Below are 71,648 nucleotides of genomic sequence, written 5' to 3' on the forward strand. Positions count from 1 at the left end.
TTTTAGTTTTTTTTCCTCGAAAACCGATCCGAATCCGACACTATCCGAACCGAACCCGATCCGAATAGTTATAAAATCTGAACGGATAATAAAATCTCCTACCCGAATTATCCGAATCCGAATAAATCCGAACCGAATCCGATCTGAAATCCGAATGCCCAAGCCTACTATATAGGAAGGCTACACCCAGAAAGAAGTGGACCAGGTCGAACAGGGGTCGGAAAGTGTTTGATTGCTTATACTGTGGAAAACAAGGTCATATCAGAAGGTCTTGTTATAAGTTTCAAGACAAGATCAAGCAATTGTGGCAAGCACGGAAATGCTTTATTGAACCGTCTAAGTTTGGTAAAGTCTGGGTTCGCAAGATAGACCTGTACAACAAAGATCCAGAGCATGATGAAGAACAGTACAACAAAGCAGTCACAAAATCTGAAGAAATCAGTCTGACCTGTAAGGTGACTATTGTACAATTGGATGAGTCTGATAAAAATGAGGATTTCACAGCAAAGGTAGCCTACACATCTACATATGGAACTGCAAGTAACCCTTGGTACTTTGACAATGGCTATTCAAGAAACATGACATCTGATCCGGGTGTTCTGTCAACCTTCACTGAAGAGGCCGGTGGAAAAGTTACATTTGGAGATGGTGGTAAAGGGCACATAGGTGATCAACCATCGCTAATAAATATGTACTATGTTGAAGGCTTGAAAGCAAATCTGATTAGTATAAGTCAGCTGCGATGATGGTCCGAAAGTGATCTTCACAAGGACTGACTGTCAGGCTGTTGATGAGAATGGAAACACTCTACTGTGTGGAGTTCGCTCAGGCAATAACCGCTACATGTGGAAGGCATCAGATGTCTGCTTGTTTGCGTCTGTAAATGATCTGGAGCTGTGGCACAAGAGACTTGGACACTTGAACGTCTAGACTTTGGTTAAGATCGTGAATGCTGGCATGGTCCGTGGTGTACCAAAGCTATCTAACAAGCTGAATGATGTATGCAGTGCATGCAACAAGCTAAAGCAGATTAAGATCAACCATAAGAAGATACCTGAAATTGGTTCTAAGAAGATACTTGAGCTGATTCATATGGATCTTATGGGTCATGTTCAAGTTGAGAGTATCAATGGTAAGAAGTACATCTTTGTGCTGGTTGATGACTGTTGATTCTGAAAATCACACAATGAATTTGTTTAAAGGGGGAAAACAAATTCAATTAACTCTCTTGCTATTTGTGATCAAAGACTCGAATATGGGATGAATTTTATTGCTTAGAGACAAAGTTAGGGTTTTTGCTCAAAAACAATCAAGAGTATTAGGTAATTTTTGTATAAAGTTGCGGATCCTTGAATAGGAGACAGACCCCCTTATTTATACAAATCTAGGGCGGTTTAAAGATAAGTTAAACTTCCTCCTTTTTAGGGCTTGAATCTTCGACTTTCTCTTTCTTCTCGCGATTCTCCTTTTCTCTTGAGGAAAATCTTCCTTTTTCTTGAACAAGAAGTCGGTTTAGACGATCTCCTGTCTTCGGACCGAGATCGCCAGGCGACCTCCTTTCTCTGGCCCATTATCAGGCCTAACTGGAATTCCCTGGTTTAACTGAATTCTCAGACTTATTCGCAATTCGTCTGGTTTAAGTCGGTATTGTCGGAGGTGCTAATTCCTGCACCAACAATTAGTCCCCCTAGTTCGGGAAATCCGAATACTTTAATTCGAATTTTCCGAATTCAGGAAGTGAATATTCGGCTTATACCTTAGGAAGCTGCAAATTAATTGCTAGATTTCGGCGTATCGTTTCGTATTATCGGTCGCATCGACTTTCTTAGACATGTGTCACCGCATGGCGTCTGAACGCGCGTGTAGAGTTCGGAAACCGAAGAGTTCAGTAGGCCTAATGATTACTTATATAGGTCGAGTCGGGATAATCAGATCAGAATTCCTGAACTGATCGATGTTGGGGTCGGATTTCATCCCATAGCACCGAGCCGAACTTCTAATGCCTCAGGGAACTTCTGAAGACACCTCGGTGCAAACTGCCATTCACCTCGGGTCAGACTGCCATTCACCTCGGGTCATTGCATTGGTTACCTCGGGGAACACCCGTAGTCTGCTCGGGGTCTGTCAGCAGACTTGTGAACCCGAGCTGGCTCCCTTCAAGTGCCCGAGCCGGTTCACTCCGGGAAACCGAGCCGGTTCGTGTCGAGACCCCCGAGCTGGCTCTTTCCGTGAACCCGAGCCGGTTTCCCTCGGGAACCTGGGCCGTGCCTCTCTTGTACCCGAGCCGGTTACACAAGTCCCCCGAGGCGAAGCCTTCATCATCGCCCGAAGCAAAGACTTAGTAAATATTCTTCTTTAAAGGTATCATTTCCAAGCAAGTTATCATTTCCGAAAAAGAAGGATCATTTTCGATAAACTCGGAAATGATAAGGAAGAATCGCGAAGGATCAACTCAAATCAGGAAATCTTCCGAAAACTCCGAAGAATAAGGAAATTGTCCTAATCCGCGATATTCTGGCCGACTTCAAGATAAATGGAAATCTTCCGAGAATATCGCTGGAGAGGCGGTTTATCATCCCTATATAAAGAGATTCAAGGCTCAAACGAAAGGGCAGGCAATATCGCTCTAGAATTTACACTACGCAAAGCTCTCACAGCACAAACATCTTTTTTCTTTTACGATCAAACTCTTGTACGATCAAAGTCATCTTTTTCTTAATAATATCAAGAACACCATCTTTGGTTACAATCGTTTATGTTCTTCTTTGAGAATTCACGATTATAGTATCCCTAAAATAAAACCCTAGACAAATCTTGATTGTGTTAGTTTCGACTTCCACAGTTTGGCGCCGCCTGTGGGGACTACTTTAGAATTCTCTTACCCTAAGAACGCAAGACTCGAATACCAGAGAGGATGGTGAACGAAGACGATCGTCAGACACCACCAGCCGGAGGAGGGAACCCTAACCCTCCGAACCCTCCTTCTAGCGTCACTCAAGCCGATCCGACGATCATAGCAACTCTCGCCGAACTAAAAGATCTAATGGTTAAATTCCAGAAGAAAGCTGACGACCAAGAGAAAGCTAACAAAACCTTGGCGCAGCGAGTCGACGAAATCGCAACACGCGGGCAACAAAAAACCACACGTTTCCAGACTCGGCCGCCACGAGCTCGGAGGGACTTGCCTGGCATCAACCCAACGAGACTCACGTTCACGACACCAACCGGCAACACCAGAGTCGCAACCCGAGCTGACCCTGCCAGACGCGAGAACCAAGATGACCCCACCGAGCCGGACGCAGTGGACTTGACGGACGAGCCAGACGATCTGCAAGATGAGCGTACCCGAGCCGGAGCTAACTCCGCCGAGCGAACCGATCTCACTGACGATGAAGAAACTGAGGAAAACATAAGGTGGGCCGAAGAATCCGAAAGAGAAGACGAGCTAAGCAAAATCCGAGCCTCCCTAGCCAAGGCGGAAGCTGATATGAAGCTCGTCAAAACCCAGATACATAGCGTTTCATCCTCCGCACCGAACATCGACCGAATTTTGGAAGAATCTCGGAATACGCCTTTCACCAAAAGAATTTCCGAAACGACGATGTCCAATCTGGGAAAGTTCAAAATCGACTCTTACAACGGATCAACCGATCCAAAGTGCCACATTAAATCGTTCGCGATATCTGTGGCCCAAGCCAGGTTCAAACCCGGGGAAAAGGATGCAGGTCTGTGCCTACTGTTCGTGGAACACCTCAAAGGACCCGCATTAGAGTGGTTTTCAAGATTGGAACGAAACTCGATTGATAGTTTCGACGAGCTGTCAACATTGTTCCTCAAACAATACTCCGTGCTCATCAACCCCGGAACTTCCGACGCGGATCTGTGGTCTTTGTCTCAACAGCCCACCGAGCCATTAAGGGATTTCCTCAAAACCTTCAAATCGACGCTAGCCAAGGTCGAAGGAATTACAGATGTAGCAGCTCTCTCGGCTTTGAAGAAAGCTCTCTGGTACAAGTCATAATTCAGGAAAGAGTTGAACCTGTCTAAACCAACAACAATTCGCGACGCGCTGCATCGAGCCTCGGATTTCGTCGCCCACGAAGAAGAAATGGCGCTACTAGCAAAGAGGCACGAGCCAACAAAACAGGCACCCCGAGCCGAGAAAACCGAGAAAGCCCAAGCGACGCCTCCGGTCCAGAAAAAGACACGTGAGAGCAGTACGTATACGCATCACGAAGGGCGTAATTTCTCAGGATACCATAGCTACCAGATCGACACGCCCCGAGGCCGTGGCCGCGGCAGAGGCCGAGGCCGTGGGCGAGGAAGAGAGTCCTTTACTTGGACAAGGGATCAGCCACCGAGCAATGATCAAGAATATTGCGAACACCACAAAATTTTCGGCCATCATACCTCGAGATGCCGAAGCCTCGGAGCCAAGTTAGCAACCAAATTCCTAGCTGGAGAGCTCGATACAAACGTTACTCTTAAGGACCTCGAGCCAGAACCGAAGCCCGAGCAGACCAACCCAGGAAGAGACCCCGAACCAAGGAACCAGGAGTCTCAGAAAAGAACTCGGGGGTTGGAAGACGAAGACCGAGATGGTACGCGGCAGAAGGTTCTTACCATAATGGGTGGATCGCCATACTGTCCTGACACCGTAGCGGCAATCAAAGCTTATCAACGCCGAGCCGAGACGCCTAGCAACTGGACAAGACGCTTCGATCGACCTAACGACGTGATCACATTCGAAGAAAGCGAGACAAACGGGCTCGACATGCCTCATAATGATCCAATCGTCGTCACATTAGCGATAGGAGACCATGATATTTACCGAGTATTAATTGACACCGGCAGCACCATTGACGTGATCTTTCGCGAAACGCTCCAACGAATGAACATCGACATGTCACAGGTGATTCCGACCCCGAGGCCTGTCCTCGGATTTTCAGGGGAAATTTTGATGACGCTTGGAACCATCCAACTACCAGTCCGAGCCGGCGGGGTAACAAAGATAGTCAACTTCTCAGTCACCGACCGACCTACCATCTACAACGTGATAATGGGAACCCCGTGGTTAAATCTAATGCGAGCTGTCGCATCAACATATCATCTGTGTGTCAAATTCCCGACCCCTAATGGCGTGAAAACGATATGGGGCAGTCAGAAAAATTCTCGGACGTGTTTCATGGCAGCACACAAACTCCGAAACCCTGTCACTGAAGCGAAGGCTGAAACCGATCACAAGAAATCAAAACTTGGCCGGAGTGAAGAGAAGGCTATATCTAAACAGTTATAGCAATTACAGATCGAGGAGGCGCGCGAGGAGAAGAAGCCTACCTCGGATCCTGTAATCTCCATTAGCCTCGACGACGAATGGCCTGAACGATGCGTGGAAATTGGCAGCGACTTAACCGAGGAAATCAAGACCGAGCTCATCTCATTCCTCAAAGAGAACATCAACACCTTCGCCTGGTCGGCTGAAGATCTACCTGGAGTAAGCATCGACGTAATCTGCCACGAGCTGAATGTTGATCCATCTTTCAAGCCCATCAAGCAGAAGCGAAGAAAATTGGGCCGGGATCGCGCAGATGCCGTGAACGCCGAAGTTGAAAAGCTCCTGAAGATCGGCTCGATCTCTGAAGCAAGGTATCCGGACTGGTTAGCAAATCCTGTCGTGGTTAAAAAGAAGAACGGCAAATGGAGAGTCTGCGTCGATTTCACCGATCTGAACAAAGCTTGCCCTAAAGACAGTTTTCCGCTCCCACATATCGATCGTTTAGTGGAAGCAACCGCGGGAAATAAGTTGCTATCATTCATGGACGCTTTCGCAGGATACAATCAGATTCTCATGCACCCCGACGATCGCGAGAAGACAGCGTTCATCACAGACCGAGGTATCTACTGTTACAAAGTCATGCCCTTCGGACTCAAGAATGCCGGCGCAACGTATCAACGGCTCGTCAACAGGATGTTCTCCGAGCAGCTCGGGAAGACGATGGAAGTTTATATCGATGACATGTTAGTCAAATAGCCCATCTACGCGACTGTTTTCGCCAGCTCAACAAGCACAACATGAAGCTCAATCCGGCAAAATGTCGTTTCGCGGTAAAGTCGGGAGAATTCTTGGGATATCTCGTAACTCACCGAGGCATCGAAGCAAACCCAAAGCAAATCGATGCTCTACTGAACATGCCCTCACCACAGAACAAGCGCGAAGTCCAACGTCTCACCGGGAGAGTCGCAGCCTTGAACCGATTTATCTCGCGGTCCACTGACAAATGCCTGGCTTTCTACGATACTCTGCGCGAGAACAAGAAATTCGAATGGACCGATCGCTGCGAAGAAGCTTTCCAGGAACTGAAGAAGTATTTGGCTAATCCACCGGTGTTAGCGAAACCAGTCCCGGGCGAGCCGTTATTCCTGTACATCGCAGTCTCTGATACGGCTATAAGTGGAGTCATAGTCAGGGAAGACAGAGGGGAGCAGAAGCCGATATTTTATGTCTCGCAAACTTTCACCGACGCGGAAAAACGCTACCCGCAAACTGAAAAGCTCGCCCTCGCCGTAGTAATGTCAGCTCGGAAGCTACGGCCATATCTCCAGTCTCACTCAATTGTCGTCATGGCGCCCGTATCACTCCGAACCATCTTGCACAGTCCGAGCCAATCAGGACGCCTAGCTAAGTGGGCAGTAGAACTCAGCGAGTATGACATCGAATACAGGAACAAAACATGCGCGAAATCTCAAGTCTTGGCCGATTTTATCATCGAGCTGCCGACGGAGAACGTCCGAGAAGAGTCACCCAACGCTGGCGTCGGAATCCGCCTCGCATCACCAGAGGGTGAAATCCTTGAACAATCCTTTCGGCTAAATTTCGACGCGACTAACAACGTGGCTGAGTACGAAGCGCTGATAGCAGGACTTAAGCTGGCTCGGGGACTTAAGGTCAACAAGCTGCGAGCCTTTTGCGACTCCCAGCTCGTGGTTAATCAATTCAATGGAGAATACGCGGCTCGCAACGAACGAATGTAAGCGTATCTTGCTCTCACGCAAGACTTGGCGAAACAGTTCGGAGAGTTTGAGTTGACCAGAATCCTACGAGGTGAGAACACATCGGCCGATGCCTTAGCGGCTCTGGCTTCAACCTCCGACCCAAATCTGAAGAGGATCATACCGGTTGAGTTCATCGAAAAGCCGAGCATTGAAGATAATAGAAAGGATCAAGTTCTAACAGCTCGGGAGACGGAAGAACCGAAAGAAATGGACATCGAACAGCTAGACCAGCAAACTACGGACGCAACCGATCCCGAATACGGAAGCGACGCTAAATGGATCGAAGCCATCCGAAGCTACATCGCCGATGGAGAAGTTCCTACTGAAAAGTGGGCAGCTCGGAAGCTTAAGGCCAAAGCGGCTCGGTATACTCTGATCGACGGAGAGCTCTTTAAATGGCGATTTTCTGGCCCCCTCCTTATCTGTGTCGAAGGAAATGAAGCTCGGAGAGTCATGGAAGAAGTACACGGCGGATCTTGTGGAAACCATTCTGGCGGAAGAGCCCTGGCTATAAAGATCAAACGCCACGAATATTTTTGGCCGACGATGGTCAAAGACTGCGAGAAATTTTCTCAACGATGTGATAAATGCCAGAGGCACGCACCAACCAATCATCAACCCGCCGAGCTCCTCTCTTCTATAACTTTGCCTTATCCATTCATGCGATGGTCCATGGACATCATCGGACCCCTACACAACTCCAAGCAGAAGAAACTCGTCCTCGTACTGACAGACTATTTCTCCAAATGGATCGAGGCGGACTCTTACGCCAGCATCAAAGATGCGCAGGTCGAGAACTTCGTCTGGAAGAACATCATATGCCGCCATGGGATACCTTACGAGATCGTTACAGACAACGGATCGCAGTTTATTTCGGCTCGGTTCGAAGGATTCTGCGAGAAATGGGGAATTCGCCTCAGCAAATCTACGCCTCGGTACCCTCAGGGAAACGGTCAAGCCGAAGCAGCCAACAAGACGATTCTCGACGGAATAAAAAAGCGCCTCGACGCGAAGAAAGGCTGCTGGGCCGACGAATTGGAAGGAGTATTATGGTCACACAGAACCACGCCGCGGCGGGCCACGGGAGAAACACCTTTCGCCCTTGTCTACGGCACGGAGTGTGTGATTCCCACCGAAGCCGAGATCCCGGGACTGAGAAGACGTTTTCTCCCCGAGCAGGAAAATTCCAACACTCAGATGATGCTGGACGAGCTGGACTTAATTGACGAGAGAAGAGATTCAGCTTTGATCCGTATGCAGAACTCTCAGAATGCAACGGCTCGGTACTACAATTCTCACGTGAAGCATCGCCGCTTCCACGAAGGAGAGCTCGTACTGCGCAAAGTTTTCCAGAATACCGCCGAGCAGAACGCAGGTAAGCTCGGTACGAATTGGGAGGGACCTTACACGATCGCAAAGGTAATCCGTCCCGGCGTCTACGAACTCATCAACATGAACGGCAAAGCGGTATCTAGATCCTGGAACGCAATGCATCTAAGGAAATATTACCGCTATAAACCTAAGGTACGCATGTACTTGAACTACGGGGTGGCTTGATCCCTGAAAAGGATACGTAGGCAGCTCGTCCTCGGACGAGTTCAGCTACCCCCCCTAATTAAAAAAGGGGGGAATGGGTCCGTATACATATATACTCCCACTAAATTTTTCAAATTCTCTTAAGTTTTTACCCTTCGGATTATCAATCTTATCCACCTCGGATATTTTAACGGTCATCTTATCGACCTATAAAGCTAAAAGTTCGTTCGGACGATGGCCATGTCCTCGGACAGAAAAAGCTCTTTTCACCTCCTCGGTTACAGCGCGCTATATAAACAGTCGAGACGATTCAATCGGAGATATCTTGCCATAAAGAAATTGTCTTCAGAAAACCCAGTTGACTTCGACACTGGTACCCCAGTACGCTTCTAAGCACTGGTATCGACTATATCAGCTCGGTCGCAACCGATAAAGATTAGTCCCATATGACCAAAACCCAGTTACCTTAACACTGGTAAACGATCTTTTTCACTTTCAGTTCGGAAGTTGAAACGGTTCGGGAGAAATTAACTTTTTGTGGTCACACTTACAAAAACCCAGTTATCTTAACACTGGTTCGCTATTCCGAAAGTTAGACTTCTACTGAACCAAAACTCATTCTTACCAAAACCCAATTACGTTGACATCGGTGTATAATTCAGTTCGGAGGTTAAAACTTTTGAATTGACACTGGCGCACGATTCTTTTCGTTTTCGGCTCGGAAGTTAATATTATTGGGAAGAAATAACTTCTCGACGGGCATGTCATAAACCCAGTTACTCAACACTGGTATCGGATTCAAGAAACATGCATGCAGATGGATAAAGCCGTCCAGGCATAAGTTTTACAAAAGATATAAAAAAAAAAGAAAACAAAAGAAAAAGGAGACAAGAGACGCCGCGGGCTTATTCGTCTCGCTCCTCGGCATGTGCTGCCGCAGGATCCAGAAACGTTCCTGCTTGATCGATAACTCCGATTTCGGTCGCGTCGCCTTCCACCGACCTATTCCCGAGGCTATCATGAGCGGAGTCGGGAGATACCGGAGGAACTTTCAAAGTTCCGAGCAGTTCAACCGCAAGCCGAGAATACTCCGCTTCAGCATCCCCGAACTCTTCTTTCCATGCCTCTACCTCTTTCTTCTCGTCCTCGATCGACTTGCCCCCTTCGAGCTCGGCAATCAGCTCGGCGTTCGCTTTGGCCTGGGAGAAGTACATGTAACGGTCGGCGACTTGGTCAAACTGTTCCAGTTTCGCCTCGATCGTCCCGATCTGTTTGGCGAACTCTTCAGTGACCGCCCTTTTCGCAGCTTTCCTGGCTCGGGCTACCTCGACCTCCCGAAGAGACTTCTCCTCGGCGAGCAGGCGTTTGAGGCGCTCAACCTCTGCTTCGGTTTTTTTGCCGAATTCGAGCATTCTCCTCGGCCTCTTTCCGCCTCGCCTCTTGCTCAGCTGCGACAAGGGCCTCTGCACTTTCTTTCGCTGTAGCCGCCTCGGCTATTCTCCTCTCCGATTCCGCACGAGCTATCTCAAACTGCTCGCTGGCAGCCATGCTGACGGTTCATAGATTCGTAAGAACGAACCAGCGTGTTCATTGAGGAGAAAGTCTGGGGATAAAACGACATGTTAGGAACGGAAAAGAACTTCGAAACAAGAGGTTCGACAAAAAAAATCATTACCTTCAGAAAGTTGGCCGAAGTCTCGGCGTATCTCTCCGTCTCGGCCAGATTCTCAGGGGCCGTCAACAACGGCCATGCACACGAAGCAACAAGGTTGGCCGAAGCCACCTTGTCCTTGTAAATCGGTCGAGAGCTGCCGTGATCGCTCTTCGACCTCTTCCTCCTATCGGTAGAGTGGTCGCCCCGAGGACGTTTTCCCTTAGACTTGGCCTGTCTACCAGCAGCCAAGCCGACCACAACTTCAGTGTGTTCGACCTCGGGAGCTTGAACTCCACTGTCCCCAGCTGGGACGTCGTCGACCGCTTCGGGAGGAGCCGAAGCAAAAGCTAGATCAACCCCGGATCCTTCGGGGCCCTTAACCACTTCGGGCCTGCCAGACGCCTCGGGAAGATCGGACGCCTCGGACCTTCTAGACTCCTCGGTCAAAGGTTTGAAGACCGCCTCGAGGGCTCTTTTCTGCTCGGCCGCTTCCTTCTCAGCAGCCTTTTTCTCCCTCAGCGTCATCTTCGCCTTCTGCATCTCCATATAGCCGCTCAATCGGTGATCCGAAGAGGATGATGATGATGAACAGGACACGCCTCAGAGTAATCTCAGCGCTTTCTCGACTCTTCTGAGCGTAAAATGCTTGGTCCATTACACTTCCGGGAAGCCAACTCCTCGTGAGTTTCTAAAAGATCTTCGGGAACAAGCTCGAGGAACGTCGGGTTACGATCTGAAAACAAAAACAAAACTGGTCAGAACAAATCGATCAAATCACGACAGAAAGAAAAACTCAAACGCTTCGGGTAAACTACCGATTTTGCCCCATTTCGCAACAATTTTATCAAGGCATCCCTCGGGGACGGAGTCCTCGTCAATCGCGACGAAGAAGAAATGATCAGTGTATTTCTCGTCCTTGCTCGGGAACCCGCCAATGATCTTTTTATTTTTGCTCGGCGAGATGTAGTATCTTTCCAGAGGACCCGGGCTACGACGAACCTCCAGGAAATTCCTTAGATGCCCGAGGGACAAAACTTTATCCGCCTCGAAACTCCTTACTAAGATCCCAATAAGATGCCGCAGTCCACGAGTTGAGATCTGAGCCAGCGCAATCTTGTACGACCACAAATACTCAACGATCAGCCTCGGCAGAGGGAACCACAGGAAACAAAAACTGAAAAACCCCTCGTATAACGTGAAGAACCCCACGGGAGGATTATCGGCTCGTTCACTCGGGGTTGGGAGCCTCTTCGTGACTCCTTCACTAAAACCGAACCGAACTCTCAATTCTCTGAGGGAGTCCTCGGTGGATAGCGTAGAACCAGGGGGGTCGGGCCTTCTTACTTTTCTGGCTCGCTTCGTCTTTTGCTGCAAAGCCTTAGCCGCTTGCATCCTAGCCTGAAGCATTCTCGCCTCCGCGTCGGAATCATAGTGAATCGCCTCGGCCTTTACAGGGAGCAAAGACAGCTCGGACGCTTTTTGCCAACGAGAGCCCCCAGCTTCGTCCTTAGACGGAGGATGCGTTCTCCCCGTATTTAAAGCTGCCTCGGGATCATCAGGAAGATCCTCATCCCGAGCCACATTCGCAACTGTATCTTCCCGAGCCACAAATTGGCTCGGATCTCGGTCCATAGATGACGATTTTGCTTCACTATCACCATTCCGCTCGGAGCAATCTGAAAAACTAGCCTCGGTTCCTTCCGAGGGACTGCTCCAGACCATTTTCCTTTCGTGAACAGGAATGTTTCTGCCTCGGGACGAATCACTTGAATCAGAGAGTGACATCTTCGGCTCGGGTGAATCAAAAAGAATCGGAAAAACAAGATTCGAAATCGGGAAAACCAAATCTAAGATCTGGCACGGCGGAGGAACGACAGAAAATAAAGCAAAGTAGAGGAAATTAAAGAGATCAAGATCAGAGAGAAAAGAAGCGAACCTTAGAAAATTTTCCTTGCAAATTGCGAAATGAGAAAATGAAGCAGGAGTCGGATATTTATGGAACACTTCGGCGCGTCGGGTACACACGAGTTTAATAATTTTTCGCATCCGCCCAAGTCTCGGGCGCGTCGGGTGCGCGTGATCAATATTAAGATACTTCGCATCCGCACTGGTCTCGGGAATCAGTAGAGGACTCTTCCACTTCTCGAGGTAGAATCTCAACCGTCACACGCGCTAGAAGAAGATGAAGCGTCAAAGAGATTTGAATCGCCAAGAATCAGAATCACCGAAGGACACTAACCATCTTTAAAGCATTGAAAATTTCGCGGCATACAAGGATGGGCTCGGAACAAAGTTAAAACGGCTCGGACTAACAGTCGTGAAGCTCATCGGTTGCTCTTCGAACCAACGAGCTGGGGGGCTAACTGTTGGGGTCGGATTTCATCCCATAGCACCGAGCCGAACTTCGAACGCCTCAGGGAACTTCTGAAGACACCTCGGTGCAAACTGCCATTCACCTCGGGTCAGACTGCCATTCACCTCGGGTCATTGCATTGGTTGCCTCGGGGAACACCCGTAGTCTGCTCGGGGTCTGTCAGCAGACTTGTGAACCCGAGCCGGCTCCCTTCAAGTGCCCGAGCCGGTTCACTCCGGGAAACCGAGCCGGTTTGTGTCGAGACCCCAGAGCTGGCTCTTTCCGTGAACCCGAGCCGGTTTCCCTCGGGAACCTGGGCCGTGCCTCTCTTGTACCCGAGCCGGTTACACAAGTCCCCCGAGGCGAAGCCTTCATCATCGCCCGAAGCAAAGACTTAGTAAATATTCTTCTTTAAAGGTATCATTTCCAAGCAAGTTATCATTTCCGAAAAAGAAGGATCATTTCCGATAAACTCGGAAATGATAAGGAAGAATCGCGAAGGATCAACTCAAATCAGGAAATCTTCCGAAAACTCTGAAGAATAAGGAAATTGTCCTAATCCGCGATATTCTGGCCGACTTCAAGATAAATGGAAATCTTCCGAGAATATCGCTGGAGAGGCGGTTTATCATCCCTATATAAAGAGATTCAAGGCTCAAACGAAAGGGCAGGCAATATCGCTCTAGAATTTACACTACGCAAAGCTCTCACAGCACAAACATCTTTTTCCTTTTACGATCAAACTCTTGTACGATCAAAGTCATCTTTTTCTTAATAATATCAAGAACACCATCTTTGGTTACAATCGTTTCTGTTGTTCTTTGAGAATTCACGATTATCGTATCCCTAAAATAAAACCCTAGACAAATCTTGATTGTGTTAGTTTCGACTTCCACAATCGATGAGCCGGATCGAGGCGGTGACCGTGGTAATTTAACCGTTCATCACGACGAGTCGGTGGATGGCTCAGACCGGTTCGAGTTTCTTCTCGACCTGGAGGACGAACCTTCAGATCGTCCTAAGTACAGTGAGGCTGAGGTGGAGGACAAACTGGCTCCTCTCGGTGCCTTCAACCGTGATTTTCCTCCAGTGATAGAATGGGATGCAGAGATCGTCGGGATCTCTACCCGTTTTACTGAAAAGTTAGTTTCTGAGATGCTCACGTCTTGCGGTTTAGCGAACTGCGGGATTACCTATATAATCCCGGGAAAAACTAATCAAAGCGTACTTCAGGCAGTGTCACCTCTGGTTTCTAGTCCCGTCGCTGCTGATTTCCTTCATCCATCGTCGTCATTTGGCGATCTCACAACTGACTTCTGCGGCGATCTGCAACTTCGTCGGGGCTCTTATTTTTGGCGCGGAGGAAGGTTACAGGGTAAACCTTCGTTGCTTCGAAGAGATGACGACGCTGAAGGCCAGCAAGTCGCCGGGCACTTGGGTTGTGAACAACCGCACGAACCAGAACTTCATGCCTGGGAGTAAAGTCAGTAACTTTAAGAACTGGAAAGTTACTACTTCTACGTTAGGGCTGATCTTCATTCTTCTGAGCGTCCACTTTCTTGTCGGAGGAGGATGTGGAGAGAGATTACTGATAGACCCCTGAACAGCTGGTCATGTTGGAACAATGTTGTTTGATTTTGTACTTACAATTTATTGTTTCCCTTTTCAGATCGCTACAATCCTAGCCGACAATTCCCTGCTGAGTACGGAGAAGTCAGGTCGACCATCTTCCATGCGTGGAACTGAACTTGGAAGGACGTTAGCAGGGAAAGAGTTTCTCGCATTATGGGAAATATGAGAAAGTGTTTTGTTAGCTTCGCGGCAAGGCTTCAAAATTTGCTGCTCCCTCCAGCTCGCCTTGTGGAGGAGGATCCTGCTGCCAAGGATCCAGATAATGCTTCAGTTCCGGAGTTGCGTAAGGCAACCAATGGTCCTGCTGAAGACGATCTTGTTCTTGTGGGGAACTAGATTGCTGAAGATACTCAAGACTGGATTGATCCCGGTAGAGTGGAAGACGACAGTCAGGTCGTCGTTGATCTGGTCGCCACACATGAAAAGGTCGATTTTGACCTGACCATCCCCGATCCGATCGGGGATAATCCTACTACAGAACAGGCGGCTGCTGTAGAACAGAGGACAAAGTCCCGCGAGGAAAGGGGACAAGCCGTCAAGACTGGTAAGAAGAGGGATGCCTCCGCAGCCGGTCTAAACGATGAGGGTCCATCTGAAAAGACCGAATGCTGGACGAGGGATGACCCTGATCATCCCGACTGTTTCTCTTTTCAGTACGTCGGAGATCGGTTCCTGATGAGGGACTAGGAGGCAGCCCGCCAAATCTGGCGCAACATCACCCTTCCTGGGGCGCGGGGATTCCCAGACCCGGACGAACTGGTCCTTAGTGAGGACTACAAAAAATTCGCCCGATCCTCCTTAGAGGTATTTATCCTCTACGCTTCACTGTTTTCTTTATCGGTATTATTTTTAAAGACCCTATGTTTATGTTGTGTTCTTTGTTCCCTAGACCAACGCGCTGGCTAACGATCTGATAGCCAAATATGATCGGAAGCTGAAACTGAAGCTGGCAGACAGAGACGCCTTCAAGAACCTGAGCACGGCCTTTAACCAACTCGTGCTCAGTGTTGAAGAGATAAAGAAAACGAACTCCCGTGTAGAGAGAGAAGCTGAGACCCATCAGACTGAAGTGGGCTCACTTAATGATGAGGTCGCCAGGCTTGGTAAGCGCGAGACCGAACTTTTGGAAGAAGTCGCCAAGTTGCAGGCCGACATGATCGCGGTAAGGAGCATGAGGAGAAAGAGTGCACTAGGCTACAGAACGACCGAGCTGCCAAGGTCGCCCGTACCACTCAGAAGGCTCAAGCTCGTCTTGACAAGGTGAAGACCTACATGAAGGAGCAGGAGGAGGTCGTTCAGCCCAAGATGGATCCCCTGAGCCAGTCTAAGGGTGCTCATGAGATCGTGACGTTCCTCATCAGCAGGGGTGCGGTCGTCTCAGAGGTCGAGTTGGAGAATTTTGCCAAGGAGGCTAAGATCGCTGAAGAGGAGGTCGATGCCTTGGAGGTTATGGAGTTGGAGAACTCCGACCTCAACATGTCTCCGGATCAGCTTGTTTTCGGGCGCATCTAATCGTCTGCTCAGGTCACTCCTGTTCCTAATCAGCACGGCTCGAACTCCGAGCTTGTCAGCCAGAGTGACATTCGCCATGTCACTGTCGAGGAGCAGAACCCTGAAGCCTAACGAGCCTCGCACCTTCTATCTCCTTGCTTTTATTCTATCTTCTTTTATGTTCGCCTTGTAACTTTATTTTTCGAACATGATTCAACCGTGGACCCTTTTTCGGGGCGGTTTTTAATTTCCTTTTGGATATTTTCCTTTTATTTATGCGAGTTTTCTTTTTCCTCATTCAAAGTAAAAAGAAAAAACTAGTATTAGTCATTTCCTTTTCGAAAAAGGAAAATAGGATATTGGATTTTGGAAACGCAATTAGATCTTCTCTCCGAAAAGGGAGTCGGTTTCGCATGTATAAATATTATCTCCCGGTGGTGCTAATGCCATCGAAAAATCTTAAGAATTTCTTTTCCTTCTCAAAGAATGGAAAGCTCCGATTCTTATTTCGCGGTTAACCACGACGTCCCAACCTTCTCTAATGCCGAAGTGATCGAAAGGGGAATGCCCTTCTTTAACAATGTTCGCGTTCCATGGACTCTCCTGTTTGGGTTAAACCTAGAATCGAGGCAGTAGGCGGAAGGTTTTGAAAGACCCCGATCCGGACTGCCTAAGTCCGGAGAGGTTCTCTCCGACCAAATCATTAAGTGATCCGATCCTTAGTCAAATTTTAGGGCCATTTCCTTAAGACAATCCGATTTACGATATTCTGAGATTCATTACTTAGAGTCAATATGCGATAATAGAGTAAACAAAGAATCGGATACTTTATTAGATACTTAAAAGGATTCGATACAACTTATGAGTTTGCATATAAGCTATTACAAGTCATATAATCTATCCTATTCTACCCGATTCATCACCACCCATCTTCCCGGCCTTGAGGCTCTCACGCCTAAGCCAAGTCCTTCCCACGATCACAATCCTTTCCTGAAAGTCAAAGAGGCATAAGTATCCGTTTTACTTATTATATGCAAGTCCATGCAATGCTCTCTAGGCCTTTTAACCACCCGGAACGAAGAACAGATCGGAGAGTGGAAGTATGCGCATCAGTTCGGCCGATTCACGGTAGATCTTCACAGATCCACCGATCCTCCGCCGAGCCGCATCCCCATTTCAACCGATCCGCCATTCGAACCAAGTTTATGCATGATATGAATGATTCCCCGATACTACAATATCACCCTAATCGTTCCGGACTTCTTCTAAGTCATCGGAACAATCCCTAGGCTAGATCGTACGTATCAAATCTCCTTAGGTTCGGACATAAAGTCTAGAACCGTCTCACCTTCGATCGCACCGATCGTAACTCTCTCTTAAGTGTTTTCTCTCAAGATGTTCTCCGAGAGTTTCTGTATTTTTCCCTAAGTTTTCCGTCCCCGAAATCGCCCCAAATGCCTTGTATTTATAGAGTTTCGTTTAGAAAACCGTTTCCCAACCGTTTCTCTAGAAGGCGCCCATTCGGCCATAACCGCCCATTGGTAACCGCCCCTCGTAACCGCCCAACCGTCCTTTCGTAACCGCCCAACCGTCCTTTCGTAACCGCCCAACCGTCCAACCGTCAGACAGTTACCCGAGCTGAGCTGAGCTACCCGGCAGCTGGTCGAGCTAGCTGAGCTACTTCGACAGTTACCCGAGCTTAGCTAAACTACCCGGAAGTACTTCGAGCTTAGTTGAGCTATACGGGAGCTGGTTTGGCTACTTAACGTTCATTATTCTCCTTATCCGAGCTGATGGGCAGCTCCAATCTAGACTTGTCCGAGTTTCTCCTCCTTTTCTCGGACCAAGTCTCATCCGACGATCCTATTGAGGATCGCGGGCGTTACAAGTCTCCCCCCCTTGAATGGGATTCGTCCCCGAATCCGACTCAATTTGATCTTTACCCATCTCTCTAAACCACTTAGGAAAATCAGCCCTCATTTTATTTTCGGTTTCCCAAGTAGTTTCTTCGTGGCCTCCACAATCCCATAACACTTTTATCATGCTTATCTTTTTCCGCCTTGTCCCCTTTTCCATTCGATCAACGATCCGAATTGGATTTGCTTCCACCGTTAAGTTTTCTTTTAACTCCGAAGGAACATCTTCTACTCGCTCCTCGTGTTCACTTAGGCATTTCCTTAGTTGTGATACATGGAAAACCTTGTGAAACGCATCTAACTTCGGCGGAAGTTTGAGTTTGTATGCTACAGCCCCCACTCGTTCGATCACCTTGTATGGGCCAACGTACCTTGGACTCAACTTTTTCCTTGTTGAAAATCGTCCTTTGCCCTTATACGTTACGGCCTTAAGATACACCAAGTCTCCTACTTGGAATTCCAACTCCTTACGACGCTTATCCGCATAGCTTTTCTGTCGGTCTTGTGCTTCCTTTAGTTTGATCTTTAGGAACTTCATCTTTTCGGTGGTTTCATCCATAATCTTCGGACCGAACAACATGCGTTCGCCCACTGGTGTCCAACATAGCGGTGTCCGACATGCTCGTCCGTACAACGCCTCGTAAGGTGACATGCCAATACTAGCTTGATAGCTATTGTTATAGGCAAACTCCACCAACCTTAAGTACTTCTCCCAATTCCCACCCCAATCCAAGACACATGCACGCAACATGTCCTCAAGGGTTTGAATCGTCCGTTCAGATTGCCCATCCGTTTGCGGGTGGTAAGCAGTACTTAAGTTCACCCTCGTTCCCAAGGCTTTTTGAAAAGCCTTCCAAAAATGCGATGTGAACCGTGTATCACGATCCGACACAATGCTTACCGGCACTCCGTGTAATCGTACTATCTCCTCGATATACCTTGCGGCTATATCTTCGGCTCCATCCGTTTCGGAAATTGCTATGAAGTGTGCGGACTTTGTCAATCTGTCCACCACCACCCAAACCGCATTGTGCTTAGACTTTATCCCCGTAGGCAACCCGGTAACAAAGTCCATCGTTACATGGTCCCATTTCCATTCGGGCATGGGTAAGTTTTGTACTAACCCACTTGGTACTTGATGTTCCGCCTTGACAAGTTGGCACGTCGAACACTTGGCAACCCATTCGGCTACATCCTTCTTCATTCCCACCCAATGGTAATACCTTTTTAGGTCTCGGTACATCTTATTGGACCCGGGGTGAATCGAGAACTTTGATTGGTGAGCTTCTTTAAGGATTTCCCCCTTTAAACCTTTGTCATTCGGCACACATACACGACCGTTCACCACTATGGTACCGTTGTTCGATGTTTGGTACTCCGTTTTATTGTTCTTTGCCCAAGTTTTCAACTCCGCGTCCTTCTCTTGGGCCAAACGAATTCTACTAAGTAGATCGGCTTGATCAGCCGCACCTAAACCCAATGGTTCAAGATCCTTGGATAACGCATTCAAATGCAATGACCCCATCATGTTAACCAAGTCCACTTGGTTTTTCTCCGCTTCTACGTCGAAACGTCTCCTACTTAATGCATCGGCGACTTGATTTGCCTTTCCCGGATGATAGGCAATATCTAAGTCATAATCCGCCACAAATTCCATCCACCTTCTTTGCCTTAGATTCAACTCCGGCTGAGTGAATATGTACTTAAGACTCTTGTGGTCCGTGAAGATTTGGACTTTGGCTCCATAAAGATATGATCGCCAAATCTTCAAGGTAAACACCACCGCGGCCATCTCCAAGTCATGCGTAGGGTAATTCCCTTCGTGTTTACGCAATTGCCTTGAAGCATAAGCGATTACACTACCCTTTTGCATCAATACGCATCCTAGTCCCGTGATCGATGCATCCGTATAGACAATGTAAGGTTCACCTTCTTCCGGCAATACCAATACCGGAGCGCTTGTTAGCATAGCCTTCAACTCGGAGAAACTCTTCTCACATTCCTCCGACCATTGAAACTTAGTATCTTTCCCGGTTAGTCGAGTCATCGGTTGGGACATACTCGCAAAGCCTTTTACGAACCTTCGGTAATATCCCGCCAACCCGAGAAAACTCCTAATCTCCGTGGCATTCCTTGGTCGTGGCCAATCCTTGATGGATTTGATTTTCTCCGGATCTACGGACACTCCTTGTTCCGATACTATGTGTCCGAGGAATCCGATACTCCTTTGCCAAAATGAGCATTTGCTTAACTTTGCAATAACTTCTGTTCCCTTAACCGTTCTAGCACCGCCCTTAGATGATTTTGATGAGTTTTCCAATCCTTGGAATAGACAAGTATGTCATCGATGAAGATGATCACAAACTCATCTAAGAATTCTCGGAAAACACTATTCATCATCTTCATAAAGGCTGCCGGTGCGTTGGTTAGTCCGAATGGCATCACTACGAACTCATAGTGGCCATATCTCGTCCGGAAGGCCGTCTTCCGAATATCCGATGGTTCTATCGGAATTTGATGATATCCCGACGCCAAATCTATCTTTGAGAACCACCTAGCGCCTCCGAGTTGGTCCAACAACTCATCTATCCGGGGTAATGGATATTTGTTCTTTATCGTAACTTTATTCAATCCCCGATAGTCAATGCATAGCCTAAAGCTACCATCCTTTTTCTTTACAAACAAGAGCGGTGCACCCCATGGTGAACTACTTGGTCTAATAAATCCCTTATCCAACAACTCCTCCAATTGTTTCTTTAGCTCCGCCATTTCTGCCGGTGCCATCCGGTATGGAGCTTTAGATATAGGGGTTGTTCCCGCTTCGAGTTCAATGGTGAATGGATCAGACCGGTCGGGTGGCAAGCCACTCACGGCCTCAAACACATCCGAGAACTCTTTTGCGATCGGAATATCTTTCAACTCCGCGCTTGCTCCAACTTCGTGGGTTGTGATCGTGGCTATGTATGCCTCACACCCTTTCTCAAGCATCCTTTCCGCTTGGATTGCCGAGATTACTAAACTTCCCGAAGTTGTCCTTATTCCTTGGAATTTCAACATTCCTTCCTCCCTCTCAAATTGAATCCGTCCTCGGTGACAATCTATGTGTGCCTTATACTTTCCCAACCAGTCCATACCCAAAATAACATCGTGTTTCTTGAGTTGAATGACAATTAGGTCCGTTGGCATATTTACACCGTTGACTACAACCGAGATTTCCCGAACAACACCGGACGGATACATTACTTGTCCGCCGGCTGCTCTAACCATTCCATATTCGGTGTTTGGTTCTTTCTTGAACCCACCTTTTTCAACCATCTCGGAACTCACAAAACAATGTGTAGCTCCAGAATCAAATAAGGTGTGTGTTTCTACATCACCTATACACAAGGTCCCTACACATTCCCCTAGAATGCTGAGTACCCCCAATCCGTTTATGCATGATGCGATGCAATTTACGAATTAACATAAGGATCACAAGGACTTACCAGTGATCGCCCTGAAGTTTTCGGCATTGTTAGCATCTTCTGACAGTTCGTAAACTCGCGGTGCTATGGCCTGCCTCTTAGGCGGAGGCGGTAATCCGTTTCCGCTCCGGTTTGCCTTTTGTGCGGCTTGCTTTTCCACTTCCAGCTTCGGACACTCCCTCTTAAAGTGTCCCGCTTTCCCACAATGGTAACAAGTCCTTGGTTCTCCAGCGAGATCTTTTGGTTGCCCCGAATCCATCCTTGGACAGTTTTGAATCCCGTGGTCCTTACTTCCACACCGGCCACATGCACCAATGGCCTTCCAGTAAATCCCACCATGATTCTTTCCACAAGTCAAGCATTCTCCGCGCTTAGCTCCCGACTTAGTGTCATCCACCTTATCCCATTTCCTCTTCTTATCCGCGGACTTGCTTGGTTGGCTAGAACGATTCGGAAACTTCTCGCGATTCATGAGTTTTTCTTCCTCAATTCCGATTTCGATCATAGCCGCCCTTTCCACCAATTCGGAGACCGAATTAAAGGTACGGATTAAGCAATGGTTACGGATCTCCACCCTTAACCCGCGGATGAAACGGCGCACTTGAGACTGCTCATCCTCGAGCTCTCTTCCCACGTATCGCCTAAGGCGATTGAACTCTTCATCGTATTCTCGCACCGTTCGGTTGCCTTGTATCAAATCCAAGTAGGCACACTCAAGCCGATCCCATGCCTCCGGAGGGAAAAACTTCTTGTTAAACTCCTCCTCAAAGTCCAAAAAGGTTTGGATTTGATCACCCTTACGTTTCTCCACGGTCAGCCACCAGTTATGCGCGTCTCCTTCCAAGAAGTGAATCGCAATGTCCTTCCGGTAATCCTCCGGGCACCGAGTGGAGTTAAAGTTTCTTTTGAGCCGAGTCCTCCACTCATCCGCCACGATTGGGTCGGAACTCCCCGTGAAGTGACTTGTTCCCAACTTCGAGACGTGCTGGAGTAAACTCAAGTAGTCTCCCCTCTTCCTTGAAGAGTTCGTAGGCAGATTGACTTCAACAATCCCCACATCTACATCCGCATCTATGTCCGTTTTGTTCTCCTTCACTTGCACCACAGGATCCGGTACAAGTGCCTTAGTCAATGCGGCCATTTGTACCATCATAGCCTTCATCGTTTCCCATTGTTCTTGGGCAGATGGAAGTGTGTTCGGATTCTCCTTCCCATCCGTTGCACAACTGTTCTCCGGAGTTTGATGAACCGGAGACTTTTGTCCAGCCACAGGTCCGGCCGGAATTGTCCCATCAAGCGTTGCTTCGACACTTGTTTCCTTGGTAACTTGTGTCTCCTCGGCAACCAACGTCTCCTCTACGACGTCCTTACCCTTATCCTTATCCTTCTTACTCTTTCCCGTTTTGTTGCTCTTACCCATCTGCGAAAAACTTCAAAGTTAGTTACGGTAAGTCATAGTAAATCGCAAGAGGGTAAGAAACAACTACCGTGAGGACTCATAAGCCGATGAGTGGTGATTCCCAAAACCCGCACTAATGGTCCTAGAACCAAGCATGCTCTGATACCAACTTGAAAGACCCCGATCCGGACTGCCTAAGTCCGGAGAGGTTCTCTCTGACCAAATCATTAAGTGATCCGATCCTTAGTCAAATTTTAGGGCCATTTCCTTAAGACAATCCGATTTACGATATTCTGAGATTCATTACTTAGAGTCAATATGCGATAATAGAGTAAACAAAGAATCGGATACTTTATTAGATACTTAAAAGGATTCGATACAACTTATGAGTTTGCATATAAGCTATTACAAGTCATATAATCTATCCTATTCTACCCGATTCATCACCACCCATCTTCCCGGCCTTGAGTCTCTCACGCCTAAGCCAAGTCCTTCCCACGATCACCATCCTTTCCTGAAAGTCAAAGAGGCATAAGTATCCGTTTTACTTATTATATGCAAGTCCATGCAATGCTCTCTAGGCCTTTTAACCACCCGGAACGAAGAACAGATCGGAGAGTGGAAGTATGCGCATCAGTTCGGCCGATTCACGGTAGATCTTCACAGATCCGCCGATCCTCCGCCGAGCCGCATCCCCATTTCAACCGATCCGCCATTCGAACCAAGTTTATGCATGATATGAATGATTCCCCGATACTACAATATCACCCTAATCGTTCCGAACTTCTTCTAAGTCATCGGAACAATACCTAGGCTAGATCGTACGTATCAAATCTCCTTAGGTTCGGACATAAAGTCTAGAACCGTCTCACCTTCGATCGCACCGATCGTAACTCTCTCTTAAGTGTTTTCTCTCAAGATGTTCTCCGAGAGTTTCTGTATTTTTCCCTAAGTTTTCCGTCCCCGAAATCGCCCCAAATGCCTTGTATTTATAGAGTTTCGTTTAGAAAACCGTTTCCCAACCGTTTCTCTAGAAGGCGCCCATTCGGCCATAACCGCCTATTGGTAACCGCCCCATGTAACCGCCCAACCGTCCTTCCGTAACCGTCCAACCGTCAGACAGTTACCCGAGCTGAGCTAAGCTACCCGGCAGCTGGTCGAGCTAGCTGAGCTACTTCGACAGTTACCCGAGCTTAGCTGAACTACCCGGAAGTACTTCGAGCTTAGTTGAGCTATACGGGAGCTGGTTTGGCTACTTAACATTCATTATTCTCCTTATCCGAGCTGATGGGCAGCTCCAATCTAGACTTGTCCGAGTTTCTCCTCCTTTTCTCGGACCAAGTCTCATCCGACGATCCTATTGAGGATCGCGGGCGTTACAGGTTTCCTCTCATGCGTCGAGAGTAGGCATAAAGAGTACCGCAAAATGTTGGCCTTCCACGAAGATCATAGGTCCGAACTCCTGTATAAGCTTAACTTGTTGGAATCTCATCCATGGGACTGGTTAAAGAACGGTTTCTAGCAACTAGCTCCTATGCCAGATGCTCTCTTGTCCTATTGCCATGACTGCGCCAAGGACGCCTCTTTTGCTTCGAGAGAAAGACATTCAGCTATTGTTGTAGATGGAGATTTTATTTCGAGGTCGCCAAAGATGTTTTACCTTGGACCATCAGCTTCTAATGCCGAATTGACCGAATCTCAGAACTTCGTCAATCAGGTATGAATCGTTGATTCGTGATCTCCTAGCTTTCCCTATGATTCTTAGTCTATTAATTTGTATTCTTCTTTCTCCAGATCGGGATTATGCATCGAGATCAATGTCACGAGCTCCAATACTTTCGTATCAAGAAACGCAAGATGGATGATCATCTAGAAGAACTTGAGGACGAAGTCGCCAAATTGAGAGCTAAACAGAAGAGGGTAGTTGCTCGTCTGGATGAGATTGAGTAGACCGCAAGGGTTTGGAGATTCGTTCAGAGGATTGGGAGAAGGTTGGCCTTCAGCTGGTGTGGCCTATGCTAGATCGTCTTCTGAGGGATAACCGATCTGTCATCGAATGAGCGACCTTACATTTTTATGTTTCTTTATTGACCATGTAATCAGATCGGTCGTCTGTTTTTAGCTTTTGAATAAATGCCTTGTAATGGCGATGAATTTTACCGACTATGATCGTATTAAGTTTATGATATTTTTCAATTTTATGTTTAACGGAACAATTCAATTATGAATTTCCTACGATCTTCGAGATCGGCTTTTTGGGTAGATTCGTCCTTTGCGAGATTGTTCAAAAAAATTTCTGTCTAAGTTCTAGGCTCTGTTTCAAAATAAGTGAGGCGGACTCAGAATATTGTTTGGGGAGCGAGATACTGGGCTCGGCTTACTCCCTGTAGGGCATCTGTTCGGCAGATCGCGAAATACAGGGTTCGGCTTATGTTTCTGTCCGAACCAGAGCTTAAGTGCGAGATACTGGTCTCGGCTATCCCTTCTAGGAAAATTAAGTTCCTAGAAGGGTGTGGATTATTTCACCACTGCATCCATGTGAGACGCGCATCGAACACCTGGCCAGGGTGCCGAGAGTTGATCTATTACCGATCTTAAAGCGAATTCCGTATTGAGATCAGATGGTATAGCTGCATCCTTACAAAGGATCAGCCGGTTAGGGGATCAAGCCATTCGTAATTCGAGTTACATAAGTTGAGATCAGATGACCGATCTTGTTTTTATTTTATTTTTATTTTTTTGTGGCGACTTTGAGCCTAGTAATAGTACTTCTTCAGGTGGACTGCGTTCCACGGATTTTGAATTTCTTTGAGCTTCATGGTCATGAGCTGATAGACTCTGGGATGGACTACCTTTGAGATTAGGTATGGTCCTTCCCAACGAGCTCCGAGCTTTCCAGCGTTCTTCTCCTTTGTATTGCTGAAGACTTCGCGAAGGACGAGGTCGACTACATTAAAGCGGCGTTCTTTGACATTCTGATTGTAGTATTTCGTAGCCGCGTTATGATAATTCTGGATCCGAACTAATGCTTGGTCTCGAAGTTCTTCGGTGAAGTCGTTGTGATGTCGTAGTAGCTGGTTGTTAAGCGTAGGATCTTCTGCCATCATGCACCTCCGCAAGGTCAGAGTTCCTGCCTCGCTCGGGGCCATTGCTTTAATTCCATAGGCCAAAGAAAACGGAGATTGTCCCGATGGTCGTCGTGGCGTAGTTCGGTATGACCAGAGCACGCCATTCAGTTCGCCAGCCCAATTTCCCTTCTTCGGGCCGAGTCACTTCTTGATTCCCGCTATGATGGTTTTTTTTGTAGCTTCAGCTTGTCCGATGTCCTGGGGGTACCTTGGCATTGAGTTGCTAAGGCGTATGTTCCATTTGGCGAGGAATCGCCTTGTGATGAGCGAGACGAACTGGGTCCCGTTATCCGTTACGATCTCGTAAGGTAGGCCGTGCCGGCATATGATGTTTTTCCAGATAAACGAGATGACCTTGTGTGATTTTACTTCGTGGTATGCTTCCGCTTCGACCCACTTAGTAAAATAATCTGTCAGGACCAGCAGAATTTTTTTGGAGCGCGAAGGAGGCAACGGTCCCACAATGTCCATAGCCCATTTCATAAATGGGTACGGCGCTGTCACCGCACTTAGCATCTCCGGGGATACATTTTTCATCGGTCCATGTCGTTGACACGGTTCGCACTTCGCCGCATAGGCTTCACAGTCAGCCAGGATGGTTGGCCAGTAATGCCCATCCTTTTTGATATTAAGTGCCAGGGCTCGCCCTCCGGAATGATTTCCGTCATCTCCGCCGTGTGTTTCCTCCATGATCATCGCGGCTTCCTTTGCGTTCACGCATGTGAGTAGCGTTTTAGTCGCGTTGCGACGATACAGTTTGCCATCATGGAGGATGTAGTTCGCCGCCTTGGTTTTGAGACGTCTTGCTTCCCACCGATCTACAGGTACTTCACCATCAGCTATGTAAAGTTTAATGGTATCCCTCCAATCGGTTGGTTCTGGGTCTACTTCGATATTCGGTTCGTCATCGACCTCCATGGCTGTTGGGGGGTGCAGATCGGATGTGGAAGGTCGATACTTGGCATGGCTATGTTTTTGACGGGAATGGTATGCCTCAGATCGAGATCTGTAGTCGAAGCTAAGGCGGCTAGAGCGAGCGCTGAGATGTTATCACTTCGAGGTATTTTTTTTAGCTCAAAGTTGTCGAACTGCTTGGTCAGATCTTGGACTAAAGAGAGATATGCCCGCATTTGCTCGTTTTTGGCTTCGAATTCGCCGCTGAATCGACTTACCACAAGTTGTGAATCGCTGAAGGCTTTGACTCGTTTAGCTCCGATTCCTTTCGCGAGGTGCAATCCTGCTATCAGGGCTTCGTATTCTGTTTCGTTGTTGAAAGCCTTGAACTGGAGTCGGAGTGATTGTTCGAGCACCTCTCTAGCGGGAGATTGAAGTAGGATGTCGAGTCCGAATCCTTGTGATGATGATGATCCATCCGCGTAAAGTATCCAGTTCTCCTAGGGGACATCGTCGATTACATCTAGAGAGAGTTCTGTTATGAAATCAGCTAGCACCTGCGACTTGAGGCTTGGCCTCGACCGATACTCCACATCATATTCTCTGAGTTCGATCGCCCACTTCGTTGTTTGCCCAGATTGGTTTGGTATAAACCACTACGAAGTGTGATTGGAAATATACCACTGTCCGAAGTGGTTGATCGGTATAAACCACTATATAAACCACTACGAAATGTGATTGGAAATATGGTTGAAGCTTCCGAGCAGCTGTTACGACTACTAAGGCTACTTTTTCCAGTGTGGGATATCTGGTTTTGGCGTCATTTAAGGCTTTGTTGGTGTAGAAGATCGGCTTTTCGTCGTCGCGATCGTTTCTTACTAACACCCCACTCACCGCCGTATTTGACACTAAACATAAAGATATAGCATCTCTCCTTCTTCTGGCTTGGCTAAGATCGCCCCGCTCGTGAGATATTTTTTGAGTTCTTGGAAGGCGACCTCGCATTTTTCGTCCCAATGAAAATCCTTGTTTCCACGGAGAAGCTTATAGAAAGGGAGACATCGATCAGTAGATCTGGCGATAAAGCGATTCATAGCTACTATGCGACCTGTTAGGCGTTGGACCTCTCTTTTGTTCTGAGGAGAAGGGAGTTCGTGTATTGCATTGATCTGCTTCGGGTTTACCTCGATTCCCCTCTCAGTGACTATGTAGCCCAAAAATTTGCCAGAAGTTACTCCGAAGGTACAATTGGTAGGATTCAACTTCATTCGATACTTATCCAGAATGTCGAAGCATTTGTTAAGGTGTTGGATGTGATCACCGGCTTGCAGTGATTTTACCAACATGTCGTCAATGTCTCCATCGTGACTCCTAGCTGGTCGACGAACATCTCGTTAACCAGGCGCTGATAGGTCGTCCCAGCATTCTTGATCCCAAATGGCATCACTCTATAACAGTAGGTGCCTCGGTCGGTGATGAAGGCGGTCTTTTCGCAGTCGTCCTTGTGCATCAGGATCTGATTATAGCCGGAGAAGGCATCCATGAAAGACAAGAACTTATTCCCAGCAGTTGCCTCAACAAGGCGATCTATGTGCGGGAGAGGGTAGCTATCTTTTGGACAAGCCTTGTTCAGGTCGGTGTAGTCGACACAGACTCGCCACTTTCCATTCTTTTTCTTCACCACCACCGGGTTCGCCAGCCACTCAGGGTACTGAACCTCCATGATCAGACCAGCTTTTAACAATCTCACGACTTCGTCTTGAACAGCTTTTGCGCGATCAGGCCCCAGTCGCCGACGCTTTTGGCGAACCGGTTTGAAAGTTGGATCCGTGTTGAGCTTGTGACAGGTTACTTCCGGTGCTATTCCGGTCATATCTTTCGTGGACCAAGCAAATGTGGAAGATCTCGTTTTCAGAAAATTGATTAAGCCTTCCTTTATCTCTCCTTCCAATTCACTCCCAATGCCGACAGTTCGAGATGGATCAGAGTCATCGATGTTAGCCTGAATGATTTGACAACTTAGTGCTTTTATCAGGTCGCGAGCCAATACATGTTGTGAATTCTTTTTCAGAATTTTATATTTTTAAGGACAAATGTATGCTTTATGTAAAATTATATATTCAAAACAATATAAATATTATCATTTTGATCAATTGTCTTTCTAACTTTAAGTAAAAGAAAATTAATTCATAGCAATTTTTGTTTAGATTTGATAAAAAAAAAATAGTATAAATTGTCTATAAATGAGAAAACATAAATATGCTTTCATTACGTCGTTTATTAACCGATGTTATTTACAAATTCTGACGTTACATTTTGCGTCGGTTTTTAAAATGAAGTAATAAAAGTTTTACGTCGGACGATGAGACGTCATTTGGAAAACCGACTCTAAGTTATTAACGTTAGTTATAAACCGACGTTAACCTTCCATATATGATATAAATGACGTTAACAAGCGTTTTTTTTGTAGTGCTTTTGTTATCATTTTAAGAATTTTGTTATAAAGAAAGGTAAACTACAGTGGCTAAAAATAGAAAGTATTAGCATATACATTATGAAATTTATTTTGAATGTAAAAATGAGTATTTAATAAAACTTTTTCTGAAGCAAAAAGGTCAACAAAGAATAAAAAGTAGATGTTTTTTGAAAAAAAAATATCCATCTTCCAATGAAAAAATCAGTGATCATAATCTCAAATATTAGATTTTATCCATCAACTCTATCATCATCTTCTCCTTCTTTTTTTCTATAACAAAAGTGTAGATAAGGGTTTGGCAATTAATTCTAATTTAAGAAGTTTTTAACTTTTTTTTAACGACATGTGGTCCTTTTTCTTTGTCTTTAAATGCTCAAAAAAATCCTATATTTTGTCTTTGTTTTTTTTTTTTTCATCATTCAAAGTTATAAGAAAAATTAAAATAGTTTAGAAATAGATAAGATGCTATATTATTTATTTCATATTATCCCTTCACTTTATAATAAATAATTTGCAAGACCTTATTATTATATTTTATTTTTGAAAATGCACTTTTTGGTGTGCCATTTTTAAAAAATGTCCCCTGCTTTTGTGTATTTTCAAAAATTTGTCTCATTAAACCTGAAAAGGTTTATGATGTACTTCTGGATGGTAAGTATTACTTAAGCCTCAATCTAAGTATTTATAAGGTTTTATAATGTATTTATATAACATATTTATAAAATTTTATAAGATATGTATAAGATTTTATAAGGTATTTATAAGTTTTAATCATGTATTTATACATAGAAATGTAGTTTTGTATGCTTTTATAATGTTACATACGTACTTAGTTAAATCTTAGATTTTTAAGGAAATTTTAAAAAGGTTTTACGTAGGTTGTATTTTTGAAAAGAGGTATTGGAAAAAAGCATTTCTAACAATTCCTCAATTTACAATGTCATTTTAATAATTTTATTACATTTTGCTTCTCGAATAGTATTCATTTATGTAATGATTTATAGTTAAATTAAATATGAAATAATATTTTAAAATAAACTATTATAAGATAATTTGTTGTTAATTGTTTAATATAAATTTGTGGGAAATAAGGTAAAATGTAGAAAAGACAACATTAAAAGAATACTTGATTTAGTGCTATATGCGTCATAGAACATTGATGAATTTTGAGAATGAATTTTAAGTTTTTAAGAAATTATAATGGCAAATGATCTTATAAAAATGTATATGTACATCTTTCATTGTTTCTTTTCAATTTGAATCTATATATATATTTTTGAAGTACAAATATGAAATAAATCTTTGAGTTGGCACTTATTTACAAGAGAATGTCATTGTTATAAATGTTTATCTATTAATTAATATTACAAATTATTTAAGAAACAATTTTTTAGAAATTGTGGCTTCTAAATATGGTAACAAATTGATTTTGTTTCTAAATTTAATTAATTGCTAATTTCCTAAAATCTCTCTACCTAATTTAAAAATTAATATATAATTCTTCTTTCACTTTTATATGATCTTATATTTAAATTATTTTGAATTTATGTAAAATACATATAATTAATAAAATAATATATTTTTATGCATATAATGTGATTCAAAATTTTAAAAACGGACATATATTACTCAATCGATGAAGAAAAAATATGTATACAATGTCTCACATTGCTTAAAAATTTGGGCAATGGTTCAGAGTCATACTATAAAAGGACCAAAATGATTCTGAATACAAATGAGAAGGAAGCTTGATTTATTAGGCGTCCAAAATTAAAATTGTTATCCAGTTTACTCCGGTTCTTTATTTTATTATTATAAATATTTAAATTTTATTAAAACTATAATATTATAGTCATTTAAACGTTTGTAAAATTCAACTTTATAAAACGTTTTAAATATTTATATAACTAAAACTTTTATGAAGTTTCAAATATGAATATTTGAACTTCATAAGAATTTATAAGAAGTTTAAACATTATAAAATTTAAATTTTAAAAAAAATTTAGAGTATTTATAATATTTAAGTTCTATAAATAGTTTATAATATTTGAAATCTATAAAAATTAAAAAATATATATATAGATATATATTATGTCAACCATTTAAAGCAAAGTTTTAAATTGACTCGAATTATATGTCTTTTAAATAAAACTATTATTAAAAAGAAAATAACAAAATGCTGTTTTATTTTATGGGACGGAGTTATATGATGGGACGAGTTTGGGTCGATATTAATACGGGACGATGTAGCACGGGTGAAATCCTAGAATTAAAAATAAAAATATAATGATATTATCTTAAACACTAAACAAACCAAACAATATTAACAAAACAAATATAACTTAAAATTTATGTTTTTAGTTTTAAAAAATCAATACGTAATATACCGCGGGGTAAAATTTTTAGATACAAAATAATATCAAATTATTATAATAGTACATGATTATAAATGGTTGCCAATATTAACACTACATCACTTCTACACCTACAAATCTTCTAAGTACATCAATACAAATTAACACATTTAAGTAAACAAATACAACAACTCAAAAATAATATTCATATATTTAAACTATATTAATTATAATATAAATAAGTAAATGAGTAATAATTATTTTATAGTATGAATTTAAATATTAATAAATTATAAATTATTATATAAAATACAGAAAATACAATTTTGCTCTGCGGTGTACCGCGGGTTAAATCCTAATTCTTTTGGTATTTGTAATTTTCCCGCGATGAAATAGATAAAAATTAAATATCACAACTTAGAGGAATTTATTTTATATCTTACCAGACCCGGCTCAATAAATTTTAACGAATCAATGTGTCATTTTTTTACTATTCATATTATAACAACATGAACAAAACAAATGCACAAAATAAGTATTAGTCGTCACTAACACCAATCTACGAAACTAAATCATGTTTTAACTAATCAACACGAAACTAAGAAATGCATTGAACCAATTGGATATAATGTTACTTTTTGCTGGATCATATTTTAAAAATATTTAAAAGTAAAAAATACTCAAATGAGAACATACATATCTAAGCGCATAATTTTTTGACGATCCAACCTCAAATTCAGCAATGTCGTTTATGTTCTACAACACAATTGTTGGTTAGAATGAAGATAAGGCACATACTAAAATGAAGATGAGTGAGAGAGAAAAAAATGTAAATTTCAAATAACTAAATAAAAAAAGAAGTTAATTTAGAAACATAATCATTGCTTGAGCTGAAGTAAAGAGCTTCTCGTAGAGCATTGAAGAATGTTCCAGCCGTTAAAAGAACAACACACCAAGTGTCTCGATTTTATGGAATTGATTAAATAAGAGATTTGTAACATGAAAACGTAATGTGAAGAAGAAACGTATCGTAAAGAAATATAATGGTACGGTTTTCATTTATTAGATATAGTAACGTAAGGTAAAAAGGGAAACTTAATTTTAATGTCTACAAAGATATGCTTAGAGAAGAGAAGAAACGAATGTTCTGTTGTTTTTTTGAAATTTATTTTGAGTAAATTTGGATAAATGTCCTATTTTTTACTTTTCTTTTGAAAAATACCCTATTTTTCTCTTTTAAAATTTATATTTTAATATATTAAATTACTAAAATGGCTTCAGTGAAATTTAATATTAATTAAAAAGAAATTATACATAAAACAGAAATTCTATTAATTTAGTTTTGAAATTAATATTTGAAATAACTAACAATTTTAATAATTCTTATCTTAAATATTTATTTTAAAACAATCTAAAATAATTTTGAATTCACCTATCAAGTGAATCATGTTCCTACATTTGATTAAAATTTAATAGTTCATCATTACTTTTAAAATCTCTTGACTAAAATTACGTTTGATTGGATTTTCATTAGTTTTTGGTACTCCATCTCTAATCGATAACACATGTAAATAAAAAAAAAAGAATACTATGTTAGAGTTATAAGCCGTACGTTGATTTAATCAATGATACATGTATATTACATCATTCTACCAATGTAGACTGTGGAGCAGACTTTGGAGTTGAAGAATTTGATTGTTACGTTGAGATTTTTTTTGTTTATACAATACTAAGGGATAGACTTTAGGGAGACTCACAAAAATGCCCCTTTTTTAATACCCCTTTTCAAAAATGCCCCCTTTGGCTGTCCATTTTTAAAAATACCCTTTTTTATGTACAAAATGACTAAATTACCCTTCTTTTTATAAAAGATCTCACAAATATATAAGGAAATATAACAAAATTAGGTCCACAAAATACAAAATATTTTTTGGCGGGAAAAGTGATCCCGCAATTTTTCCCGCCAAAACACTTGTAAAAACTTGTAAAAAACCTTTAAAATACCTTGTAAAATTTTCCCGTAAAACTTTTTCCCGCCAAAAAATTTTCCCGCCAAAAAATTTTTTTTGCGGGAAAAGTGATTCCGCAATTTTTTTGGCGTTAAATTTTTGGCGGAAAAATTTTTCCCGCCAAAAATTTACAAGGTATTTTAAAGGTTTTTTACAAGGTTTTACAATATATTTTAAAAGGTTTTACAACGTATTTACAAGGTATTTATAAGATATTATAAGATTTTACAAGCTATTTTATAAGGTTTTTACAAGTTATAAGGTTTTACAAGTTTTTAATAAGGTTTTACAAGTTATAAATACCTTATAAAACCTTATAAGTACCTTGTAAAACCTTTTAAAATACATTGTAAAACCTTACAAAACACTTGTAAATACTCTGTAAAACCTTTAAAATACCTTGTAAATTTTTCCCACCAAAAATTTTCCCGCCAAAAAAATTTCGCAAAAAAAATTGCGGAATCACTTTTCCCGCAAAAAAAATTTTTTGGCGGGAAAAATTTTTACGGGAAAATTTTACAAGATTTTTTAAAGGTTTTTACAAGTGTTTTGGCGGGAAAATTGCGGGATCACTTTTCCCGCCAAAAAATATTTTGTATTTTGTGGACCTAATTTTGTTTCAAATAAGGGTAAAATGGTCATTAAAAATTAAAAGAGGGCAAACTTAAAAATGGACTCTCAAAGGGGGTATTTTTGAAAAGGGGTATTGAAAAAAGGGCATTTTTAATAATTTCTCTAGACTTTATAGACTTTTTAATATTTTTAGATATTATCTTATTAAATTTAATATATAAAATAAATAAACTATCTTTATCTCAAAAAATAATTATAAGGATAACTAATATTGTTTTGAATTTTTCTCTCAATTTTCGAATTTAGTTATAATTTAACTAAAAATACAGGTTTCAATTTAAATATAGACGAAATTGTCATTTTACATATAGAAATTTGTAATTTTAATTAGAAATAGAAAAAGGGATTTTCCAAACGAAAACTAAAAAATAATCTTTAAGGAATTTGTAATTTTACGGAAAAAATTTGTAATTTTAAGGAAAAAGTAATCTTTTTCTTTTAGAATTAGTAGAATTAGAATTAGTAAATAATTTTTTAATTTCTATTTTTATTTAATAAGATACATATAGTTTCCTTATAATTGTCTTCTTTAGTTTTTAAAAATTGTTTTTATAAGATATATACGTATAGTTTCCTTATAATTGTTTTTCTTAAATTTCTATTTTTATTTCATAAGATACATCTAGATTTTAAAGTTTTAAAGTATACATAAGATATAAATTTTTTTCTAAACAAATCTTTTTTTGGTTTTACACGTTACTAAATTTGATATGTGCGTATAGTTTCCTCATATGTTTTTAAAAATAAATAAAAAGAAATTTTTTTTAACACGTGTCAAAATCTGAGATCGATAATTTGACACATGGCACGATCCTATGAGTTATTAACTTTGAAAACCATACTTTATATAATAAGATTTCAAAATTATAATTAAAAATAAAAAATAATTATAAGGATAATTAATATTATTTTGAATTTTTCTCTCAATTTTCGAATTTAGTTATAATTTTACTAAAAATACAGCTTTCAATTTAAATATAGACGAAATTGTCTTACAAATTAATCACCACTAACTACTATTAATTGGAGAGGGACACATGTCAGATGCATAGGAGGCATGATAATAAAGCTTCTTCAAAAAAAACCTTGAAAACCTTGTCATATTATATAAGATATATGGGTACGTAAGTGACAGTTATTATGAAGAGTTACGTGGGTTCATTTGTGTCATTTAGACACAATTAATTAAGAAAGTGAATAAATACCACAATAACGTGTCGGTGAAGGTACATATATAGAAATATATAGAAGAAGGTTTTAGATTCCTTCTCCATTAAAGGAATCAATTGAAGAAAGAGGTCAAAGGGAGGAGAAATTCAATTGGTGAACTGATTCCATTACAAGCCTAATTAATAAATGGATCAAGGTTAGTCTTTCTTCTTCTATAAGAAAGTGCTTGTGGTTGAATTAAATCAAATCTTTGGAGAGTAACCTAGAACTCAACAGTGTAAGATATAAAATTCTTAATCTTTGTTTTCAATATATTAGCTTATTATGATTTGAGAGAGTATGGCTACTTCTTGTTCTAGAATTCTTATTTTTTGTGCTTCTATATCTCACTCTGCTAATATTTGACTGAGGCGAACATTTTGTCGCTATAAGTTCAATGTAAGTGTTACAGATTTTGGAGTCTTCTTGAACAACAAGTAACCTTTATCTCCTTAGGTAGTGATGAAAAAACCTCAGCTGGTGTACCCTACCCGCTTCCCCAGCCTCATACTGAGACAATCATCGTTCCGATTTTTGAAGCTCTACTTAGCTAGTCATTATAATAATAGACTCTGTGCATCGGAAAATCACCATGTGGAAAGAACAAACACATTCGAATGAAGTCAATTCAAGGAAACCCTAATGAGATATATATCCAAGGAAGTGACAGACCAGAGGTTTAAGGCTGATATCCTCCAGTAGCTTGTGATCAAATCATTGATGTAATATTTTAGAATATAAGAAAAAGAGTAAACTTTCTGTTTTCAATCGAAGTGTGCATGGTTAGTTCTAAATGTGTAGAGGAAAACTCATTCATATTTTTGTACATTGATTTACATTGAGATAAAGCCTAGATTACAAGGAAATACTTGTTCAAGTTCTTGTGTTAAAAAAGGATTTTGATGATACATCTAATATATGTTGTGGAAGCCAGGAAATAGTGAAGTTATGATTTATGAATCCAAAAACAATAATCTGAATCTCCTTCACTATTCCCCACCATTGGTTCACTGCTTCAGGACCAACTACGTTCTCATTCTCATTAGCATCAACTCGGTTCTTTAATTTGCACTGTTTTCTTCCCTACCTTGTCCTTCGGCACATCATATAAAGAAGATTCTGAAATGTTATAGCAATAGCTTCTGAATAAGATAAATGGTTATATATATACGACAACATAATCATTTAGTTGAACAAAAAGACAAGAGCAGCGAGCGCTTGAGTATCACGAAAACGTCGAGCTGAAACGCGATCTGAAATCTCCTTTCAACGACTTTCCTTTGATGAGAAGGTTTGTTGCTACTTGAGAGTATATGAGGAACAAGTCCCTGGCCTTCTCTTCTAGCTAAATGGAAACAATCATGACGCTGATAGAAATCAAAACCAGTAAAACTGTTCTTTATTCAATCTGCCAAAGAACTACACATAGAGAGACGATTTTGACTAACAAAAGAATTATTCAACCTCTCGACCCACCAATGTTCAACCAAAACACTAGCCAAGTCTGGCATGCCCAACTAATTCTGCCACACTTCCTTTTATAACCTGTTTAGCTCTCAGGTAACGAAGTCATAGGCTAAATATTATGGCCTCACTAGACTAACACAAGAAAAAGACCTCTCATATTCCTATTCAATGATTTTGTATCTTTCTTCCATCTACAACAATACCAATTAGTTTCCTTTATAGCTACTGATTAGATGGAAACAATGTCAGGGCATTGAAAATATTTTATGTAAGTGGGACAAAATTGATTGACAAAAGACCAGTGACATGTCCTGCAAATGTATGAACAAGAACATGCAATATCTACATAACAATAAATACACTCATAATAATTAATCTAAGTAAACAACATAACGGGTCCGACTGGTAACTAAAAACTACTGTACAAGTTTTTTAGCTGTTAGTTGGAGCTGTAAGCTTTATTGGAATAGTACAAAGCTGTATGAAAGAGCTTTACAAATAAGCTGAAAGTAAAACTTTCAGTAACGCTTTTGATAAAGTTTTTGTAATTAGTAAAAATAAAAACTGTACTACTTGTAATACTTTATTTTGTTCACCAATCAAACCCAACATATAACATGTATTTTTCAAATTTCGCCGTAAACTCATTAGTGTGTAATTAAAAAAACGGCAGTCAAATTAATTAAAAAATGTGTAATATAAACAATAAATGTGTTTTTTTTTTCTCAAATTTCGTCCCCAAACTCATTTATATATCTTATTAGAAAACAAAAAAAAACTAATATCGCTAGTAAACTTATGGTAACTCCTAATTAAACTTTATAATTTGACTATCTTCTCAATTAGTAAAAAGGAAGATAAATCAATTTTTTCTTGAAACAAATTAAAATCGGTCAATGCCAATTAAAAATTTTCCGATTAGAGAACCCACTCAAACCAGTATAAATTAGGGCCCTTAGAAGCCTAATAATCTCAGAAAAAAACAAGAAATCCCCATCTCTAGCAGTGCAAAAGCCAAAATTTTAGCCATGATGTAAAATTTTGGAATTGATAAGTCCTAAGGTTAGTTGTAGATTCAGCCATGATGTAAAAATTCCCATACATATTTGGATGTATATTTTGTATAGATTTGGTTACTGTTTTGTGTTTTGACAAACCACGGAATGACAAAATCATTTCGCGATCCTATGAGATTTTAACCAATCATATCACGATTCGCGCCATTTTTCTTTTGTATTTTTTCCTGTGATTTTAACGGAATTACCGGTCAAATTAAGCCTTTAATATGATATTGATATAATTTGGAAATATATATTATTATTTTTTGTTGTTGTTGTTGTCTTTACTTATCTAATTCTTTTTTTGTTTTTTGTTGTCTTTACTTATCTAACTATGCATATAGTAAAGAATTATGACGTCCAAAGCCGCATGGGAACCTGAACACGAACAAGTATTTGTGGACTTCTGTGTGGAGCAAAAGATGTTGGGGAATCAACCTGAAATGCAACATATATTGGAAGCTTTTAAAGAAATGAAGGGTGTGAGGTTTACCAAAGACCAGCTTATGAATCGTTGGGATACAATGATCAAGCAGTGGAAGATTTGGTGTAGACTTGTTCAACGCAAAGATATGAAATGGGATCTCCACACAAACACGTTTGGTGCCAGTGATCAAGAATGGGCCAACTATTTAGAGGTACAAACAAAGTCATCTTTTTGTGTGTTTGATATATTGATTGTTTATGAAGGCTAATAAATATGTAATAAAAAGTACTTAATTGGATTTGTCACAGATGAATCTTGAGGCTGGACAGTATCGGTGTAATCCTCCCTTGTTCCTCAAGAAACTAGAGATCATCTTTGCTGGTATTAACTTAGATGGTGAAGGTACGTCTTCAGGTAGCAAAATGAAGCAATTATGTGAGCATCATGATGAAGAAAATGATAACGGATATAAATCTAAGCTAAGCGCGTCTGATATCGCAATTCGTCGTCGGTTTAAGTGGCCACCATCCTCACATGCGATTTTTGTGGACGTATGTTTCCAAGAGTCTATAAAAGGAACCACACCAACCAGACGTAACCAACGTTATACAAAGGAAGCTTGGAAAATGATTCTTGAGGAAATCAATCGGATCACAGGAGTAGGATACACACATAAGCAGCTCGAAAGCCACTTCGAACGTACCAGAACATCTTGGAAGAACTGGTGTAAAACTATTGCCTCTCCCATCATGAAGTGGGATGCTAATACTCGCAAGTTTGGTGCAACTGAAGAGGACTGGGATACATACTTGAAGGTAAAGAAAATGTTACTTAGATTTTTTACAATATCAATTGGTAATTATATTTTTTTTTTGTCGATTTATCATTTATAGGTAAATAAAAAAGCTGCAGTGTTCAGATGGAGACATATTCCTCACGCTGATAAACTGGCAACCATCTTCAAAGGACGTATCGAACCTGGAAAGACCAAAACCCGCCGCTATCGCAAGAGAGTGATCGATCATCATTCAGAATCACCACAGCTACATGATCATCAACCAGCTCCATCATCAGTATAGTAGTCTACACAAATGAGCCAGTCACAGGAAGTGACAATAGAGCTGATGATGCTGAGCCTACCCCACTGATTAGGTCAGACTCAGAGGATGTTGTTGAAACTGTAACATCTTTATGTGATGTTTTAAACACAATGCATGTTTCCTTTTAAGGGTTAAAGAGGATTTATATCTTCTTTTTGTTTCTTAACTCTGTTAAATTTTCTACAAATATTGATTCTAGATCAGATGTGATAGTCTACAAGTTCCAATAGTGTCAAGAATTTTTCAGCTACTGTTATTGTTTCACCTGATTCATGTTGCCATGTTGGGATATTGATTTTTAACTTTGTTTTATGTCACTTGTAGTTTCTTTATGTTATCCACAAACTCAAGTTTGAAACTTTCATTGTCAGCTAATCATGAGAACTCATTCTTTGGTTTTAAACAATTAGCCCACTTGAAGATTTGTCAACTGACAAAAGACTACCTAAAGTCGTCCTTGTCTACGAATAGAAGGAAACTCTTCGAATATCCGAACTTGTTCTTTTGACTTGAGATTTGTTTTTTTTTTAGTATTTTGAGTTCAAGAGATAGTGCTTCACCATCAGCCAACATGGTTATAATATAATCTTTTAGAGTCAGAAGTATTGGAGCAAGAAACAAGTTTTGCTTTAACATTGTAGAAGAGGCTTATGTTGAAATTTTTATGAGATCAAGAGCTTTTTTTTTCAGTAATGGTGCACTACAACTTTCTCCCGCTGATTTCATTCGCAAGCTTCTTCGTTGTTTTTGTTCTTCTTGTTCGTGCTCAAGACCAATCAGGTACATAAAGTCTTGCAAATATACAAATATGGCTGTGTTTTTCTTTAATCTCTCTCTGTGTTTTTTTTTTCTTTACAGGTTTTGTCAGTATAGATTGTGGTATACCTGAGGATTCAAGCTATAATGATGAAACAACAGACATTAAGTATGTTTCAGATGCTGCTTTTGTTGAGTCCGGGACAATTCATAATATAGATCCTGAGTTTCAAACAAGTTCTCTTGAGAAGCAGTTTCAAAACGTTAGGTGTTTCCCTGAAGGCAAGAGAAACTGTTACGAAATCCAGCCTCCGCGGGGAAAAGGCTTCAAGTATTTGATCAGAACACGTTTCATGTACGGTAACTACGATAAACTAGGGAAAGCACCTGAGTTCGATCTTTATCTTGGTGTCAATCTCTGGGATTCTGTTAGTATAGATAATGCAACAACGATAGTTACAAAAGAGATCATCCACACCCTTCGTTCGGACCATGTTCATGTGTGTCTTGTTGCTAAAGAAAAAGGAACTCCATTCTTGTCTGTGTTAGAACTCAGGCTCCTGAAGAGTGATACATACGAGACTCCTTATGATTCACTTATGCTGTTTAAAAGATGGGATCTTGGGGGGCTCGGTGATCTTCCTGTCAGGTATAAATGAACACTATTTGAACATTTTTCTTTCCTAGGTTTTGCGTTCGAACGATGACTTGATTTGAGTTCGAAATTTAGGGTTTTTGATCGGTGAATATGATGATGAAGAGACTATTGTACAAGCTTAAACATGGTGATATATAGTGGCCACGATTCAGACGACGATATTTGTGCACAAGGTGATTTCTTAAGTAACACGTAAAGAAGATGATGTCTATATCCTCAGGTTTGGCTTCCGTGATGCAATTACGTCTCTGCATTATGCTTCAAAACTAACGAATATCTTTGAAAATGGAGCTCTGATGTTGCAGATCTTTTGGACGACAAGGCTGATCAATGGCACTATCACTGGTAATTCTAACTTGACGAAGATATTTCCTTACGGTAACCTCCTTTTGTTTTACCATCCACGTTGCTCTTTCGAGATAATTAATCCACTGGTTAATCGGTTCAAATAGTTCAAGAATCTTCTAAGGCATATGTTATTACGTAGAAGGAGAATGATCTTATTAACTTGTTAATGTCACTACCCATTTCTCAAATGTTATGCATATATATAAGCGCCAAGCTGGAGACTTTTGTTTGCTAATAGAAAATAACGTTGAAAAATCATCCCACTTGGAAATTGTTGTGGATACAAACTTTCGTAAGTCGTTGACATTATATTAAAGAAACTCTCATAAAACCACAAGATACCCTTTTGGCTTATGGTATATGCTTTCAGAGAAGGTGGTTCACCTGTAGGCAACATGTCTATTGAAGAACAAGCTTTGCATATATAAGGTTTAATTTGAATCTAAGAGAAATTGTTTGAGAATTGTGACTGATGGGGCATTTCAACTTTCTTCCGCTAGTTTCTTTTGCAAGCTTTGTTGTTGCCATTGTTCTTGTTTGTGCTCAAGACCAATCAGGTAGACTTTAGACAATGGTTTAGTTCTTATTTTTTTTTTAATATAATGTTAAATTATATTCAAAAGAAAAATATAACTTTTTTACAAGCTGATAATATAATGCTGAAAATTTAAAAGCAATAGTGTTTTAAACTCTAGAATCAAACCACATTCGAAGCCCTTCATCATATCGTCTATCACCCCATTCTTCTGATCGATGAAAGCATGTTTTGAACTTGCTTATCGAATCCAACCGATGAGTCGAGTTGCTGGATTCGGCATGTCCCCATGTCTTCTTCCATTTCGATCTCTCCATATTGTATAAACCGATGCTTGTAGAACATATAGTGCTAGGAAACTTTCAACACGATTATGTTGCAAATCTGAAACATTGTTTATAAGGGTTTGCCAATCCGTTGTGTACTTTGCCTTGAGGATATTCTTAATATATTGTTTACGTTTATATATGTTTTGTATAAGAATTTCATATGTGTGTGTGTGTTTTACAGGTTTTGTCAGTATAGATTGTGGTATACCGGAAGATTCAAGCTACAATGACGAGACAACAAACATAAAGTACATTTCAGATGCAGCATTTGTCGAGTCCGGGACAAATCATAGCATAGGTCCTGAGTTTCAGATAAACTCTCTTGAGAAACAGTTCTACAGTGTTAGGAGTTTCCCTGAAGGAAAGAGAAACTGTTATGAGGTGAAGCCTACACGAGGGAAAGGCTTCAAGTATTTGATCAGAACCCGTTTCATGTATGGTAACTACGATAATCTAGGGAAAGCACCCGTGTTTGATCTTTAATTATCTTGGTGTTAATCTCTGGGATTCTGTTAAAATAGATAATACAACTATGATAAGTACCAAAGAGATCATTCACACGCTAACAAAATTTTATTTTAGGGACCTGTCAAACAACAGTTTAACGGGAAAAGTACCCGAGTTTCTTGCTGATTTACCGGATTTGATGGAATTGTAAGTTATGCTAACTGGAGTTGTAGATTATTGGACCAATGGTATCAGTTATGACTTGGAAAATCTATGTTGATTGCATCTTAATTTCTGTAGAAACTTAGAAGGAAACCAGTTATCCGGCCCCTTTCCGGTAAAACTACTGGAAAGATCAAATGACGGATCGCTGTTGCTAAGGTATTTTTCTTTTATAAGCTTGTATGCATTGCAGATCTGTTGCTACAAAAATGATTTACGTTTCTACATTTTGATCATAGACTTGAGGGGATAAATATGACGAAGAAGATAGAGAATCCAGACCCTTGCGTATCTGCTTCATCTCAAAATACAATGAAGAAGGAAGAGAAGAGAGGATACATCATTCCATTAGTAGCATCCCTAGCAGGATTGCTTGTTCTTTTAACTGCAGTAGCTTTGTTTTGGCTATTCAAGAAGAGATATCAAAATGGTAAAACATAAACAAAATGCTTACCCTGCTAGGATGTTTTGTAACAAAACTTAACTTGAGATCTTTACAGGTACCACTGGTATCAAGACTGGTCCCTTGGACTCAACGAAGCGATACTACAAATATTCAGAAGTTGTGGGAGTAACATAAAATTTCGAGAGAGTTCTTGGTCAAGGAGGTTTTGGAAAAGTGTACTATGGAGTCCTAAATGGAAACCAAGTCGCAGTCAAAATGCTCTCTGAATCGTCGTCTCAAGGGTACAAAGAGTTTCGAGCAGAGGTCACTCTCTTGTGCTTTTAAAGATTCAGTCTTTGTCAATTGTGTACGGTGACTAAAGATATATATTAACTTGCTTATCATCAGGTCGAACTTCTCTTGAGAGTTCATCACAAGAACTTGACTGTTCTTATCGGATACTGCAACGAAGGCAAGCATATGGCACTAATCTACGAGTATATGGCTAATGGGACCTTGGGAGACTACTTGTCAGGTTAGTCTTTTGCACTTTTGATCAGTCCTATTAGTTCGAACAGGGGAAATTTTTTCCCTAATGGGTTTTGTATAATGAAGGGAAAAACATAAGTATACTGAGCTGAGAGGAGAGGTTACAAATATCACTAGATGCAGCACAAGGTTTGTCAAAACATTTATTGAAAATACTTGCACCAAGGGAATGAGGGATGTGATAGTCAATGACATGAATTTTTTTGGTTTATTTGAAACAAACCCAGGGCTTGAGTATCTCCACAATGGCTGCAACCCTCCCATAGTTCAAAGAGATGTGAAACCGGCTAATATTCTGCTTAACGAAAAGCTCCAGGCCAAAATTGCTGACTTTGGATTATCTAGAAGCGTTGCACTGGAAGGTGGAAGCCAGGTCTCAACCGCTGTTGCTGGGACTATTGGTTATCTCGACCCTGAGTAAAGCTCTTTGCTCTAACTTTAAAAACTGCCGACGTCTTTATTCTTGTGTTTCTACTATGTTTTCGTGTCTAATGTTATGGTTTGTGATCATTTTTCTTATAATGAAGGTACCATGCAACGCAACAACTAAGCGAGAAGAGTGATGTATACAGTTTTGGGATGGTTCTTCTACAGGTAGTCACTGGCCAACCTGTATTTACACATTCAAGAACAACAGAGAACAGACACATAAGCAACTGGGTCGGATTGTTGCTGTCCAAAGGGGACATCAGAAGCATCGTGGATCCGAGGCTAGAGGGGAAGTTCGATGCTGGCTTGGCCTGGAAGATCACGGAAGTAGCAATGGCTTGTGCATCTCAAAGTTCTGTTAATAGGCCGACAATGAGTCAAGTAGTGGCTGAGCTGAAGGAGAGTGTAAACAGAGCAAGAGCTGGTGGTGGTGGTTCCAACGATATTAGTCCTGAAGATTCTACGATTATGGTGTCGATGGATTTTGACTCGAGAATAGTTCCTCAGCCGAGGTAAATGATTTGTTGATGTGTGTGTGATGATGATCGTTTGATGTTGTTTATTTTGTAAGAGATTGAACTATACAAAAGTGCATTGAAAAACCAAACAAAATGAAACTGGAGAACAAATTTGGTTACTAAACTAAACTTTCAAGATTGATGTTTTTTTTTTTTTTTGAATTGAATGTAAAATAATATTCAACCAAAAACCTTTTGTACAATGAATGCTTCAGTGTTTTGAAAACATTTGAAAAGGTACATTGAGAGCAAAAAGAGAGCTTGTTTACTGAGTTGGCCGAATGGAGAACCACAGCCTTAGGCTGTCATCATAGCGATGGTCTCCCACGTCTTTGATTGAGGTTTGGCGATTGCGAACATTCTTGTCGATGAGTTTTATAAGTCGAGCTTGTGGAGATTGCATTCCTCTCATGCCATATATGGTAGATAGTGGCTTGGAATACATACCTGATCAGAAAGAGACGGAGTCGTGGGGGTGGTTTGGTTATCAAGCAAAGCAACCAATTGGCTCCAGTCCGTGGAGTAGTGAAGACTCTGTGTTAAATCCTTCCAAACTCCAGCCGAATATGAGCAAGAGAAGAACAAGTGGTCCCTTGTCTCCTCAAAAGTTTTCACAAAGAACACACTCACTCCGTTGTCCCGAGTTCCAGTTTTTGATTCGATCTCCAGTTGCTAATCGGTTGTGAACTGCGAGCCATAGTAAGATGTATTTGATGAGGATATCCCAATTGTATGATAAGCTCATTTGGAGATGTTAACTCCTTTCACGGCATGCTCGTTTAGATTCTTCAATTGAATATCTATCATTCTGATAAACACAAAGTACATAACCTGTGAGTCTGTGACTGGCTTCTTAGGGTAATTAAACTTTAGAAAAGGCGCTTCTTATTAAGGCAAAATTAAACAAATATAGCTAGAGAAGCAAAAGGTCACAAAGAGAGCGCAAATGGTTAAGTAGGCATGGCTATGCACTATAACAGTATGATCATGTGTGACTTGCTAGTTTATAGAAAACTACTTTTCATATCTTGATGTAAGAACTTCAAGGACAAACCTGGAGATGAGATCCTAGAGCTTCTATGTATGCAAATACCTTCAGAGAAAAGACATAAGAAATGTGACGGGCTCACTATGTAACCTATTATGAAGATGGTTATAACTGATGTGTTTAATGTTACGTGGTACTAGAAAAAAGTTATTAAAGGGAATCAACGTCCACTAAAGTTATGTGTGAGAATTTTGAAAATACCCTCTTGTTTCTGTTATGCAATTCTGATTTTTAGGTGATGTTAGAAATATGTATCTTTTTCCGGAAGCTTGTCTCCAAGTTATTTTCAGTAATCTATACCAAATCCAGTCCATGCTAATGTGTCATGTTTCTTATCCAATTTCTTATGTTATATAGTTATCCAGATCGAAGCCATTGAAACAGTCATTAGTTCTGTAATGAATACTAATTAAAACAACAATTCTTTAACCTGTTGACCAATCGTTAATTGAATTGGTTTTAAAATGCCTAGTGGTTTGATGCAGTATTCAGCAGAAGAAATCTTCAGAAAATGTCTATGAACTTGATCATGCTGATTAGTGATTAACTTATGATCTATAGCGGTGATTTAAATATAGGACAACATGGATTTAGAATAGTCTTAAACAAAACAAAAAAGAGTTGACTATTTCATATGCTATTGGTTATTTTGCTTCTATATAATACAGAAGAGAATATCTTTAAATCTATGAGAAATTTTATGGCTCTCTTCCACTTTCTTTTGTTGGTTACATACATAAGCTTTGTTGGTCGTTTTTGTGTTCAAGCTCAAGACCAATCAGGTACATAACTTAATGGTCTTTGCTTGTGTTGACTCTTCAAATGTACATAAATCTCTTATTTCTATGTTTGTGTACGTCTTTTCCAGGATTTGTGAGTATTGACTGCGGGCTACCAGATGGTTCGAGGTACCGTGATGAAAAAACAGATATAAATTACATTTCAGATTCTGAATTCGTTGAATCAGGGACAAGTAGTAGCATAGATCCTAAGTTCCAGACAAGCTCTCTTGAGATTCAGTTCAACAACGTGAGGAGCTTCCCTGAAGCCAAAAGAAATTGTTACGATGTTAAGCCTCTACAAGGAAAAGGTTCTAAGTATTTGATCAGAGCTCGTTTCATGTATGGAAACTACGACACTCTCGACAAAGCACCTGAGTTTGATCTTTATCTTGGGGTCAATCTCTGGGATTCTGTTACAATAGATAATGCAACTACGATTGTAACCAAAGAGATCATCTACACTCTTGGTTCAGACCATGTCCATGTGTGTCTTGTTGATAAAGGCAGAGGAACAGCATTTATATCTGTCTTAGAGCTCAGGCTTTTAAAGAGTAATATGTATGAGACTCCTTATGATAAACTTATGCTTGTTGCAAGACGTGATGTGGGATCAATAAGTAATGATTCTGTCAGGTGAGTTGTCTTTAAGCTCTGTTTTGTTAGTTTCAAATCATTAGCTACTTAATGTATGTTCATAATTTAGGTACAAAGATGATGCTTATGACCGCTTATGGACACCGCGACAATTGGAAAATTTCACTACATTGAACACGCCGCTCGCAATAGATCAAAATATCAACAATAGCTTTCAACCTCCTCTTATTGTCATGAGAACCGCAAATGCACCAAGAAAAGCAATCCAGTATATCAATATGTTGCTTGAACCAAAAGATCCTAAGGGGAAGTTTTATATATTCATGCACTTTGCTGAAATTGTTGAGCTGCAGAGAAATGAGACCAGAGAGTTCACTATATTGGTGAATGGTGAACCAATAGAACCCATTGTATTTAGTCCTCGCTTCTTGTTTACAGATACACTTTCCACCAAGAACCCCGCGAGCGGATCAAGAATCGAGATTTCTATTAGACCAACTAATAGATCGACCCTTCAACCGATCATCAACGCCATTGAGGCCTATCAAGTCAATGAGTTTCTTCAGTCACCTACTCATCAACTAGATGGTAACGAATAATTTTCTCTCTTATGTTGAAAAATTGAACAATTTACTTAGCAGAAGACGATTAAGTTGTTTTCATTTGCCTTAGTTGATGCCATTAGGAAGATTAAGACCATTTACAAACTAAAGAAGAATTGGCAAGGAGATCCATGTGTTTATGTAGATTATTCTTGGGAAGGTCTTGACTGTGATCAGAATCCTCCGAGAATCGTTTCTCTGTGAGAATCTTGCTAAACTCATCTTTGTTCTGTGTTTTCAGTATTTTTACATGTTGCTAAGATAACATTGGTGAGTTTCAGGAACTTATCCTTCAGCAGACTGTCTGGTCTGATCGATCCAGCCTTCTGCAACCTGACATCAATTCAGAAATTGTCAGTATTTATTTGTTTGATGCTATGAACATTGAAGAGAGTAAAGAGTTTGTGAACTCAAATCAATCTTTTGTTACAGGGATTTGTCAAACAACCGCTTAAAAGGAAACATACTTGATTGCTTCGCCTATTTACCGAGTTTAAATGAGCTGTAAGTCATATCAACTCGAACATAAACTTCATTTAAGCTCATTGGTGTGGTACTCATATGGATTCTGTGTGTACTTTTGCAGAAACTTGGAAGGAAACCAATTAACGGGCTTGGTTCCGCCAAAACTACTGGAGAGATCAAGAACTGGATCACTTAAGCTAAGGTTTGCACATATTACTGAACCAATGCTTGTCCATTTTCTTGAAAAATAAGATTCATCATATATGTATAGTTCGCTTACCGGAATTCTTGCTTTCGCCCTAACGTTTTGTAATAACAAGCGTGAGCGGAAATCCAGGTCTTTTTCTATCATCTTCATGTCAAGAGACGAAGAAAACTAAAGGATTCGTCGTTCCGCTGGTAGCATCCATTGTAGGTGTGCTCATCCTTTGACATGCTTGACTCCGTTGTGGTATTTCAAGAAAATAAAAAAAGAGAGAGAGAGCGAGGTATCATCTCAACAAACTCTCAAGAGTCAGAGCAGAAAATGGGGATCCTATAAAACAAATCAAGATCCAAAATCTTGATTTTATTTACACGTTGCTTGATAGTTTTACTTACCTTGTATCCAAGTGAAGCTACAAAATTCTTTGTGCTTTGTTATGTTTTCTATAAACCATCTTTTTAGTTTGATTTTAGGAGTGAAGGTATAGGTATATATAGTAAGAAGAAACAGAGAGACAAATGTCTAGATTTGGCATGAAGCAGAGAGACAAAGGTCCGAATTTCTACCAAATCTATACAGTTGCAATGTAGACATGTTAGGAATGATCGGTTCTAAACTGAAATCCTTTTATACAACAGACCAAAGCAGAGAAGAGCAGAGCATAACATAAACAGAGCAAAACAGAACATATGAGTTTGAGATTAACCACTACTTGCAGAGAAATAGCTCTTGGATTAGTATTTGTATCACATTGTTTTTTGTTGATTTGGCACTCAATAATTAGCTTAAATTTTCCTCATGTCATCTATAAAACGAAATCACAAAGAAACCGAAATCTAAGGAGAGAACATTTGTATCATGTAAAGCCTTAGTTACCATCAGTTGTGTAAAAGAATAATGAAGGCCAAAGGTTGTATGGATCACCCATTGCTTTCAGCACAAGTTAACCTATGGCAGATGGGACAAATGTATCTTTTTGAATGGTATGTTCTACTGTCTTAGTACCTGCGGCTACCTTGGGGTTTTTGACCCATCTAAAGCAACCTGGAATATTCTTCCAGTACTGAAACCATGTCCCCCTCCAAATATATTCATCGTATATTGATAAGTATGGGCAATATGGCATGTACTACTCCCTCGGTGAAGAGAAAAGCTCTTATCCCCCTCCAAGAATCGATTTGACTAACCTCATCGTTTGGGTGGAGACACCTCACAACAACTTTAATTTGTGACTTCATCATCCGTTATGTTTTGCATAATCAAAAAAGTAAAAAATATATATATATTTATGCATTTTATAGGTTTGATTTGAATTATTTGAAACTCTTGTGTACAACACACACTACTTAAAAACAACACAAAATTGCACAAAAAGCAATCCACTTAACAATCCGAACGCACCAAATAACTTAGTCGACCAATGTTAAAGTATTCAAGCAGAACAACACACTTAAAAACTACACAAAGTTTCACAAAAAGAAATCCACATATATAACAATCCTAAGGCACCAAATAACTTGGTCAACCAACGATGGGTTTATTATTCTGATCCACATATTCAAATTGGTCTAGTCTAGTGCAGACGACGAGCCAGCTTCCAAGGTTTGTGAGCTCTGAGTACGATCCACCATTTACATCGAAACCATCATGTCAGATTGTCCCGTCCTTCGAGCCAGGCGACGTGGTGGATTCACCGTTCCCTAACGATCTGAAGCTCTCAGTGCGACCCACGATTCTAAAGACTTGCGGCTTCTCATCCCAGATTCTTCTGACTATAGCAACGCGATCGCCATCCTCACCAGCTCGAGCCTTGCATGAGTCTGTGTACCTAATGTAGAAAATTGCATCATAGGCGTGAAGTCCCTTTTCAGAGGGACGACATGGGTCTGGTGTAGTGTCCAGAGCCACTCTCAGAATCTTCAAATTGGCCACACCGTGTTTTATATGGTGCCTTTTAGTTGTGGCAACTGCAAGTTCCAAATACAGACGAATCCAGTCATTTTTTTTAACCTCTGATTTTTTCAGCTGCCAAAAGAAAAAAAACCATAAATATGTTGTTGTTCGATAATAAGCAAAAACTCAAGTGGTCTTAAAATCAAGGATTTTACCACGTAAAATCGGTCTGTATCATCTTGGAAAGGATTCTCTGGCGGCAACTCAGGCCTGAGAGAATGCAAGTTGACTCTTTTGGTTTCACTACCTATGGTAACTTCACCTATACAAAGAGTAACTCGAAGATTGATAACTTGTTGTTGGTTTGAAAACTATACGAATAATATCTAAAAATATTTACCTAAAGGACAAGCAATAGTGCACGACAAAAGTAAGCTGCCATAAGTTCTTTCATTAACATGAGTTTGAAAAGTTTGAAGGGAACCACTGGTATCTCGAGGATCCTTGGCATCGAAAGTTATGCGGTAAGAGGTAGCACTAGTAACACCCGAGGACTTGATGTATGTAGATATGCTACTGAGCTTCAAGTCTTTCCCCTACATTTGATTGATAGAAAAAGAGAGAAATAGATTAAAGCAACATAGATATAGGTAATTAATAAGAAAGAAATTAAAGAGAATAATTATTTACATGGACACAATTGTAACGATGAAGGCCCAACTTAGCATAAAGGAGGACTATTAAACGACGAGGATTGTGCGGATGATCATTGGCGTAAACTAACGTAATACCCCGGTGGATTTGGTTTTCCTAAGTAAGACCCGTTACTTATTAGCTCAAATATAATCAACAATTAGGTAAGGTAGATAGAAAGAATATATATTACACTGCTTCTCCATTTCCACGGTTGTTTCATATAGCCAGGTCCAAAGTTAAGCACTACAACCTTCTTACTTTCCTTCTCCACCTTCTCTTTGGAAGCGAGGGGCTGATTGTGGGGATGGTTTTTGGCGAAAATGTACAGAATATTAGCTCGGTTAGTTATTAGCTCAAATATATTAGGAAGCGATTTGACAAAAAAAACAATTAGGTAAGGAAGATAGAAAGAATAGATTACATCGCAGTTCTTATGTATTTCCATAACCTCGGACCTCGGAATCTCACGCTCAACCTTCTCCCTTTTCATCTTCTCTATTACAAATGAGCGGCTGATGGACGCGATTTAGGGTTTCTTCACTCCACGCAAATTTATATATACCTTAGATCTTGGATATTTAGAAATAAATCTCTATACTATTAAAAGAGAAGTACAAATGAAAATGGGTCAGGTTAAAATCAGAAAATTGACCCGAAATTCTGAAATCGGATCTTTGAAATTTTTTTGGAATATAAATTCGAATTAATAATGAAAAATCGAAATAAAATCAAATATTTATGGAAATCAAATAAAATCTGATTGTACTTATGGTAACTAATAATAAAAGCATATTTCAAACAATATTATACATTAATTACGTATAATAAATTTGTTCATATATACGTATAAGTTTTAGTTAGAAAAAGAGTTATTTATATATATATATTTTTTCTTTAATACATTGCATTTCTATATTTTAAATTTATTGTAATATTTGTTACAATAGTTTTAATTATCAATCATCAAGTATTCATCATTATCATTAATTATCAAATCTCAAAAAAGTGGTTTCGCAATCTCTCTTAAAATTTGACTCCACAACTTTTTGAGAAAATATTTTACACGGAAACCATCTATCAAATTCTCGTCCTATTTACATCTACTTATAATCTAATATCTACTTTATTATTAAAAATATATTTTTACACCCAATCATATCTTTCCGTGAATGTATGTTCTTGACAACCACGTCCTACAAGATGGCTCTATGAACACATTAAGGTAAGTATATGTTTGTTGCTTTCCCTTTTACATAGTTTCTTTAACAATAAAATATTGTGTCAAAAAAAATTCGAATGAAAATTATATCAAAACGGGAAATAAAACTAAAATAAGCAATAAAATAGAAAATTATAAACACAATGATATACAAAACTTCGATGATTCAATAATGAATTAAGAAACTAAATTAACAATATAAAATAAAATTATAATTGACGACAAACAATATACCCAAACAAAACTCAAATAAATATATTAAAAATTAATTTAAATTGTTATATATTTTTAATCGGAATGTAAATTGAAATAAATAATAAATATGTAAATTTAAATCATCACATATTTCTTTTTATTTCTTATAATTCACAAAAAAGAACATAATTAAGTAAAAAAAATATTAAAAAGGAAAAATACATATATTGGTTTGACATATTTCTAATTGAAAAAAGTAAACTCAAATAATTAATAAAAATACACAAATAAGTAGTAAAACAAATATTATAAAAAAGAAAAATACATATATTAACTTCAAATATTTCCAATTGAAAAAGAAAAGTCAAATAATTAATACTAAAAATTAATTTAAATTATTACATATTTTCAATTGGAAAGAAAATTGAAATAAATAAGAGAAATTGTTAAAAATGCCCCTTTTTCAATACCCCTTTTCAAAAATGCCCCCTTTGAGAGTCCATTTTTAAGTTTGCCCTCTTTTAATTTTAAAGACCATTTTACCCTTATTTGAAACAAAATTAGGTCCACAAAATACAAAATATTTTTTGGCGGGAAAAGTGATCCCGCAAATTTTTGGCGGGAAACGTGATCCCGCAATTTTCCCGCCAAAATTTTTTTTTTTGGGGAAAAGTGATTCCGCAATTTTTTTGGCGAAATTTTTTTGGCGGGAAAAATTTACAAGGTATTTTAAAGGTTTTACAGAGTATTTACAAGTGTTTTGTAAGGTTTTACAATGTATTTTAAAAGGTTTTACAAGGTAGTTATAAGGTTTTATAAGGTATTTATAACTTGTAAAACCTTATAAAAAACTTGTAAAACCTTATAACTTATTAAACCTTATAAAATAGCTTGTAAAATCTTATAATATCTTATAAATACGTTGTAAAACCTTTTAAAATACATTGTAAAACCTTATAAATACCCTGTAAAAACCTTTAAAATACCTTGTAAAATTTTCCGCCAAAAATTTAACGCCAAAAAAATTGCGGAATCACTTTTCTTGCAAAAATAATTTTTTGGCGGGAAAAAATTTTACGGGAAAATTTTACAAGGTATTTTAAAGGTTTTACAAGTTTTTACAAAATCAAATTTGTAATTTTGATGTGTGCACATTCTCATGTTTTCCTTATATATTTGTGATATCTTTTATTAAAAGAAGGGTAATTTAGTCATTTTGTGCATAAAAAGGGGTATTTTTAAAAATGGACAGCCAAATGGAGCATTGAATTAGTGACATGTATTATTTGTAATTTTAAAAGTTCTTTCAAAGATGTACCTATTTTTACATGCAAGATGATATTGGTCAGAAAAAAAAAAATCTTGAATATTAAGCATTTGATGATGTTTGTTACTTTTGGATTCCATTGGTAATGAATATTAAGCATAACGTGGAAGTTTTACGTTGGTGTGCGTTGTATTCTAAAAACCTCAATTAACGTACCTCCTGATCTACTTATTTTTAATAGTAAACATTTTTATAGTATAAATAAATAATTATAATCTCATAATCTCATAAACATATTATCCTATGAAGTTTGATGCCATCTCACCAGAAATATTTAAGTTGTATTATTAGAATTAGTATGACACATGCAAACCATACCGATTATTTTACCTGTTTTCAGTCTGAACTAAATTCTGGTGAATCATGCTGACCAAAATTGTATGAATATATGCTATATAATATATACCTTAGAGGACTGATTATGATTGATCTTGATTGATTATGGATGATGATTAAGTTATAGTTTTGGATCTTGGAAGCATATACATATGCATGCGACTAGGGTTGCTAATTAAGAAAAACTTATCTTGAAATTGTGTAATGCAACGTATTGAAAATGATCACCTTGTGATGAATTGAATGGAGTTATGATAAGGTTCCTCGAAAAAACAATATGGTAAACTGAAGTAGAAATAACAAATGCATATAAACCCTTAGATATTCAAAGGGATAGAGAACTTAAGGATGATGAAATCCTAAAAGATAATAACTAATAACATGGTATCTCAAGAAAGTCAAAATTAAAGTAGGCTTCTTTCAACAACTACCAAATCTTTTCATGAATTTCATCTTGATTTTTTTTTTCTTTTCTTTATTTTTGTAAGACCGTAAGTTTCTGTTTGAGTTAAACATTGTATCCATTTTTTTATTTAATTTTAATCATTATATATATTATTAATCTTTACATACACATACTAATATGCATAATTTTTGTTTTTTAGTTACATATATAGTACTAGAAGATATTATGGAGTTATAAATTTGTGAAAAACATTACCTATAATGATTTTATAGTGCTTTAAATCATAGTTTGTTAAAAATAAATATTTCAGTGATAAGTAACGGATTACAAAAGAAACATATTTGCAAGTTGCTTTAGGTTTCTCTAAAACTATGCACGACACTGCAGATTACAATCTAAGTTCTTGTATTAATAACATATATGTTATCAGAATTGTAATAGATAAAGAATGAGGATTTGAGTAGCCTTCGTAGTTCTGGAGGTTGCCAAGTCACCTAGTGAAGACATTTACCGAATCATGTGGAATTCGAATTGGTGGAATATGGGTAGTTAATGAATTTGATGGTGTCCGATAAGATAATGTAATTTTATAAGTAAAGTGAACATTAAAACAAAATGAGATAAATTAGATACGTAGAATTTGAAAGTCGATCACTTAACACAATTACAATAATCATAAATTGTATTAGTTGGACTCCTAAATAAACATGTATTCTTCATATTATGGAAGTGATTAGATATTATGTAAACGCTAATAGGTTTCTTAATTCCTTAGTAGAGGTTATTATTAAGTTATGCCTTTCAAGCTTTGCAGTCAGCCAGACATTCTGATTTGCTATTGTAACACCTATTCCTGAAATTGGCCCTGAAACAACAAGCACACGTGAGTTTCCTGTCTTTATTGTCGCAATTCATCGACATGCAAACTGGTTTAACTGCATTGTTCGCTTCAACACCTTTTCCATTTTCACCTATAAAAAAAACAAAATACAATCATTTGAAAAATACTGATTGTGAAAGATATGATTATGGGTCTGACTGGTACTCTTTCATAGAAGAAAAATAATGAGAAGAAAAATAATTCTTCTGTGTTGTACTTAAATGTAACCAGTCAGATGAAAAGCAGTTGATTTTGTTTTCTTTCCAATTCTTCAAAAAACAACGTGAAAAGGTAGAATTCATCCCACTTCAAATATATGAGAGAAAAAATTCTTCTGTTTTTCTGCTTTTATTTTCTTCTCTTTTCTTCTTTTATTTTTCATTTCATTTTTTCCACTTTTTACCAGTCACACCCTATGTGATTCTATATAAAGGTGATTAGGTGATGATGATCAAAAAGAAAACAATATATCCATACATTCATGAAGAGGAAATGAAGAAATCAGGATGATGCAAAAGATAAAAAGGTGTGATGAAGACATTATATTGTTGTGATACTTTTACGAAGCAAATACGTTTTGTTTTCTGATGGTTAAAATTTCTATATAAAGTAAGGATTTATATATCTTGAAATATATAACTAGTGGTTCTTGTAATGGCGATCCATTAAAAAAGGTATGTTTGTTTGACTAGTTTTAATTTTTTTTTAAAACTATTTCTTGCTAATAGTATGGTTAACGTTTTCTTCTTTATTAAGTTGTTTATAATATATATACACTAGGTCTTGGCAAAATAACCGAACCATAAGAACCGAACCGGAACTGGAACCGAACCGCAATATTTCGGATACCCGAAAATATTCGAAACATGAGTTTATATCTAAAAATATTAGTTAGTTTTAGATCGAATAACCAAAAATACCCGAAATACTAAGAAATATTTGGAAAATATATAAAATACTTAAAATATCCAAAACAATACTCAAAAATATCTGAAAATACTTTAAAATATCCAAAATACCTAAAAATATCCGAAAGAAATTATCCGAATAGATCCTAAACTTCAGAACCGAAAGAACCGGAACCGGAACCGAACCAAAATTGTTTGGTTCCTATATGGATCCTAAACTCTAGAAACGAAAGAACCGAAACCGAACCAGAACCGAACAGATACCCGAACGCCCAGGCCTATTATACATTCTTTTATTTTGTACGTTGAGCGACCATTCTATTATTCAAATTGAGGTAATGTGGATAATCACATTGGAAAAGAACAACCAACAAAGTAAATGGTCAGCGTTATAAATAGCTTCCCATGTGATATAATAATAGAAAATTCATGAATAAACTCATAAGTCTGAAGAATTCCTTTAGTTTTGTAGAGAAATTTGGCCACTCCTTGGTTTGCAATCATTGGAATGATGTCTACACGGTCGGTTCCAAAGGCGTGATGGTTTGTTTCTTGTAGTAGAAACTTGAAACGTCATCGCCTAAATAAGAACTAAATGCTTAATATAATTTCTCATTACATATAAAAAGGTTTTTCTACATGGCTTTTATCTTTGCTTATATAGAGTATTATCTTCTTGATTGGGGAAAATCTTAGAATGAATTTTCTTGTATACGATCGATCACAGAGAGTATCCCCAGCCCGTGTCTTGAGAATGGTCTTGAAAATTTTCTAGATTTCTCAGTTCATCATGAAATACAAGAGTTAGCCAAAGGATCTGTTAGTGACGAAGTTGTCGGGCGATACTTCTTTTTGTAAACAAGGTTTATGACATCTAGGTGCTCGTGCTTACAGTTCTTTTAATATTTCTGTTATGGAGATGTTTCCTTGCTTTTGAAATTGAAGATTGTATGTTGAAAGCTTTTTTCTTTGATAGAGGACACTCTATGTCTCCATTGTTTTCAAGTTTCTAGTAGAAAAGTGAAACCATTTCATCCACGTTTCCTCCAACCATGGATTTAACGTTTAAGTACTTCAAACGGTTCTTCCTACCAAAAGTGTTGTGGGGTGCCTTTGATTCGAATTGGTAAAAGCGATAAGAGATAAGGGGCATCATATTCCCAAAATTGGAGGATACTCATCATGTGGTTGAAGTGGTAGTCTAGAACTACTTCAATTCCATTTTGAATTGGAGTGGAACTGCCTTTACCCTAACTTGGATCCAACTACGCGGCCTTCCAATCTAAGTGGTTTAGAAATATATGGATAATTGACTAAGATATTCTATTGTTTCAAGCAAGTAGCTCCCCCAATCAAAGTTAGAACATAGATAGATATGAGATTCAATTTACTAAACGCCAGCAATGGATTACTTGTATAATCGATAGCAAATCTCGTCAAAGAAACGAAAATGAGAAGGAGATACGCACACACATCTCGAACACGCAGAAGATTCGATGAGATGTAAAAACAAAAACGATTGGATTACAGAAGATAATTGGCTTAGGAGGAACCCTAGGAAAAAGCACTGCCGGATGACCCAATACATGAATTCAAAATGGTCTAGTTTAAAAGCAAAAAGTATTGCTTAAGAATGTCTACACAGTTTCACAAAAAAAAAAAAGAATGTCTACACAAATTTATTAAACAATTTTCAAAAACATATTTAATATTTTGCTTACTTTGCTTAACCACCTCCTTATATAATGTTTTGTTCAGTGGAAAAGCTATCTTAAAACCAAATAGGAAGGCACCAAAGATTAATCTCATAACATTCAAAGATGGTATCAGAAGCAAACTTCTTTACAAACAAAATATTATCAAGTTCATCAAGACAAATGCAGACAATACAAGAATACAAAACAAATGCCAAGCTCTTTTTTTATTACCGAACCAAACAAAATAACATCCTACACTCAAGTAACCACCAACCTAGGAAAGTAGGTGGCAGATCTGCTTCCCAAATCAAGATCCAAGAATCCACAAAATATCGACTCCAGATACTACATACCGCACACAAAAGTTGATCGATAAGTAAGTACCTGGAACTCTAACATTTGTTTGTGCTCTCATTCTGCTCTCGACTGACCAGCTCGAGAAGATAAAATGATGCCTACAATAAGGCCGTAAAGAGCAAGTGCTTCCGCAAAGATAAGAATAAGAATCATCCCAACAAAGAGCTTAGGCTGCTGCGCATTTGCCCTGAGAGAATCGCAAAACCAAAACAACTCAAGTTCTACATTATGGTTTTCAATCAACAAATTCAACATTCTCTGTGAGGAACAAACCTAACACCCGCATCGCCGACAATTCCAATAGCCATACCAGCTGATAGCCCAGCAAGACCACAAGCAAGACCAGACGAAAGGTGAGCGTATCCGTCAAATAGGTAATAAGACTTAGCCTTAGGATTGATACCGGTACTGATGATAACAGCAATAATAAGTCCATAAATACCCAAAACACCAGCCATAACAACAGGAACAATAGACTTCATCACCAACTCAGGTCTCATCACTCCCATTGAAGCCACACCAACACCACTCTTCGCAGTCCCATAAGCAGCTCCCATACCTAAAACCCAAATCCAGTAACAAAATCTCAATTTACGACCCAAACACAATCACAAATCAATACCTAAATCCAGATTCTGATCAAACCTAAGAACACTAATCAATCAATCAATAAGGCCAACGATTCTCATAAAAAGTCTCTAGAAGCAATCATGTGGATCAGATCAAAGGGAATAATACGAATTGGAAGAGAATTGAAATGAGAAAGAAGGGAATTGGTTACAGGAGAAGACGAGAGCGGCGGCGGCGCCGAGGAAGCCGAAGAAGGGAGCAGTTTCATCGCCGCTGAACGTAGACATCTTCTCGGATCTAAGAACTTTGGATCGGATCGTTTGAATCTGGAGGGAGGAAGAGAGAATTGGATTTTTTTGCTGTGATTTTTTTTTTTTTTCAGATGAGTGGAAGAGAACGACGTAGTCTGTTTGTACAATAGAGTTGTTGATGAACACGTTGTAATATTGGGCCGCGTCTTATGAAATTAAAGCCCAATTTGCTGTTATCTATTTTTTGATCATAGACAAAACTTGCCGTTGAGATATTAGACTTGGGGACCAAATAATATACTTTGGCAGATATGATTTATGTTATTGCATCATTATGTATGTAATGTTGTTAATCTTCAATAGGTTGCTCATATTCTATGTTCACTTTCTTCGTCGATTTAGATGGCATAGATCGAACCACCGTCTTCTTCTTCAGAGAAAATATTACCATGCATATTGTTGTTGTTTATTTCTAAGTTATTGACTTCCCTTTTTATGTGAAATCTTACCGGTAAATAGTGAGAGATTTTGCACAAACCCTCTTGTTTCCTCCCTTATCAAACACTTGAAATAAAGTCTATACAAATCAGAATCCGGTGAGGGTTTTTGGCCATCTTGAGTTCCCATTTCTTCCATGTATCTTTAATATTTTGTTTTCCTTAGGTTTTACGACTTGTAGTATATAAATATACTCAAGAGAATAAGTTTGTGCTTGTTGGGTTTTGGTTTTTGAATTAGTCTTTTGAAATAGTCACCTAGATTATAGGAGTAATTCGTTGCTCTATTTTTTTTTTATTATGCGGGATTTTAATATAAAAATATTATTAATGAGAATTTTTGAACATAAATATAATTATTTGAATTTTAAAAAATACAATGTTTCCCTTTCTTCTCGCTTTCTCTTTCCCTTTCTTCTCGCTTTATCTTATTTCTCGTTTATGTAATGTTCAAGCGGACTGTTTAGCCCGTTCTTCTAGACTTTTATTTTCTTAAGTTACTTTTGTAAACTCTTCTCCTCCTAATTGGGCAACCAATCAAGGAGTTATTTGTTAATTAATGTGTGATTGACAAAAAAAAAAATACAATGTTTCCAAAATAGTAAAACATTTCTCATATTTTTCACTACAATTTCTCTCGTAATCTTTTATGATTTACTCGTCTTCTTTGGAAATCTAGTCTCTATTCACCTTATATTAGCTCACACCCTATCTTTCAGTACTCCATTTTTTTTTATAATTTAGATTATTTTTTAGTTTCCTTAGTTAACTTATCTACTAAGTTTTCTGTAGAAGACTTGCTCTTCACCAATTAGTTATTTAAGTCTAAGCTAGTTATCTTATTATATAAAGTATTGTTTTGAAGTTTTTAACAATTTTTATTATAACGAAATTATAAATTTAAACAGTTAGATCATAGTAAGAAAACTATACGTATATATAAAGAAATTATATGTATATTTACCATAAAAATCGAAACTACAAAATTATGCTAAACATTTTATTTATAAGTTACTAATTATACAAGAAAAAAAAATTAAAAATAGAAAAAGGATTAAGGAAATTATACAATAAGTTAGTATTCCTATAAAAAAAATTGTAAATAATCACCTTTATATAAAATATAAATTGTCTCATATTTTTTCACCAAGCAAACTAATTTTTTTTTCACACACCACCGTTGTTTTAACTTCATTCTATTGGTAAACTTTTATTTTTGGGAAAATTGGAAATAAAGGACAAATAATTAAACTATTGTCCATCTATGCGTTCTATATTCATGATTGGTCATATATACTTTAATATTGGTCATATATGATTTCATATAATTAAAATCCCAATATGCCCCCAGTCTTTTAAAATCTTACTAAACTATTAAAAAAATTAAAAATTAAATTGATTTCTTTCTAAAAACAATTTGGAAAAAATATAGGACAAAATCAACATTTATTTACATTCCATTATTTGTTTTGCCGTAGATAATTTCATATCTTCTTCTTCTTTGATTCTCTTGCTCATCAAAGTTAAGCTTTCGTAATTGTTCTCTCCTTTCTTCTACTTCTTCAATCTCTCTATCTCTATCTCACTCCCTTGATTTCAATTTCTTTATGGAGTGCAACTCTAATTTTCTGGGTTTTGAAACAAGAAATTAAGCGTAATCTATAGGAAAAAGTGTTAAGTATAAAGAAAAATTCTAATTTGTGTTATAATTTATTCACTTAGGTATAAAGAATTTTAAAGTATTCAAAATTCAACTAATTTTCCGGGTTTTGAGACAAGAAATTAAGCGTAATCTATAGGAAAAAGTGTGAAGTATAAAAAAAAATTCTATTTTGTGTTATAATTTATTCACTTAGGTATAAAGAATTTTAAAGTATTCAGAATTCAACTTCTGTAATTTGAAGATGTAATCAAATTCACTATATTCAATTTCCATAATTTAAGATTTTTAAAAAAAAAATCTAAATTAGATAGAATGTATTTTCTAATTTTTATAGAATAAAAAAAATCTTAAGAATATGTTTTCTAACATTCTTAGAACATGAGTAAATGTTAGAAAACATATTCTAATTTTTGTAGAACAAAGAACAAAATATAGAATATGTATTCTAAAAGTCGTAGAAACTAGTATTCTAAATACCGTAGAACAGAAATGACTTCTAAATTTTGTAGAACATGTAGAGTGTGTAGAATACATAATCTAAATTTTGTAGAACATGTTGAGTGTATAGAATATACATTCTAATTTCAGAAGACATATTCTAAACTTTATAAATCAAATTTTATCCATCTAAAACGAAAACAAAACAATATATTTTTGATATTTTATATATCTTCGTGTCTTCTTTATCATTTTAATACATATTTTTCTTAATTATTTTTTTTTTGTTTGAATGTGTAATTTATATATCAAAATAATGAAAATATATACATCAGTTCTCTAGAAACTGTTTTGCTAGCCATCGTTGGCATAAATAGCTTTAAGAAAACAAATGACAGAAACAGAACAAATAAATGAATGCAAAAACAGAGCAAGAAAGACTAAAGCAGAAACAATTATTAATTATTTTTTAATTATTTTTGAAACAATTGGTTCAATCTTATGCAAGGGGTAGTTTAGGAATAGTTGATATTTGTTCATAGAATTCATATATGGACAAATACTTAAATATTTATCCTTTATTTCCAATTTTCTCATTTTTTGGTTATAAAGTATTTTTAGGATAATATAAGTAACTAACATTTGACTCAAAAATAATTAAAGAAATAGCCATGAGTTAAAAAAGTTCTGGAAACTAATTTTTTTCAGATATCTGAAAATTCAAAATGGCTATCAAATAAAAGACAAACATAAAACTACGTATTCTAATTTGGTGAATAAAAACATGAAATAAATACTAATAAGACGAAAAATATGAGAAAAAAATCAAAATTAGAATTCAGACGATGAAATAGAGGCATCCAACAATATCATTTAATAAAATAGTATGATGGTGGTGGTTGATGGTTACAGAGGTGGTGATTGTGTGATTTAAAAAAATAATATGATCATGTAAAAATTACATGTATTTATCATTTGCTGTAAATATATCATGTCAATTATAAAAAACACTATAAATCACGATGGTTTTCTAAAAATAGCATGTGATATTCAGATCCAAAGAATATATGGCAATGGTGGCAAATTAAGAATTATGAACGGCGATAGGCATAGACTAGAGTTGTTGTCGGAGAGGCTTGCCCTGATGTCGAAGAAGAAGAAGAAAGTGGAGTAATAAGAAAAGTTGGGGAAAGAAAAGAAGAAGCGATAACAGTAGTGTTGGTGTTTATGACGATGGCTAAAGCTAGGTGGTGGTGGCGGCGATAAATGTTGATGAAGGTGGTGGATCAAAATTAGCGTGATTCGGTATTGATGGTGGTGGTTATTGTGATAGTAGTGAGATTTATTTGTGGTGGTGGGTTAGAGTAATGAGACTCGGTGGTGATGTTCGAAGAAAGGAAGAAATGGAGATAGGGGAAAAAGAGGGAGAGAAGGAGAAAGAAAGAGCAGTTCAAACAAAAATAAGAAAAATCTAATGAGAGAAATAGAGAGATTTGACAATTTCTCGCCGACGAGCGGAAGGAATAAAGAGAAAACGAAGAAATGGTTAATATAAGCCAAAAATTGATAATGCCACATAATTAAATGATTTCATCTTTTCTTATTGTCACTGGTTTTTTTTCATCTTGCACACATTGAAATTATAAGGTGTAATACATTCTTCCGATAGATGTAAATAACTTATTAAAATTCAATAATACAAGTATACAACATATAAACATTTATGACTTCATAACTTATAATCAGCAAAAAAAAAATATTATTTTATAAATAGGCCAATATTTATATTAGATGATTTAATAATTAGTATAACATAACTACAAATAGTGTTTTATAAATCTATATTTAAATAATAATCAAAATGTTTCATTATCTAAAATATATATGTTTATATAATTTTAGTTATGCTTACAAATATAAAATTAAAAGTTAAGAATGATAATTTCGACCGGGTCAACCATATCTAGTGCTTAATAAAGTGTCTTTAAAATAAATAAAAAATCAAAAAAAAAAACAACCCTAAATTGATTTCAGAAGAGCAAGATTTTCCAAAATCTTGGATTTAGGAATGTTACGTAGGTAATTTAGTAAAACCAACATTTTTCATTCCAAATCGTCGTCAAATAGTTATGATAAAAAAATTAGAATCGCATATATAAGTCTCTTTTTTTTTCTAAGAATATCATGCAAACTTATATTCATTGACTAAGAAGAATAGAAGATTACGGGCCTGATTGGTTGCGGCTGTAGCTTTAGGATTTTAGCTGTAGAAATTTGTCTATAGATTTTTCTGCTGTAGCTGTAGAATTTAGGCTGTAGAATTTAGACTGTAGAATTAAATGAAAGCATGATTGGTAAAAATAGCTGTGAATTTTTTAAAGTGAAAACATGAAATAAATATTAGGAATATATTTTGATTTTTCTTTTTAATTTTACTACTAAACAAAAAAAACACCATCTAAAACTTAAATAAAATTAGCAACAAAACAAAAACAATCACTAAACACGTAGAAAACAATTAGCAACAAAACAAAAAAAATCACTAATTAATAATTGGTTATGTAAATCACACAAGAAGGGATGGGCAAAAATTATGAAAGATACGAACCTTTCTTCTTCTCTCTGCTGTGGCTGCCTTTGCTCAAGGTTTGATTATTATATATATACAGTAATTCTTAAGCTAGGGTTTCTTATCAAATTTGTTATTAATAGAAAACTTAAATAAAAATATACTCCAAAGCCCAAAACTTACGGCTGTAGCTTTTGACGTTTCTACAGCCCAAAAAAAGGAAAAAAGTAAAATGTTGCTGTAGACCTGAAAATTAAATGTAAAGTATGATTGATGTGGCTTTATAGCTGTAGACCAAAATATGGCTGTGGAAAAACTCTAAAGACACAACCAATCAGGCCCTACATTAGAATTTGTAAATTCAGATTTGCTAAGATTGATGAGATGTTTGTCTTAGACTGGCCGAGTAAACGGTCGAACTCATGTCACTGTAAAAGACGGCTAAATGCCAAAATCACATTCTTGAAGTATCATAAAGATGAGAATTGAGAAGCATAGCTAAATTATAACACAACAAAGCACCACAAATCTATGATCTTCAGAATTCAGCATTTACAGAAACATGAAATATTCAACCATTGTATAAACTCGGCTAAGCTGTGTTCTTTCTCTTAACCATTTAGTAGACATGAGGGAAAATGGCATGCCGATTAGCCGGATAATCCTCAAACTTTCGGAGATACCAACGGTGTGTTTCTCCAGCAGCGTATGTCAGATTAGCAGCCTACAAGAAAAAACACAATAAAAAGACAAATACACAATTTTTCAAAATACAAACAACCTTCAGAAACAAAGCATTTCATTAGTGGATCTTGCAAATAAGAGAGTGCACCATACCACGAAACCAAAGAGTAACCAGATGGTTATATCTGTTCCTCCACTCGCAATCAGTAAACCCGCATATAAAACCTAAATTTCAGAGCATCATATCATTAGAGAAGAGTTATAAAAAGAAGAAGAGAAGTTAATATATCTAGTAGGGAGGATTTATTACGATTTCTGCCAAGAAATGCGGAGAAGAGACCATCCTAAACCAATCCCCATACGGAATTATGTACTCTTTCGCTTGGCTCGGATTTTCCCGGAGCGATCCCTGCAATAACGTTTAGTACACATGATCAAAAACAGAAACAATGAGCAAAAACTAATTATTAAACTTACAAGAATGGCGTGACAGCGGCGCTGATGTATCCATCCCCAGAGAAAAATGGCTCCACCAATCCACTGGACTGATCCAAGCTTCATCAAAGGACTTATACACATTACTAAACTTAATTCAGGTGCTGAAGTATGGCTTTTCCCATTAGCAATGAACTCAGCCACTTGATTTCCTACAAATCTTGCTACCTCTGGAGCAATATTGGAGCAGAGTGACAAAGGTGCTGTTACATAGAAACTGTAAAAACACAAATTAAAGCCAAACAAAAAGACAATCAAACTATAATATAAGAAGTTTCTTAAGAGACTTACAACAATCCTGCGAAATAACCGAGAATGTGCATCCGAGCGGAAGGGCTATATTTGAATACATAGAATGACTCTATAACCCGTCTCAAGACATGTATTTCCATCAAAAGAAGTAGAAATACCGCTCGCCACACTTCAAACCGATCCTCAACAGGAGTCATATGAGATTTATGAAAAGAGAAAACATCTGAACCTCCGGCTAAACGGCTTGCAATGTCGGATAACTGGAACTCCTCAGAAGATAAAGGCGCCATTTCGCAAGCATACATCCAAGTTGCAGCAAGAAGAAGAGTCGTCCACACCACTCCAATCACATAGAAGTGAGCAAAGAACTTCTGTGGAACTGTAAATTTCTGCATATAGAGAGAATTACACATCTGAGTTACTAAAACAAATTTAAGCCCTTTTCCACTTTTAACAACCAAAAACAGAACAGTTCTGAAATTGAAACCAGAGACTTAAAAGTAAAAGTGACAAAATGATGATTATAAGAACAAAGTTCAAACCTTTTTCACATCAACCAGATATACAAACTCAAAACTTCACAGAAATTTGGTAAAGTTACAAGCTTTAGACGAATACCTGAGAAGAAGGGTGAAGAATCTTGCCTCTACCAGCGAAACTCAAAACGAGTTCACGAAAAGAGTTAAGCTTTGAAGTGGGTATCGAAGCAATCACCAAAGGAAGTATAGAGACGACCCAAACGGTGATCCAAGCGGCTCTAACCAACCAAACAATCTCTAACTCCATAGTTTTTGTTTTCTTCTCTCTTAAATCACAAATAGGAACTTGAATAAGAGATTTCAAATCGGAAGTAAAGATTTCTTACTGTTTTCTTCAATTTGCGTGCGAGGGAAAACCAGTTGTGATTTGTGAAGTCGGTGCTGTTTTGAGTCTATGCTTGTGAATTGTGAATTTGTGATAATCTCGAATGATAAGTCAATGTTAATTTGTTAATTATGTAATTAGGGATAGAACAAAAGCGTTAACACAAAAGAATGGATTTAAATTAGGTGAGAAAATAATCATTTTTTTTTAGCAACCACCACATCTACGATGTATCATTATGAGAAAGTTTTTTCTTTATTTGTTTTCTAAAAAATTGTGAATTTTAAAATTTAATGATTAATTATTATATATTAAGTTTGCAATTTGTACTATTTTATAAGATATTTATATTTTATAGTTTATAATTATTTGTAAGTAACGGTATACCATGATACTTTTTTGGTTTTATACAATCTTTTCTAAATCAGATTGATTTGATATGTCTAATATAATATTGGTAGTGTTAAAAAATAATCAATTAAGGATTTAACCCGTACTAAAACGGCGGATTAATAATATATATATATATATATATATATATATATATATATATATATATATATATATATATATTTATTTAATGTTGGTTCAAAATTCCGTCCCGCTATAAAATCCTTCTGTTATTATTATTTTTTTGTTCAAATGTTCATAATATTATAAACCTTTAATTGATTGTTGGTATATCAATTATAATATTTAAAACTTTTTAAGATTTAAAATTTAATATCTCTGATAAAATTAAATAGTTAAACTAAAGACAGAATTAATCCGTATACAAACTTTTAAATTTGGATGTTTGTTGAGTTAAGCTTCATGTTCATTCGGATTTGGATTTATCTTGATCTTATTTATAATATGATTCTGAATCATTGTCTAAACATTTAGCCAATGTTGAACGTTGAACACACACTTTTTTCATCAATTGGGTAACATATGTCCATTTTTAAAATCTCGAATCATAATATATGCAGAAATATTTTTTGAGATTTTTTTTTAACTTTATGTATTATATGATGATTCGAAACAATTAAAAAAGATCAAACAAAGATGATAGGAGAATCATAATTTTAAATTTTAACCAAACCTTCTAAATTTCTATATTGTTAAATATCTGGTGTAAGAGTTTGGTTTTTATAACCTGATTCAAACTAAATATGAAATATCCGAATCGGGTACCAAATTTATCGGATCACAATTTTATCCACCCGTTAACAAATTTACTTCAAAAATACTATAGAGATAATTACGACTTAAATAAGACAACTTAACATGGGAAGGAGCCTAAAATGATTCACTTTATGGAAGAAAGTCACTTAAACAAGAAGATGCATACTATTAACGATAAGAAGACAAAAAGATACTCAACGCCAAGCTGAAGGAAATGACCCTGTTCAGTCAAACACTTACACACAAGAGGAGATAAACAATGTCATGCTTAAAGTAAGTACAATTAGCTCATTCTTTTGATTCTGTTTGTCTTGTTCATCTAGTAGATGTAGCTAATTATTATGATTTGCTATACAATTACAACAAGTTCCCGAAGTGAGAGGACGACATTATGGGTTCGGTACATTGTTTGATGACGTACTCGTCATCGTCCACAGCTCCACGCTACATCTCGAAGTTACATGAGGAGATTCAAACATTCAAGGACCGGGAACTTGAAAAGGAAACTCAAATCCATGACAGATTGCTCCTCCTCCAACAGTTTCCACAAATTCAATCACCGGGATTTCCGACGATCTCGAATGACCCGACCAACACGAGCATAGATGAAGACGAGACTCAAGCATAGATCGATTAAGATTTCAATCACATAAATTAGAACTCGTAGGAAACTGGTAGAAGACATTTCGTAGGAAAATGGTAAACTTAGTTTGGTAGGTAAATAGTGAAAAATGTTTTGTAGAAAAATGGTAGGATCGTATTGCTTACGGAACATTTCGTAGAATAATGGTCAAAACCCCTCTTTCCACATTCCTACAAAATTTCCTAGGCATTTTTCTACGAACTTTTCCTACAAAATTCCTAAATACATAGATTTCCTATAGAATATTTTTTACAAACGTTTTTCGTAGGAAAACAGTAGGAAATGTCATTTTCCAATGCGCGCACGTTTTCCTTGGCAGCTGCGGCCTTGGCTTCTATGGCTACAAGCATGGATTTCATCTTGAACTTAGCGAGAAAAAGTTAAAAGAAATATCAAGAGAGAGAGAGAGAAAGAAACCAACGTGTTTTAGTGTTTTAATGATATGAATATGAGTTATTTAGAGAGAAGCGTGATATATATATATATACAGATTTAACAACTTCTTTCGCAAGTTCACAAATATCTCAAAAGTGCTTTCTTTATACAGTCATTAACTAGCGAGCCCTTTTTTTCAACAAAGAAAAAACAGAACCGCGTGAACTATCTTCTGTTTAGAGTAAGCATAATTAAGTTGCGTACGTGAATATATAATTGTGTTTTAGGTAATGACGTAATGTGAAACTTGATCATTTATCCGTTATGGATCGTTGTGATATTCTCGGCAAGCGTAATGCTTTACGTAAACTTGATTCGTTATTTTCATTATTTAATTAGCTTACAATTACTATATCCTATTAATATATGTATCTTACACATTTTTTTACATTATGTAAAACTGATGACTTGGACTTTTATATTACACCTTTCTTTCTTTTTTGATTGTTACTAGCTACCAATATTCATTCTTTATTTCAAGAACGATATCATTTAATTAATTAGTTCCTACAAAATGCCATGCATATTTACTTTATTTAAAACATACAATTTGCCAGATATAATATATATGTAACAACTATGTTGATGCACGAATTTCAACAAAGTATATTTGTAAGTTCTTTGATAAGGGAAAAACATTCTCATTGCGTTGAAGGTCGGGAGCTAGGCCGTTCTCGCGATAAACATAGAGTTTATTTGTTTTATAGCTGCGTCTTGTGAAAGACTGCCTACGTACCCTTAGAAAGGGATCAAGCCATTCGTAGTTCATATTAAAACAAGTGGGAGCTAGGCCATATTTGCGGCTAGGCGATCTGTTGACGTGCTGGATAGCTTGGGGACGATTTGGACGAGCCGAGCTGTTAACTGAGAAGCTGGACGAGCTGAGCAGTCAACAGAGAAGCTAGACGAGCCGGGAGATGAGATTGACGATCTGGATCGTTAGGCGAGCTGAAGAGCTTGAAGACGAGCTGAAGAGCTTGATGACGAGCTGAGGAGCTTGAAGACGAGATGAATAGCTTGCAGACGAGCTGAAGAGCTTGATGACGAGCTGAAGAGCTTGATGACGAGCTGAAGAGCTTGATGACGAGCTGAAGAGCTTGATGACGAGCTGAAGAGCTTGATGACGAGCTGAATAGCTTGCAGACGAGCTGAAGAGCTTGATGACGAGCTGAAGAGTTTGATGACGAGCTGAAGAGCTTGATGACGAGCTGAAGAGCTTGATGACGAGCTGAATAGCTTGCAGGCGAGCTGAAGAGCTTGATGACGAGCTGAAGAGTTTGATGACGAGCTGAAGAGTTTGATGACGAGCTGAAGAGCTTGATGATGAGCTGAAGAGCTTGATGACGAGCTGAATAGCTTGCAGACGAGCTGAAGAGCTTGATGACGAGCTGAATAGTTTGATGACGAGCTGAAGAGCTTGAAGACGTTTTTAGTATGGATTTCTTCTCCTTTTTTTCCTCCCCCTCTCTTCAATGAGATGCCTCTCTATTTATAGGAAAACTAAGCTGGTGAGAGAAACATGGACCAACTTTTATGGGCTTTTTTGGGGCTTGATGTTTATTAAGTTATTCTTGATTTGGGCCGAGCTAAAATAAGGGGTGCAATCCAGCCCCCAACAAACTAGTTGTAAATTAATTAATATGGGTTAAATGGATCGATATTTATGATATAACAACTAGTAATATTGGTTAAATGGATTAATAAATCAGTTGATCAATAATGGTTTTTTTTTTTAATTTTCTTCTAGTAATTTATATGGTGCCCATGGTTTTCAATAAAGTGGACTGGCTCAAAGCAAGTGGATCATCTGTTTCTGTCTAGAACACATATATAAACACCTACTTTTATTGCTACATTGATACATGGACGGTATTGTCAAACTAAACAAGTTATCGCATCCCATTATTTTCCCAAAATGTATATATACTTTCACGAGACATCTTTTATCTCTTGAATTACAGATAATTAAGAAAATCCAATGCCAGCCAAAATAAAAATGATACTTTTTTTTTTCAGAAACTTAGAACATATCACATGTTGAAAACGCGGCTGGAAAGTTTATTTATACAAACTTGGTGTTGACTACAAGGTATGTGCTCTGCATAACTATATGTTTAAGGAATTTTTTAGTAAAATTTTATATACAATGTGACTAAACTTTAATGTTTCTTGGTTGGTAATTACTAGTTCTGACCTAAATCTGTGAAAATCCAAATGTTTGATTTTCCAATGCTTGATTTTAACCAGTGGACTAAGTTTGTCACTAAAGATCAAAATGCAAGTAATGTAAAATCGGTGGCAAATTTAATGAACATTAATGATTAATATAATTCTCCAATTGGTGACTACGGACAATGTTATGATCTACCAATGCCTAAGAGTTCCATGGACCTATAAGGATCATTCTAAATATGTATTGCTAGTCTGGTATGAGCCAAAGTTTAGCTTTAGATCTTGTAATCGGACCTGTATACATATAGTTTAAAAGTAGAACGAGATTACAAACAATTCACATCATCAACAGAACAATATATACGTATATATCATCATCCAAACAAAAAAATATCATCGACAAGAGCAATCTATCATTAGTAATAGAACAACCTATCATCGATAGAAATATGACGATATGGTATAGAGGAGTTTAGAAAGATTTTCATTAGACTATATTTAAATACCTTTGTTTCTGGATCTAACAAAACAATTTGAACATGTGCAGTTTCGCTTCACTTGGCTAAAATATGAAAACCCAGTCATATAATTGTTAGAATCTTCATTAGACTCGTTTTCAAAAACTCGGACAACCGCAACAGCATCTGAGCTCTAAAACGCGTTTCAACTTTAAGGTGTAAGCCAATCTACAACGCGTACTTGATGACTTAACAAGAAAGATTCAATTCTTTTATAAAAAAAGCTTGGATTCATAGAATGATACAAGAGATCAAAATCTTTTAAGATTCAAACCATAACAACACCCTTGTCCCATTCAACATAAAAAAGATATCTAAATACAAACAATGTGAGATAATGGGCTACAGTCTTCTATTCCCTGGCCCAAAATACCAAAGTCTTCCTCTCATG

The 71,648-nt window shown here is 38.2% G+C and overlaps 7 protein-coding genes across 7 annotated transcripts; 3 read left to right on the forward strand and 4 right to left on the reverse strand.

Moving 5' to 3' along the window:
• The first annotated feature begins 37,600 nt into the window (after positions 1-37,600).
• LOC110230152 (L10-interacting MYB domain-containing protein) lies at positions 37,601-39,381 on the forward strand. The gene is given in 4 exon segments (XM_021032151.1): positions 37,601-38,364; positions 38,462-38,968; positions 39,047-39,229; positions 39,232-39,381. Coding segments are annotated over 4 exon segments (1,125 nt in total). The 5' UTR covers positions 37,601-38,079.
• Positions 39,382-39,754: 373 nt separating this feature from the next.
• Positions 39,755-44,553, forward strand: LOC9320069 (putative leucine-rich repeat receptor-like protein kinase At2g19210). Its single transcript, XM_021032152.1, is given in 12 exon segments — positions 39,755-40,033; positions 40,112-40,658; positions 40,888-41,012; positions 42,061-42,349; positions 42,462-42,533; positions 42,627-42,707; positions 42,788-42,978; positions 43,049-43,257; positions 43,342-43,468; positions 43,549-43,611; positions 43,710-43,899; positions 44,010-44,553. Coding segments are annotated over 12 exon segments (2,400 nt in total). The 5' UTR covers positions 39,755-39,945; the 3' UTR covers positions 44,428-44,553.
• A 1,597-nt stretch (positions 44,554-46,150) lies between these two features.
• LOC110230220 (putative leucine-rich repeat receptor-like serine/threonine-protein kinase At2g19230) lies at positions 46,151-49,067 on the forward strand. The gene is given in 9 exon segments (XM_021032342.1): positions 46,151-46,259; positions 46,346-46,892; positions 46,963-47,441; positions 47,526-47,655; positions 47,737-47,808; positions 47,888-47,959; positions 48,042-48,122; positions 48,241-48,344; positions 48,347-49,067. Coding segments are annotated over 9 exon segments (1,719 nt in total). The 5' UTR covers positions 46,151-46,165; the 3' UTR covers positions 48,487-49,067.
• A 421-nt stretch (positions 49,068-49,488) lies between these two features.
• On the reverse strand, positions 49,489-51,239 carry LOC9320070 (UPF0725 protein EMB2204). Its single transcript, XM_021032353.1, has 6 exons — positions 51,136-51,239; positions 50,905-51,006; positions 50,709-50,828; positions 50,419-50,614; positions 50,234-50,340; positions 49,489-50,150 (listed from the first exon to the last, which is right to left on the reverse strand). The coding sequence occupies exons 1-6, from the start codon at positions 51,202-51,204 to the stop codon at positions 49,776-49,778; spliced, it is 969 nt and encodes a 322-aa protein (XP_020888012.1). The 5' UTR covers positions 51,205-51,239; the 3' UTR covers positions 49,489-49,775.
• Positions 51,240-54,802: 3,563 nt separating this feature from the next.
• LOC9322120 (EMBRYO SURROUNDING FACTOR 1-like protein 8) lies at positions 54,803-55,722 on the reverse strand. The gene is made up of 2 exons (XM_002886008.2): positions 55,555-55,722; positions 54,803-55,168 (listed from the first exon to the last, which is right to left on the reverse strand). Exons 1-2 carry the CDS (start codon positions 55,616-55,618, stop codon positions 54,999-55,001), a joined length of 234 nt encoding a protein of 77 aa, XP_002886054.1. The 5' UTR covers positions 55,619-55,722; the 3' UTR covers positions 54,803-54,998.
• A 2,049-nt stretch (positions 55,723-57,771) lies between these two features.
• Positions 57,772-59,004, reverse strand: LOC9322121 (V-type proton ATPase subunit c1). The gene is made up of 3 exons (XM_021032358.1): positions 58,821-59,004; positions 58,313-58,598; positions 57,772-58,226 (listed from the first exon to the last, which is right to left on the reverse strand). Exons 1-3 carry the CDS (start codon positions 58,894-58,896, stop codon positions 58,094-58,096), a joined length of 495 nt encoding a protein of 164 aa, XP_020888017.1. The 5' UTR covers positions 58,897-59,004; the 3' UTR covers positions 57,772-58,093.
• Positions 59,005-64,456: 5,452 nt separating this feature from the next.
• On the reverse strand, positions 64,457-66,419 carry LOC9322122 (polyprenol reductase 2). Its single transcript, XM_021032352.1, has 6 exons — positions 66,077-66,419; positions 65,498-65,847; positions 65,189-65,423; positions 65,022-65,120; positions 64,865-64,936; positions 64,457-64,751 (listed from the first exon to the last, which is right to left on the reverse strand). Exons 1-6 carry the CDS (start codon positions 66,242-66,244, stop codon positions 64,647-64,649), a joined length of 1,029 nt encoding a protein of 342 aa, XP_020888011.1. The 5' UTR covers positions 66,245-66,419; the 3' UTR covers positions 64,457-64,646.
• Between the last annotated feature and the right edge of the window lie 5,229 nt (positions 66,420-71,648).

The sequence above is a fragment of the Arabidopsis lyrata genome (genome assembly GCF_000004255.2).
Source record: "Arabidopsis lyrata subsp. lyrata unplaced genomic scaffold ARALYscaffold_3, whole genome shotgun sequence".
NCBI classification, from domain to species: Eukaryota; Viridiplantae; Streptophyta; class Magnoliopsida; order Brassicales; family Brassicaceae; genus Arabidopsis; species Arabidopsis lyrata.

Excerpts from the sequence above, each read along its gene's own strand:
- LOC9320070 (XM_021032353.1), bottom strand. The coding sequence starts at position 51,204 with ATGAAAAGGGAGAAGGTTGAGCGTGAGATTCCGAGGTCCGAGGTTATG. Across the intron at positions 50,829-50,904 it reads CGTGGAAATGGAGAAGCAGT|GAAAACCAAATCCACCGGGG; the intron begins GTAATATATATT and ends GGTCTTACTTAG. Across the intron at positions 50,151-50,233 it reads ATACAGACCGATTTTACGTG|CTGAAAAAATCAGAGGTTAA; the intron begins GTAAAATCCTTG and ends TTCTTTTGGCAG.
- LOC9322120 (XM_002886008.2), bottom strand. The coding sequence starts at position 55,618 with ATGTCTTCATCACACCTTTTTATCTTTTGCATCATCCTGATTTCTTCA. Across the intron at positions 55,169-55,554 it reads TTCATTTCCTCTTCATGAAT|GTGAAAATGGAAAAGGTGTT; the intron begins GTATGGATATAT and ends TTTTTTTTATAG.
- LOC9322121 (XM_021032358.1), bottom strand. The coding sequence starts at position 58,896 with ATGTCTACGTTCAGCGGCGATGAAACTGCTCCCTTCTTCGGCTTCCTC. Across the intron at positions 58,599-58,820 it reads CGCCGCTCTCGTCTTCTCCT|GTATGGGAGCTGCTTATGGG; the intron begins GTAACCAATTCC and ends TTTGGGTTTTAG. Across the intron at positions 58,227-58,312 it reads GTCGGCGATGCGGGTGTTAG|GGCAAATGCGCAGCAGCCTA; the intron begins GTTTGTTCCTCA and ends CGATTCTCTCAG.
- LOC9322122 (XM_021032352.1), bottom strand. The coding sequence starts at position 66,244 with ATGGAGTTAGAGATTGTTTGGTTGGTTAGAGCCGCTTGGATCACCGTT. Across the intron at positions 65,848-66,076 it reads TTCTTCACCCTTCTTCTCAG|AAATTTACAGTTCCACAGAA; the intron begins GTATTCGTCTAA and ends CTCTATATGCAG. Across the intron at positions 64,752-64,864 it reads GGTTACTCTTTGGTTTCGTG|GCTGCTAATCTGACATACGC; the intron begins GTATGGTGCACT and ends TTTTTCTTGTAG.